This window comes from Protopterus annectens, chromosome 5.part1 (genome assembly GCF_019279795.1).
Source record: "Protopterus annectens isolate FY-2018-M chromosome 5.part1, PAN1.0, whole genome shotgun sequence".
Classification (NCBI taxonomy): Eukaryota; Metazoa; Chordata; order Ceratodontiformes; family Protopteridae; genus Protopterus; species Protopterus annectens.
In genome coordinates this window covers 813,400,018-813,472,106 of record NC_056736.1, presented here as the reverse complement: position 1 = coordinate 813,472,106, position 72,089 = coordinate 813,400,018, and positions in this window count along the sequence as shown.

Genomic DNA, 72,089 nt, shown 5'->3' with positions numbered 1-72,089 from the left:
TGCTGTAGTAGACATAGGCAGAGAGTGTGGACACTTTGGAGGACAACAAGCTGTAGGTGCATCTGTATCAGCTGTGTCAGCCCTGTTATAGAGGCAGTGCCAGGGTGAGGGTATCCTTTGCACTCCAATTAAGGTATATGTTTAAGGTACGGATGTTAGATAACTGTGTCAATAACAGAGTACTAGGCGACATATTCTACTGCTAAACAGATATGTGAAGTGTGTCCCTACCTGCAGGCCTCTGACTTCATGCACTGAAAAGCATCTATATAATTTGCAATACTTTGTGTGGATAAAGTGTATTTTAGTGATCCATTAATTGCTGTCTTCACAATAATGTAACCGAAAAACAGCACGACACTGGATTTGAACCCACGACTGTCTGTGACAAAACATGCTATATGCAAGTCCTTTGGCAGACTGAGCTACTGGGACCCTGCTGAAATACACTTGTAAGACGTATGTGCATATACACAGGCTGTGACAAACATTGTCTAGATCCATATGTATGTGAATGGCTTTATATGGATGTATTTCTGCACCAGAGTCCCAGTTGGGCATGTATTTTGCCATGAATGACTGAGCGGGTGACTTTCTACATGTTGCTGATAAAAGGGCATCTCCTATCACTTGCCTCAGTTACATCCATTATCATGTGTATGGCTGTCTAGTGGTATACTATTGCACCAGAATCCAAGGTACATTCCTATTTTTTCCATTACTGTTTATTCCAGTTTGTGTGGTGCAGAGTGGTATGCAGTTATCCTGAAACTCACTTAATGACCGTAAGTGGCAATTACTATGTTTTGTTTAAACCACCTGTTTAAATTACAAGTGGTGTGGTGGGTTTATGCAGTGTGCTGCAGGTGTGATAGGCTTGTGTTCGAAACATGGCAGACGTGTTTATTTTGTAAATGTGACTTACAATGTTAAAACACATATACTCATTATAGCTCTATTTAGCTGAGCTAAGCAAAGCTACGCAATGCAACAAACTGCCCAGCTCTGCACTAAAAAATATAAAGAAAAGGAAAAAGGGGAAACAGGAAAGTGTTGAAATGGGAGAAAGCAGGGGGGAAACATATTGAAAGGCAGGGAGGGATGTGCAGGAAGGGTGTAGGAAAGAACCATAGCTATCCATTTCTTGCAAAGAAACAACTGTGCACGTTGACAGATTTGTACATGAATTTGGATTCTAAAACCCCAGAGAGAGGTGTGAGGACAACATAACTGAGTTGTCAACCAACTGGACTGAATTACATGTGTCCAGTGGGCACATGTGCAAAATGAAGAACTATCTATGGTATGATATATATGTGTATATATATATATATATATATATATATATATATATATATATATATATATATATATATATATATATATATTTTTTTTTTTTTGTAAGGTCAGAGTGGAATGTTGGGGGAGGTAAGTTGGGTAGGTGAGGATGCATTTGCAAACAGACAAGACAGACAAGACAGCATGTGACACATGAGGGGGGTGAACACCTTTGATAGACAGCAGCAGCATGACTCACGTCCCCACCCATGGGACCGTCAGCACTACTCCTTCACTACCTGAGGGTGGCTATGCTGGAGGCTGGGGACCACCAGGTTGGCCAGCATGCCCTCAGTCCAGAACAGGTGTTGGTCATAGCCGTGGTGGACTATCCTTGCACACCAAAATCAGTAGTTTATCACTGGTGACCTCTCTTCCTCTGCCACAGCTCCCAGAGGAGGACTGAGCCCCTTCCCTTGGGGCGGTACTACCCAATGCCACACATAGTACAGGGGCAGCAGAGGGAGCACCACTAGTCTGGTTCCCAGATGTGCTGGGACCCGATGCCATGGCTTGTTGAGGCAAGGCAGGGGTATCAGTTGGAACCGGCCTACCTTGACATGCTGTGGGACATGAGGTAAAGCAATATGTTATGGTTAGTAACAACCAAACCATTGTTAGTATTAACAGAATGGAACATCATATTTATTAATTCAAATACATATTAATGTATATTATGTGTAACTCAACATAATGTAACATAACAGTCAGTATGGCAACAGCATGCCAGTGTGAAGTAAACCATATGGCTAGCAAAACAGTTAGATTAACAAAATATGTTAATATTAAATCATAATAAAACATAACAATAATCAACCACATTTTCCAAAATATAGATAGTTTAGCAAAATATTTAATGTTGAATCATAATAATACATTACAATAATGAATAAATTAAGATAATTTTATTTTATTTATTTCCCTGAAACGCTAATACCACCTAAACCACGGCTTTTCAGCGCTTCTGTGGATCCCTAGTGATATCTGCGTTGCTTACTGTACTCATTTCCTTGTTTCACTTAAAAGAAAGTTACTGTTTGTCATTTTTGCATTTAAGTTACCTGTAACACATTGCATTTAAGTTACCTGGCACTTGCTCACTAAAGGCACTTGCTCACTAAAGCAATTATATAAGTCAGCACTAAAAAATTAAAAGCACTACACTCTCACAAAGTCCTCTCGAGTACCTTGTTCCCCATTGGCCCTTTTTGTTTCAATTATAAAGGAATTCCCAATACTATTCTAGCATGTCCAAAGGTCAGTTGTCAATCTTCTCTCCGGTCCAGCTGGTGAATCTGGGAATCTTGAGGCAATGTTACAACTGCCTCATGTACAAAGATAACCCTCTTCTCCTCCCAATAAATTCCAACACATGTGAGAGATGCATCCATATAGCCAAACTGGAGGCTAAGCTCTCTCAACTCAGTACTGGCGTAACCAGTCAGGAGGAGAAGGAAACCACACTAAGTACAATTCCAGTCTCACATAGACCTACCACGACAGCAGACCAAACACATAAACACACAAAAACATACTCGGAGGCTCTAAATAAAAATCTGCCTAAGCAGCAGAGACCTCCAAAGCAGACACCCAAGCAACCGCTACCCCAAAACAAAACATGTGCAAGACATATCTCACAAAGCCAGTGTGCCGAACAGTCACAGCCCTTAAGGCTAAACAACACACCTGATACACTTGTAATAGGTGACTCTATCATCAGGCACACTGACGTCCCGCTCACCAGGCTGAACAAGGAGAAGGTCACAGTGAGCTGCCTGTCGGGCGCTAGGATCCGCCACATAACACAAGCACTCAGGTCACTCCAAGGCAAGTACAAATATGACTCAGTCATTGTCCATGCTGGTGTGAATGACCTGAGACGTACCTCCCTGGACTACATGAAAAGAGACATAGAGGAGCTCTCTGAGCATGTGGCCCAGGCCGGTATGACCCTGACCTTGAGTAGCATCTTACCCTCACCAAGAATGATGCCACAATATGAAGACAAGATGATCAATTTCAACAATTGGCTTAATTATTGGTGTCATTCAAAGGGGATCAATGCCTGTCAGCCTGGGATGACATGCTCGACAAGCCACGATGCTTAGCTAGGGACGGCCTGCACCTGTCACCCCTGGGCTTTCGGATATTGGCAAAGGCTCTTGCTACCCCCTAGTGCCTTTTTAGGCAAGGCTCAAAAGACAAACCCACCTCCATAGGTATCACAAGGGATAAGAAACTAAGAGTAATGCTACTCAACGCCAGAAGTCTAAACCTCAAGATGCACGCACTCGAAACTCTCCTTAGCATGGAGAAAATCGATATCTGTGCAGTAACAGAAACCTGGTTCAAGGCTCCCGAGAGCACCCCAGCACTACCAGGTTATACCTCATACCATGCTTTTCGGCCCCAAAACTTGGACCGATCCACAAAAGGAGAGGGATTATCAATATTCGTCAAAGATACCCACACCTCCAGGTTGGTGGCACAGCACAAAGCATCAGAGACTATCCATGTGCAACTAACAGTGGGTAAAACTGCCTTCCAGTTTATAGCCTGCTACAGACCACCCTCCCTAACCCAGGAACCCCACTCGGCCTTCATGAGAACACTGGAAAATATGAAGTTCTCTCCAAACACCATTATATTGGGTGACTTCAACTACCCAAACATAGACTGGGAGCATTACTCTAACTCCAACACCCTAGCCCAAAGGTTCCTAGAATTTATAAACTCAAATGCTATGGAACAACTTGTTACCACTCCCACAAGAGGGGAAAACATACTGGACCTGATCATCACCAACATGGGGACTCTATGCTCCAGACCAGAAGTGTATCCCCTCACTGGTAAGATCAGACCATAAACTAATCTCACTGGATGTTCACATCCCGACACCACCCCCTGCCCAGAAAACCACATTGAAAAACTTCTCTAAAGCAAATTTCACACTCCTCAAAACTGAGGTGGAATCCTTCAAAGCTCCCGGGCCTGTGGAAAATACGGCCCAGACCACAGAATCCTTTATAAACGCATTCTATGAACACCTTCAGGAATGCATGGATCATGCGATCCCAAATAAAACCAAGACCCAATCCTCCAAAGGCAGACATCCTGTCTGGTGGACGCCAGCCATGAACAAGCTATACAATAGAAGGAGGAAGCTACTAAATGATAGAGCAAAATTCCAAAAAGGGAAGGCATCTCTGATCAGTATTAGCAAAAAACTACGGGCACTCATAAAATCATCTAAGGCCAGCTTCGAGAGAAAAATTGCACAGGACACTAAGGATAATCACAAGGCTTTCTTTAGTTATGTTAGGAACCTGGGTGGTAATTCCCAGATATGCTCAGAATTAGTCCAAAATGACAAAAAATACACCAAACCCACAGACATTGCCAGCATCCTAGCTGACAGGTTCAGCGCAAACTTCTTCCCCCCCTCCCCACCAAAAGGGCAAATATCTATTCCAGCAGAGTGCTGCCCCCCTGACATCTCGGATGCTCAGGTAAGAGCCGCCCTCTCCAAAGCAAAAAACACAGCATCACTGGGACCAGATGGTGTCCCGGGCTGCGTCCTACATGAACTCCAAGAAGAGCTAAACCCAAACATAAAACTACTGTTCAATCTCAGCCTTACTACAGGATATGTACCAAAAGAGTGGCGTACAGCAACTGTGGTCCCTCTCCACAAAGATGGTGCCTCAATGGATCCTGGAAACTATCGCCCCATAAGCCTGACTAGCTTGGTCTGCAAAGCTATGGAAAGGATAATCATGGACCTCATAAATAAAGATATTGGGGACCTACAGACACGGAATCCTACCCAGTTAGACTTTGTTAAGGGCAGATCCTGCCTCTTAAACCTGGTTGATTTCTTTGAAACAGTCACCAAGGCCATTGACGAGGGGAAGGTGGTCCACACAGCCTACCTGGACCTTGCAAAAGCCTTCGATACAATACCCCACTCGGGCATTATAGATAAGCTCACCAGCTTAAATATAAACCCCTATGTCACTAGATGGGTTGCAAACTGGCTCAAGGACAGAACCCACATGGTTAGAATTGCGGGAGCCATGTCAGACTCCAAACCAGTTACAAGTGGCGTCCCACAAGGCTCAGTCCTGGGACCTCTCTTGTTCAGTATATATTTCTCGGAGGTACAGGCCAACACGGAAGGACTGTGGCTGACCAAGTTCACAGATGACTGCAAACTGGGTGCCATAATCGACTCTCCAGCCGACACAAGCATCCTCCAAAAGGGCCTCATAGAAACAGACAACTGGTGCCAGAGCCATGGCCTCAAGCTAAACGCCAAAAGTGTATAGTCATCCCCTTTGGCAAAAACAAAGTGCCCACAAATTACCACATAGGTGGTAATCCATTAAGTACAGAAGAAGTAATTAGGGACCTGGGGACCCAAGTTGATAGCAATCTCTCATTTGACAACCACATGGCCAAAGTGGTTAGAAAAACATTTTATATAGCCCACCTAATCATGAAGGGATTCTCATCTAGATCAGGGGAGGTCATCGTGCCTCTTTACTCATCCCTCATCAGGCCCATAATTGAGTACAATGCCCCTTTTGGGATGTACCTTACCAGACACCTGCAGGAACTGGAAAGACCCCAAAAGTACCTCACCAAGAGGATCAAAGGGCTCAAACAGATGCTATATGCTGCCCGGTTAAAGAAACTCCAGCTCTACTCAGTGGCATACCGCCTGCTCAGAGGCGATCTGTGCCTGACGTATAAAGCCATGTCCAACCCGGAATTAATGGACATGCTGCACCTCAGAAAATCCAAATCCTATTGAGCTACATGCTCGAGAGACTTGAACCTCAGCACTGAAATAAATAGGACATGCTGGAGGGACAGATTCATAACCCAGAGGCTCCCTTCACTCTGGAATAAAATCCCAGTCCAGGTTAGGCAGAGTCCCTCATTGACTCTCTTCAAGAGGAATCTTGATGAGTGGATGGGAGATCGTAGGTTTACCCCGGGTATGACTTCTGTGTCACTGTTAAACAGAGGCACAGTATACTAACCTCAAAAAAAGGGCATAGCAAAATTAATTTAAAATGGGTGGCGAAAGCCAAACACATTCTGGCTAGGCTTATAAATGCCCTAGGGCAGATAGCCTAGTATGAACCTATGAACCTATAAATGGTGGGGAGAGAGAGAAAAACATTCCATTAGTGACATTGCAGTTGATATCCCTGACAACACTGCTCATACATACTTCTACAGGTGTGTACTGACAGTTGTGATTACAGTGACTAAACTTCTCCTATAGCTGTTGTAGTACTTACATACCTCTCAAGCATAAGACAATAAGGGCCAAGCACTAACAAATTCAAGTAGAAAACTACTCAGAAAGGTTTCACAAAATGTGGACTTCTATAACTACCAGGGTGGTCTGTAAACAGATTTGGTAATATTTTGCATTCCAGGTATTAATTTATCTCATAAACATGTGACATATAGATTAGTCAGTTCTAATTACATTATGAGAAATTGTGACACTTGAGAGGCATGTTTGTGTATAGTAATTAAACTAGACAGCCAATATGGCTTAATTGGCAAGCATAGGAGTAGAACCCACTACCTGTGACTGGAGGGGACATCTGCAAATACTTTAATAATTGACTGCAGCAGCTTAGCATGGACAATGCAAGAGATACAGCCATACTGGGGTTACCCAGTTTCATTTCTGAATCAACAATGCTCATGCACACATTCTTGCTATTGAGTGTGACATTTTGTGAGATCTAAACACAATATCTGCACATAATATGGGCTAACTCACCCATCACATTTTTGTGTTCTTGGGGAGAGAGAGAAAAATTGTGAGCATTATGGGACTGATACTGAAAACATAGTTCTACACAGCACTGGATTCAAACCCAGGACTGTGTTTGGCAAAATGTACACTGTACAAGAAATTTAACAGACTGAGCTACTGAAGCACTGCTGACTATAGCGTAACTGATACTTGCCTGGATACCACCTGGAAACATACTATGAATTGTGCAATATAAGTTACAAGACTTTCCTCTAACATTCTAGTACTGTTACACTGTTTTACTAGACTGCAGTGCCAATAGAACACACATGCATGGTATACAACCATACTGCATATATTACTACAGATTTATTTCATTTTCCACATTACAGATGAACACATATTACTGTTATTGGTTTGGAATATTTGTGAAGTCCACACACAGCATATTTTGCCGTGAAGTGGACTACCTCACCCATATACCTTTATTACCTGATATCTGTGGAAGACAGAGCATTATGTGACCAGTATTGGCCTAGAGAAAGCCTTGAACAGCACTATGAGTTAAGCAATACAGTTTGCAGCCATTAGATTTGCATTCTACAGCTATTACAATGTTATACTTGACTGCAGCAACATTATCAATGCATACAGCTCTACTGCAATGGTTAAGACATGACAATTCTGATGTACACCACCTTCCTTGCTGTTATTAGTAATGTTTCTTGTTTTTATCGAACTACAGTTGTTATTTTTCATTTATTGCACTACAGCTCTAATTCCAATTTTATTGCACTACAGCTTTAATTCCAATTTTAATGCACTACAGCTCTAATTACAACTGTTTTGCACTGCAGCTGTAATTCCAACTTTATTGCTCTGCAGACCTTATTGTATATACTTTATTGCAGTTAATGCTTTTCTCTTACCTCCTTATTGCACTACAGTTGGCATAATACATCCATACTCATCACGCTCACGGCGTAACCTGGCCAGGTGCCCGGCATGAAACTCAACATTGTGAGTCCTCTCAGCTGTAGTTGTTTGGAGAGAAGCACATTATGCATATCAGTTTTACAGACTTTCAGACTACATATTGATAAAACAGAGGAAAAAGTAATTACATATTGTAAGGCATTCCCTGTCCTTGCTTCTTGGAACCAGGTGTCCAAAGATCCCCTCGTTTGTCTTTTCAGGTCATCATGGTTGTGATGACACTGCTCACCTGTGCGAGGGATACCAGCAACACAGGTGAGTTGTCTGGCCAGATGGTCCCAGGCCTCCACCTTACACTATGAACCCTGGAAACTTCACTGCAGCAGGCTATCCTCATGTTTTTTAATAAGGAGCCCAACAATGAACCTGGACTCCTACATGCCAAACCGCTGCACCTGAAAGGGCACACCTTCTCCAACACTCCCAGCCATATCAATAGATGATAGATTTCAATGGTTTCTGCAGAATTCATGCCTAAAGTGCTTTATATAGGCTGTTTTCCCACCCTTACACATCATCGAGCAACCTTCAAAAAAGCGCTAAGTTGCTTAGCAGCAAGCAAACGAGCCAAGCAGAACTGAGCAGCATGCAAATGTACACAATCATGGTTTTAGAGAAGCTGAGCACTGCACAAACATTGGCAGCCATTAAAATGTTTATGAGGTGCTTAGCATGAGTGAGCAATGCTTAGCAGAGGGCAGCAGAACCATATTTTAAACATTTGCCCATAATGTGTGCAACAAAAATGCAGACAGCTTCTGACTTCCATGTATTCAAACCCTGGACCTACTACACATACAGCCATAACTCTACCCATTAAGCTACATAGATATTAAGAAATCAAGTATACCTTCACATATACCACTGAGCTACCTGTTAGCAGTGCTGAGCACTGCACCACACTGCAAACATGATTAAACACACATATAAATAAGTAATTAATTACATCCAGCTTCTATTTTTAGATGTCTGGCAGGTGTCTACCATATATGTATGAACTCGCTTAGCTGCGCTCTGTGCCACATGGGCAAACACCAAAAAAAAAAAAAAAAAAACAAACACATAAAATATCATTATGCTTATTAATTACATCCAGTTTCTATTTTTATGTCTTCCAGGTGGCTGCTGTCTACATGTGAGCACAACTTGGCATTGCTGTGCTCTGCAACATGCATTTTTAATAAAAAAAAAAACATCAGGCAACACATTCAATATCCATGTTCCTTGGCTCTCTCTCAGCCGCACACCATCATTAATATGCATGACGCACTTTTGAGGTGGGATCGTGGCCATGTACATGGATGCATTCCACATAGGCTGTGCACAGTGCCTACATGGAGTTTATTAAATCCTGGGGATTGTTTTTAGATTAGCAATATTGCATCTATTGTTAAAGACATTCATTAAGACAGTAGTTGATATAATATGACCTGAAAAATGCCATGTTGATATGATGCTCAGGGAAAAAAAAACAATGTACTCAATAGAGTACAAAGAGTATGTCTGGCTACACTCTTGATTTTTTCCCTCATGAGTCCTTGGTATGTCCCAGATGCAAATACACCCAGGGTGAGAAGCACTTTGGTTTCAAGAGGGATGGAGTTGCCTCATAATGTCCACCCAGACATGTGTGGGGCACACGTTGCACATATCTCTCAAATGTACCAAACTCCTCAGTATTTACTGGTTTTGAGGACAAAATAATGGGGTGCCACAAATTTCTGTGTAGCCCCTTCAATTCCCGATTTTTTTTTAGTTTTTTTTTACAAGTTTAATATTTTGTCTGACACCATGCATCACCAGCGTATCCCACAATATCATCAATGTACAGGGTCATGCATGATGGCATCAGCTTCATGAAGTAGCAGACTGCCTATTGGACTCAGAGACTCAAACTGTTAAATTATGTTAATTGGAATAGCAGCAGCGGTGAAAATAGAAGGACATTTATGACTTTTAAAGTTCAGAGAGTGGGTTGTCCATAAAGTTTGCTTGTATGTCAGGAGCATTATTGGTTGCAATTTACTTTGTCGAGATTTACATATTGAAAGTTTAATGTTTTCCCCCATTGCTTGGTCTTCTATGAGCGTGTATGTAGGTTTTAATGTGTGCAAGACAAGTTACTCTCTGGGTTTCCTAGAACTAAGTGCTTGTTTCCAAATATTATTCTTATTTGTTAATTTACTGTATTTATCTTCAGACAGAAGACTGAGTTGCTGCATTTATTTGAGCATACATTCACTCTAATTTAAATCTGTAGTAGAATCCTTGTTCCATGGAAGCATTTTCTGATAACTGTTTTGTTACAGTGACACACTTTCACTTCTGTAGTTGACCTTGACAGCAGTCTTAAACTGTAGTAGCTTTCTCTTATTAAAAAAAGGGCAAGCAATTAAAATAAAATAATGGTTAAAGCTACCTGAAGTTGTTTTATGTTTGAAAGCCTTCAGAACACATGGAACAAATTTAGGTAGCCAGGCATACACCACTTCAGCTATGGTGTGCAAATTCATTTTTAAAAGGTAAGTAAACATTTAGTCCAAATGGTCTAGCCTCAATTGGTAGAAGAAAAAAAAACTGAAAGGTAGCAAGTGACTTTAAAGAGATGGCTACTGTGTCTACAGTTACATTACAAGTTATTTGATTAAGGATTTGTAATATAATAAGATATGTGCTAGAATGTCATATTAAGCATGCATATACCACAGGAGAAATGGCAGTTATGTTGCAACAATGTGAAAGTCTGTGTACAGTACAAAAAAAATCCTGGCAACTCATTGAAATCTAAAAGGTGTGTCTCTGATTTTCCTTGGGTCTTTTGGCAAGAGGTTAAAGGTCATGTTTACATATATTACTTAGCAACATTTTTGTGGTAGAGCAACTTAAGATGTTCTTTTTTTCTCTCTCTCTCATTTATTTTTTTATGAAGTGAGTGGACTGATCCAGAATGGGCAGTTTCAGTAGCAAGCTAGAAGAAGGAAAAAACAGTGAAAGCATACGATTCAGACTACATCAGGAGAATATGTGAGACCACTATATAGGGCAGCATACCTCTCAACTGTCCAGATTTTTGCTTCATATTTTTGGTCCATTTCCCATAAAAATATGGTTTTCTGGCAAACCTCTGGAAAATCATTGAGGATTGAAGTCAGAATATAATGACAAACATTTGAGTTTCAGACTTCATACTCTTCAGAAAATTAATGCTAATGCAATACCTGCTTATCAACTTTCTAAGTTTATAAGAATACTATTTAATAATTGTCCCTATTTGTGGGCCTTTGTCAAGATTTATTGATGTAACAGGTTGAGAGGTATGTTCTGTTTATATTTTGTGTTTAATATTTTGTCTGTTCTTCGATTAGCATTTGAATGTTGGTATCCCACAATTCCATTGGAGTGGGTAGGGATACATGATTATGTATGACTATTTTGGTGTTAATCAGTGTACAAATTTTTGGCCAGTTGTACCTATTTTTCATGGGCCTTTGTCCAGATTTTGGATGTTTTTAGGTTGAGAGGTATGATGCTGCACACAGCTATGTATCAGCTGTCTGTCTAGGTGGTACCTGTCAATTATCTGTTGGTCTGACAACTGATTTAGTCGCAGTCTTGCTCTCACTCTATCTGGCTGCCTTCTACAGTGCACAGCCACATCCTCCTGCATGAACTGTACTAGTTCAACCTGTTGCAGTTTATTCATTGCTTGTTGCATTTTTTTTTCTGTTTTGAAGTATAGCCGTGTAGCATACTCCAAGGATTTCAGAAACAGAGTCATCAATGCAGTTTGTCACGTTTAGGTTTGCTTTGTGCATGTATATTGTGGAATCTGATTGCTGTGCACTTTATCCATAATTATCCTACGCTGAACTCAGACTGCATTTTGTATGTCTTCTGAAATCGTATCCACATCTGCTGCACTGCACTGTCCACAAATAGCTTTTGTTATCTGTTCCCAAGCCTCACAGAACAAGGAATACAAAGCTGTCTTTCTGTGGATTATTGGGTCTTGTTCTGTATTACTGCATATTGGTCACATTTAAGGAAATCTGTCCTCATAGCTGTCATGAAACTTCCTTGCTCTAGGCTAATGTGGAAAGGCTGCCTCTCTCTGAATTGAGGTAAAAGTCCTGTCCTTGCTGTGTTGCGGATCTGTGTATGTCTGCTGAACTGGTACCTGCTTGTTACATGATAGCAAATCACTCTCACAGCCTCCCACCCATATAGTAGTCACTGAATCAAGTCTTGACTTTTCCATATATTTCACAGTAAATTTTCCCTGTACAGCTTATGTATTGAGTACCATGTCACTACATTACACCCTTTGCACAGAACCATAAAACACTCGCACAGAAAAGTTTACTCTGCTAATCAAGGACTGACAGTTATGACAATGCTAGCATATAGAAAGGAGTTTACATTTCAAAGGCATTTGATTTTGTCATAACAGAATGAAACTTTTTCAGATGGAATTTCCCCATATTTTTGTTACTTAACTACAAAATTGATGATGCAGTCAGCTGAAATCAGTACACTCTCAGGAATGTGAAACCTCATGGACATATTTTATGAGACAAGGTAAATCTAGTATCCCTCCTTCCTAGATATTATAATAAAACTGACGTATTTTATGAGACAAGGTAACTCTAGTATCCCTCCTTCCTATATATTTTAATAAAAAAGAACACATTTCTTCTGTGTATGTAGACTGAAAAAGGAAATTTTAGTATTTTGCATTGTACTAATGAAGATATGAAAGAAAGTTTTAAATCCTTAAGAAATTTCCAAAGACTGCACAAAAAGGATACCATTTTCAGGCAGTTAAGTTCATAACTTCCTCTTAGAAGGTTATGATTGCGTATCTAATTGCAACTATGTTATTAGAAGATTTTTTTTTGTTATACTTCTAATATCTTTTCATCAGATAGAGTGGTGCAGTGCCCATAGTGCTGGATCCAGAACTAAAACACATCTATGATTTCTAGTTAGTGCACTTCAAAAGTAAAATGATGGTTCATGTTTTCTAATTCCCAAATCCCAGGATGTTTTTCCACATCTGAAGCTCCTGGAATGGGATTCCAGCAGCATTCTCTCCATGAGGTGTGTAAGACAGTGATGATGACTATTCATTCCCTTCATTCTTCAGAGAAAATCTTCAGCACACTAAGTGAACTGAAGTCAGTGGGGTATAGTCAGTGCCAAAACATCTATTAACTGGCACCCACACCTTTGCCCCAAACTAGTAATTCCATTCCCGTCTTACCTAGCTGTCCTTTTAAACTTTTTACCTATCGACTTTGATCTACTCACATTTCCTAGCATTCAGACAATTCAGATGCTTCTCTTATGAATATATTAGCATAGGTTCATAGGAGATTACTAGTCTAATGGTCCAAGAGCCCTTGCAAGTTTAGCAATATTTAACTCAGGTTTCCCAATTTTCAATAGTTAGGCGAACAAAGTTCACAGAGGCATGAGCCTATGGTATGGTATCTAATACTGACCGAGTCTGTCCATGAGGGACAAGGGTGCCACTCCAGGAGTAAATGTTATGATTACCCATCCACTGATCTGGGTTGCACTTCACCTAAATGGGAAGCTTGTTCCAAAGATGGGGTAGTCTCCAAGAGACTTCTTTATCTCTCCAGCATGATTTCCTTATGTCAGAGGCTTGGTTAAGATCTCAGGAATGAGGAACCATTGTGCAGATTGATTTACTATTATAGATAAGCTTGATCAAAATGCAATTCATCGATCAGTCTCATTTGTGATAACTTACATCAGACACAAAAAAACACTGAAACCGATTGATCGCAAATACATTTGCAGTTATACATACACATGCACAAATGCCCCAACATAAAAAAAATAATAAACCCAGTACATGTATACACTACACCTGCAGCACAGTTTACAAATACAAACCCCTGAAAATTGCAGTTTATTCAAAGATAAGCAATAGAACTCTAACAAAAAAAAAATGAAACATGACAATTATACCCACCTATATACTTTACTAAAATAAAATAAACAAAACAATCTCTAACCTCTCCTAGCTACAGACCATGCAGCTGCACTGGACAAATTATTAGAACACTTATTTTTATATGAGAGTCTTCATTATCCACACCTTATCATGCGGGACCTCTGACTCTACATCCCTGGAAGTTATGTATGCACTGCACAGCTACTAAACATGTCAAGCTTTTTTTTCCATTTACAGAAAAAAGTGAATCATATTCTGACTAGATTAGACTAACTAAAGAATATTTTTATGAGGAACATAATAATCAGGAACTGTGCAGACTTCAGGTACAACTTTGAGTAGTAATGCAAAGCTTATTTCTAAAGGGATTTGATTTACAAAGGCAGCTGAAGCTACATTTCACAGCCATGATTTTTTATTCTGATATCTAATTAAGTTTTTCTTGCCACGCTCCCATATGACACTAAGAAATTCATCCATTCCATAGCTATAAGCAATGCCTCTCTTACAAAGGTGGTGCAGTAAGACAGCTACGAGGGAAGCATTATGATGCCCAGTGCACTTGGTCTCACTGGGATACTGATTTAATAAAAATGTTGTAAAATCCTAGTATATGATTCACGTTCTTTTATGACATGGTGCTGCATAATTAATGGATGAGATAGCCATGCACTTGTAAAGAAAAAGTGGTCAAAAGTAAATTTAATATAGATGTCAGCAATTTACAGTAACATTCAGGTTATTTTAATCTTATACAATTTCTGCAGTGTAAATGAGCTTTATTATTAATACCCTTGTGTTGACATAGTGTTAAGCCAATAGGCAGATAATATCTAAGAGATAAACCTGCGTCTGAGAAACTTATCTTCACAACACATATAGGACATAAAATCATAATGACCATCAATCTTGTTTTCTGTTCTACATTAATATCTGAATTCAAATCACTCCATTGTTTCTGTTTCAGCTCATATACAGTATAGAAGAATCAGTTATTTTTATAATACATTTCCACATAAGAAGACAGAAAACTGTCTTCTACAACTTTTAACCACACCATGGTGGTGAAATGATTACCTAAAGAAAAATAAGAAATAAGTGTTGTCGTACCCCAACTGAGCTGCTTCACTTCTGCAGCATTATGAATCCATGTGACATCTAGACAACAAAAATATATAGCCATCTAACATAGAATAGGATAGCTGATGGAAAACAAAGTAACTTAACAGCAGGAATAACTTAAGCCCTTAAGAAAACATAACTAGTGTTCCCTGCAGTTTTGCTTGTTGTCATATGGTTAATAATTCTGCAGTGGGATTTAGAGATAGTGTACACATACAACTGAAGAATTCAGCTAAACATTGTAAAAAAAATCACAGACAAGATAACTGATCTGAAATATTGCAAAAAAAATTGTCAAATGAGGCCAAAATTATATGATTGTACTTTTTGCAAAATGTTATTCAGTAAATACCTATTTTAACATGAGTAGAAATGTTCAGTTTTACAGTGAGCTAAATAAGATTTACGTGATTTTAGCATGTCAAAATCATGACCTGACTCATCTGATAAATAGAAACATGATTTTTCTAATATGGGAAAATTTTCAGATGCACTTTTTTTTGGGCTGGAATGGGATTACATTCACTTTCTTTTAGTTCAAATTTCAAATCAAAGTTTTGTAAAACAGCAGAAAATGTAATCCTGACACAGCATTTATCTGAAGAACCTAAATGGTCCATCATAAGAACATCAAAAACAGAAATGAAAAAATGAAAAAAAAAAAACAAGCGTCCCCTTCAACCCCATCCACCCAAGTTGGAAGTGCTGGGAGGGCTTGCCTTTTTTACTTCACTCAATATTGCATTATCAATGCAGACAGGCAATATCCCAGTCATGGGGCTTTCTTGTCTTATACCACACTCTCACTCTGTTATTTTCACATGCTGACATACATGCTCTCCTAATTCTGTTACATATTCCATACTTTTCATTAAGATTCCCCCAAAGCATCATGTCTTACTATATCAAATGCCTTAAGTTTCACATCCTCCCTTTTACTTATAATGTTTTCTCCAATTTCTCCAATAACCCTTAATAATTTTCAAAATCCCTTCCCTTTTATACCATATACACTATATTCCATAGTATCCCCTCATCCTTCTTTTCATTCTCTTCTCTCATAAAATTGTATAATCTATGTTATTTAGTGTAGTGGGTCTACCATGCCCCAGGATTCATTAAACTCCGAGCAAGAATAGTGCTATTCCTGCACAGAGCGGATTGTGGCCATGTAAAAGAGCAGCATCGTACTGCAATTCTAAAGCAAATAACAGTGGTGCAGACACTGTTATCACAAGATAACAGTGTCTGCAGACAAACTACAGAAGCACAGCACTCACAACATAGCTCCCGACTGGCCAGATGTCAGAGAATGTCTAGAGTTTTCTCTCATGTGTTTGGCCTTTCCGTCATACAATTTCCTCCCATCTGCCAAATCATTGTGATGATCTAAGGATTGAAGTCACTACATTTGAGTTGCATAACTTATATCCATCAAAAAATGTTTTCTAAAACAAATTGAATTATTCTAGTAGCTTTCTAAGTTTCTAAGAGTAATGTTACAGGTTCTGTTTTTTTTCATCCCCAATAAAGTTTAAGTGCAGCTGAGTAGGTGTGCACATCACACAGCTATTCATAGCATAGCTTAAATATTCGAAGGAGCTAAGCTAGATAGCTAAAATAATCCAAGTGAAATAGTGTACTGGTTAGAGCTTTTGCTTAGCATGCAGTCATTCACAGTCTGAGCCCCAATTAAAGCCATTCCTTTTTATTTGTGAAAACAGTACTAAAAGTATATTTTCTTAGACATATGTAGTGAATAATATATATTTGTTAATCAGGGTTGTGTAGCAGGTCCAAATATGAGGTGTCACTGTAGTACAAATGTGAAACCCCCATGTAAACACAAGTGTCCCATGCAGTATAGCCACAAAAGAATGTAATGAAAGCACATAAAATGATAATAATAATGATAATTAATAATAATCATGATAATAATTATAATCCATAAAATGAAAACTGAACAACACTAAATTGTGCTTAGCTATGCTTAGCTTAAGTAAGCATTGTTTAAATTTGTATGTTTAGCAATAATTAACATAGCTAAGTGGATTTGTACATTGATAAGTAGAGTTTAGCATCTATTCCTTTAAGCAATACTTACCTGGGCTAAGCGGGTTTGCCTGTCGCTTAGCTTAGCTCAGCCTATTCAAAACCATCCAGTCATGGCAAAGGGTGGGAAATCAGCCCTATTTAAACCTTGCAGGTGGGAATATAGCTCATAACTAGCTGTAGCTCCCCACTGCAGGCACTATGGGCTGGTGTTGGTGAAGGTGTGTGTTTTCAGCCACAGTGCTGGGGCATTCAGGAGGCCAGGATCATGGTTGGACTCCTAGTAGAAAACTATGAAGGGAAACTGCTGGAGGACCAGTATCAGGGCTCCTAATACAAAGTGGAGGCCTGGGACCATCTTGCACATGATCTCACCAGTGCCACTGGCATCCCTCTGACTGGTGAGTAGGTCCAGCACCATTTTGCTGATGTAAAGCATAGGAAGAGGGAGCTCTTCATCTAGTTCCAAGATGCTTGGGTGAGGAATGTCCCAGATATATGTAAGTATCAATATCAATAAGTGTTTTCCAAAGTCCAGCCTGTGCATGTCATGGATAGGTATGCATAAATGTTTCTCTATCTCCTGTACAGCTGCAGATGAGAGAGCCATGAACATGGATGCCCATGCCAGCAGGCTGCTAAGGCTGCATCGTGAGGCTGGTGATTACAAATCTAGCTTGTAGTATTCAGGGCAAAAAATAGAAAGGAGTAGAATGTCACCTGTCAGTACTTAAAAATAGGTATGATTTGTACTGAATAAATGAGACATTAGCAGCGTAATAGTGACATGCATGGTATATATCAATAAAAGTGTCAGTACCTGTCAAAAAAAGTCAAAACCCCGGACTGGTTGTGTTTACTTTGGTATGTGTTGTTATGAATCAAAATGTGTATAGTTTCTGCACAGCAGCTATAGCTCTGAAACCATTAAATAGTCAAGGCTCATCTGACAAAGACTGTGGAGTTGTCAAACAGGAGATAAACTATATGAAATGCTCCATGCACCAAGCTCTGATACCTGAATAGGAATGTTGTGTTAATCAGTGTTTTCCAGACTGTGCTGTGTCAAAGTATGACTACATAGTTTAAGAACTATCTGCCATGCATGAATGTCAGAATTGCAATGTCAAATTATACAACCAAGAGTGTATTAGGCAGAAAACAGTCAGAAAAGAGACAGTGGTTTCTCAATAGCTCATTCTGATGAAACACACACTCTGTTCTACTTTTATGCACAAACAGTCATGGTTTGAATCCAAGGGAGTGGTAGTAACTTGCATGCATATTTTCACCCAGGAATATGTGAATATGTGTAGAAACAGGTAGTGTTAACAGAAATTTCCTCCACAGGTCTGCCAGGTAAGAAAATGTATAAATTAGCTGTAAGAAGGCTGTACTTATACACTGTGTACAAGCATATCACTGCTCAACCAATGGCCATAGGTCGATGTAAAGTGAGGTAATACCTGGAGAGTAATGATTAGAGCAATGATCATTAATGTTGTACACAATTGAAGCCTATACAGTTGTTAACGGACATCTCTCTCTCCCCCACCTATCTGCACCAGTAATCTAAACACATAAATCAATGGGTATGATTTTCACCAAACCTAACTTTGGGACATGTGTCCTATTGTTCTACAAATATTTAAACTTTTGACTATTAATGTTCCCCATTCAAATACTATCATTGGTGGCCTGTTGCTATCAATGTAACCCGCATGCCATTATAATGCCCACTGTGGTTCCATATATGCATGTGTTCTGTTTGCTATGCATTTGTTCCAAATCTGTTGTTTTGGATTAATGGAAATACCTATGCATGCTGTTATAACTAATCCTCAAATGTGTTTTTCATGACTAACCAACATATATTAAAAACTGCAACACCATAGCACGTCTAGGAAGTCTGATCTGATAAATCAATGGGTATGTTTTTCACCAAACCTACCTTTGGGGCATGTGTCCTATTGTTCTACAAATATTTAAACTTTTGACTATTAATGTTCCCCATTCAAATACTATCATTGGTGGCCTGTTGCTATCAATGTAACCTGCATGCCATTATAATGCCCACTGTGGTTCCATATATGCATGTGTTTTGTTTGCTATGAATCTGTTCCAAATCTGTTGTTTTGGGTGAATGGAAATACCTATGCATGCTGTTATAACTAATCCTCAAATGTGTTTTTCATAACTAACCAACATATATTAAAAACTGCAACACCATAGCACGTCTGGGAAGTCTGATCCCAGTGGATCTGCCTGTCCCTCCTCAACTGGCCATGGCATTGGGCCCCAGCATGTCTGAGATCCAACATGAAACCTTCTCATCCCCTAGATCTGCACCACCTTTGGGTGGAACTGCCTCAAGGGATAGTGCCTGCCCCCCCATGAGTGGGAGTGGACAGGACACTGTCACCCATTGTTAGGTCTGGGGATTTGTGCGTAACAAGCTTCAGAAGGAATTTGGAGATCTACTTTGCCAGTTTGAGGTCTGCGTGGTGCAGCTTGAGGGTCAAACTGCCCCTTCTGTTAAACCCCCAGCACAGCCACCTTTGGGGCCATGAAGGTGCAGTGGTGACTGCCCACAGGTGGGGACCTCAGTCCCACTGTATCCATTTGGGCCTCATGGGTGTCTGATTCCAAAATACCCTCCCCTGTCTGAGGTGTTTACACCAACTTGTGTCATATACCACCCCTGTCTGTTGTCTTGTCTGTCTTCCTACCCAACCTACCTCCCCAAATTTATCTACTATCCTACCCCAACATCCCACACTCACATCATAAAAAAAAAAAAAAAAAAAAAAAAGGCAATCTGTTCCCACAAAAAAATGTCATGCCATACATAGCTGTCCAGATTACATGTGCCAACTGGACACATGTAATCTGGTTTAATTGTCTTAATAACGCAATGTCCTCACCCCTCTTTCAGGAGTTTGAGTGTCTAAATTCACCTCCAAATTCTGTACAAATGCACAGCTGTTGCTGTATCAGAAATCAACAGCTATGGACCTTCCCTACACCCGTCCTGCACATCCCTAGCTATCTTTCATATTGTTTTTCCCTCTGCATGCCCCCTTTTTCACCACTTTCCTATCACCTGTTTTTCTTTTCTTTTAAAGAAATTAGCATGGGGGTAAGCAGGAGTAAGCTGCAGTATACAGCAGTAAACGTGTTTGCGTGATGCAAAGCGATGCCTACACAAATAAAGCAGTTACCTGTTTAACCATGTGTTGGAATTGCTTACTATCATGCAAACCAACGCAAACCTGCTTACAACTGCTTAAAAGTGTCTTAATCACCTTGTCTCCAGCAGCCACTGCTCTGCCCAGCAAAAAATTAATCAGCACTGCCAAGTTTTGCACCCCAAACCCTGTACACCATATTCTGAGCAATTTATCACTACACCATCCGAGATGAAATAATGAATGCTGTTTTTTTCAATTATATCATTCAGTACAGGTATACAATAGTAGGGAGCAAACACTGTGGAATCAGTCATGTTTAGTATATATAAATATACACATATAGATGTGTATGGTGATAGATAAATATTAATAAGTATATACATCAAATATAAGGAACTATACATGTAAAACAAATATGTATAGAAAATATACACACGCACACACACACACACACACACACACACATATATATATATATATATATATATATATAGTTATATCAACACATGTATAGATATCAAAAAAATGAATACACACACGCACACACACACACACACACACATATATATATATATATATATATATATATATATATATATATATATATATATATAAAATCATACCTCTCAACCTGGAAACATCAAAAATCTGGACAAGGCCCATGAAAAATTGGTACAAATATGTATGCTGAGTAATGCACAATTTGCATACATAATTACATAACCACACCCACTCCAATGGAATTGTGGGATACTAACTTACAAACACAAACTGAAGAACATAGCCAGAATATAGGAGCAGAGTCCCCCTGTAGCCATTCTTATACCCCATTACCTGGCTATTTCACCCCATTTATGAAAAAAACACTAATGTGCCCATACTCCTTTACTTCTACAATGATTATTTGGATGTTATTTTTCATTTTATATCACAATGCACAAACACTAATAGATATCTGCTAAACAAAGGAATACTGTCTCACAAAGGAAATAGACTTGGCATTAAAACGTCTTTGCCCTTGAGACTCATATTCATTGAAACAGCATTGAAACCCACACCACATCCAAAGAAAATGCATCTGGCCAGTGCAGGATAAAGATTACCTTTGGGCTCTTTTCAAATCATTGGCCCCTTGCACACAAAACAAGAAACATACATGTGTTCTTTTCTTTGATACACCTTCCTGACTTTATTCAATTATATTCCTTGTATAATACAACACATTTGTTAGACTTAAGTTGGAGTGCATTTTAAATTTATTGTTTAAACATTTTTCCAGTAGGCAATGAAACAAACTGCATGAACCAAAAATTACAAAACCGCCCTATTCAGAACGTTTTCATGATAAAAGTCTACTTCCACACACACTATACACACACACACACACACACACACACATATATATATATATATATATATATATATATATAAATTACACATACATAAAATTACAGTAGTGTATGCCATAGGCATCTTGCAAAGCTTCTCGCACTTATTTTCAATTTCAGTTTTTTTTTTTTGGGGGGGGGGCAAAAGACCAAAAAGCAATGACATATTTTAAACATTGCTTGTATAACTTTGGAAAGTTGCTTGAATAAAATGTTGTGTTACCACCATGCATTTCACTGCCAAGTCTTGGACGCAGGACCCTGTGCACTATAGTTAGAACAACACACCACTAAGCCAAATCATCAGTCTCCTGAAAGCCAGGAAGATTGAAATAGCCAGGGAATTGTTATGGCTAGGCTTGTATAGGCCCTAGGGCTGATAGCCTAGTACCAACCTATGAACCTATGAACCAATGAACCTATGAAACTTAAATGACTATCATTTAGTGAAATCAGTTCTCATTTCTCACCATAGCTCTCAACCTCTTAGCACAAAAAACCTGGACAAAGCCAATAACAGAGGAATACAGAATTCATTTATCACCATAGCTCTCAACATTTTAGCACAAAAAACCTGGAAAAGCCAATAATGGGTGAATACAACCTAAAACTGGGGACTAATTTCAAATACTGATGTTTATAAACTTAGAAAATTGCTCGAATATAAGGTTTTGTGTTACCATTTATTTTCTGAAGAATATGAAGTCTGAAATTCAAATGCCTGTCAGTATTTAGTGAATTCAGTCCTTTTTTAATGAGGAACAGAACAAAAATATGAGGCATAAACTCACAAATGGTGGTGGCTAGGGACTTTAGGCTCTTTTTACCTGTGAGTACCACTAGCCACCAGGTGTATGCTGTTGGGGGCATTTTCACACACACACACACACACACACACACACACACACACACACACACACACACACACACACACACACACACACACACACACACACAAATCCTCTAGCCACCAGTATGCTGTACACACAGTACCTTCAGCTTGCAGCAGGAATAAACTCTGTCCTTTTTTGCAGCTCACAGTAGGAAATAATGTTTCTGCTACAGTCCCTAACTCTGTGCAGCTCACCCCTTGCAGACCTTCCAAAACTCCATTCTCTCGCAGCTAATAAACTCTGTCTGTGCAGCTCAAACTCCGTTCTCATTTCAGAACTTGCAGATAAATCCAAAACTCTGTTCTCTTGCAGGTAATAAACTCCATCCATGCTCCGATAGATCCAAAACTCTGTTCTCTTGCAGCTGCAGTTGTTTCCTTGTGCTTGCATTTAAACAGCTGGAAGTCTGTAGACATGAGCCCTTGAGCTCAATTCCGACAGGCTGGTGGAGCTGACGTCATCGCGCACATGATGACGTCAGCTTAAAAGCATGGAAAATTTTTCAAAAACAAAAGCTGGAAAAAAAAATCAGAAATAAAGGGGTGCCACTCAGGAAATGTGGCACCCCATCATTTGGACCCCAAAATATCTAGCAATTTTCTAAGTTTATAAAATCAGTAATTGAAATCTATGTAAAGAATATATATATATATATATATATATATATATATATATATATATATATATATATATGTATGTGTGTGTGTGTGTGTGGTGAAACACACACACACACACACACACACACACATACATATATATATATATATATATATATATATATATATATATATGGAAACATAGATACATACTATATCTATATAAAACTGAAGGTATATATATATATATATATATATATATATATATATATATATATATATATATGTGTGTGTGTGTGTGTGTATGTAGTTATATGACATGCAGTGCAGCCATACCTCAGAACCATAGCCTTTCAACCTCCTAGTGCAGGACTAATGTACAAAGGTTGTAGAATGGGTGGGAAATTTGCCACATATAGGGACATAATTAGAATATTGCTGTCATGACTGCACAGTTGTACAGCAACAGGGTGTGTATCAGCAGAACCTTGAGAAAGATATGAGGATGGGAACTGACATGTATGTCATTATTCACAGTCATAAATCCTTGGATCATAACAGTGATTTCCCAGACAAATACAAATAAACTGTGGAACTGAACCAAAGTATGGGCCAAACACCTGGACATTCTGCAAACAGCCTGGCAGTGGAGAGGTATGCTCAGATCCCCTTTATTGCAATCAATCTGGAACAAGCCAGACAAAGTGGGGGGACAAAGGCAGGACAATAGATCCATATCCAAATTATGTGAGTAGATATGCTGAGAAAGTTGTACTAAAACTGTTACTGCTAACATATATTGACAGAAATATCACAAGTCAGGGACTCAAGTACTCGTTATTATGTAGTTATCCCAATCCTCACATCATCCCACTGATATGTCAGGAATACACAACAGTGATGGGTACCAGAGAAAAGGCATTGGCAACACAACTGTACATCCTATGAATATATGGACATAACAGAACAGTAGGGTAACTGCACTGAGCTTCCAAGCACTGTCCACACAACAAGCAGACTGACATAAAACTACCCAAGTCCAGCTCTGGGGCTCTACACATGCATTTGAAAAGATAACATGTACTACAGGGATATTAGTATCTACTGATTGCATTCCCCAGTGTCCCTGACCAGAGCAGCCTGCACAGTCAGATAGAAAGGGTCCATGCCACTCACACTTACTCCCCACCTTACACAACCCAAACAACATATACATACTATACTTCTACACATTCCTGAGACACACGCAAATAAGATCACAGGTGAGGTACCCCACAGCTGTCTTTGAGTGCAAACTGGAGACATCCACCAAGTCTCAAGTACTAACATAGGCAATCACATTTTACATGGACAAGAAGTGTTAAAAGTACTATTTTAATAGTAAAATGTGTGGTAAAGTATTCCTGTCACCATGTTAGTGTAGCTGGTGTATAATGGAAGTGTGACTGCATACAACATGTGAAACCACCCATGTATACACAAGTGTCCCATACAGTATAGTCACACCCCTTGCTACTGTAATGACAGCACATATAGGCATGTTATGTAAAGGAAATCATATACACTTGTCCAGCAACAAAATAAACAGGTCTTGAACCCAGGAACCTATACACAACTGTCACAGCACTTGACCACTTAGCCATCTGAGCTGCAGGATGTTACGATGTTTCTTCACACATATCATGCAGTACAGTTACCTCAGAAAACCTCAGTACAAGTCTGGACCAAGCCAGATGAAGTGGGGGGACAAGTCTATGGATGTAGAAACACATTGTTAATGGCACAAAGGCACCCATGCCACTGACATCTGCTGCTCCCCCTTACACAGTACAACTAAGAAGTACACAGTACACTGGTACAAAATCAGGATAGGCCATACACAATGGCCAGACATACACTGAACCTTCAGCAATACAACTGAAATGACTGAAGATAGTATAATGAAAAACAACAAGCCAGTAATCCACACAAAACTTTTAATGTGTTTTGCCTTCAAGTATTATAACATTACAAAACATACTTGCCTGAAATACAAGAAGCAATTAACACTTAATTACGTATTTAAGCACACAGCCTCCAATTACACTCCTCGGTTAACCCCTATGGGATAAAGTATCAAGTGTTACAATGTAAATTGATGTTTTACATGACAATGGTTCTGTCATAAGTGTTCTATCAAACTGAGAAACAGACCTTTTCCTTAAAAGTACCTTGTAACCCACTACCATCCCCATGATAAAATGTATTTAAATTTACAGCTATAAACTTGTTGCCTTTCAAATTAGTAATATCCCTCATATGTTCTAATAGCCTAATATTAAAACATGTCTTACTATTCCACACAGCAACCTCTTGCCTGTACAGGGTCCACATGCCATCCAGTCTTTGCACTCATATGTATGGCCCCTACCCGACAACATGTGTGAGATTCCACAACATCACTCGGATGCTAGCAGGAATGACAGCACTTAATAATGATAGACCATACCCATCAACCTCTTACTGCATGACATCTGGACATAGCCTGGAATATAAGTGGAAGACAGAGGCCCAAACACAGGGCCATATTTGAAATATTGCTGTTATACACTGAGATAGTTGCTGTTGTTACAGGTTTGATTGCAACATATCTGTTCTGAGGGATATGAAGTCAGAAACACAAATGGATGTTGGCATTTACTGATAGCAATCAGCAGATTATGCCACTGATTTGCCAAGGACAACACCTTTTTGGGGAAAAGACCAAACATAACAGGCAAACTTCTGGCCATTATGGGGATAGTCCTACAATTGAGAGCTATGCAGACACATAACTTTGTCAGACTGAAATCCATGCAAAACTAGCATGTACACACACGCCCTGTAAAACTAGCAATATTCAAACTATATAGCAGCAATACTCACATTATGTCCCTAAGTCTGAAACCTTCTCCACCATTTAGTTGGCCTGTCTCCACAAGTCCTGTTGTAAGAGTGATTCCCACCTGCTGTTGGTAACACTCTATAGCTCACACACCTCCAGGATGTCCTCCTCACAGGCAAGGTAAAGGGACAACACCCACATGAAGTACTCAGTGAGAGTGTGTTGCCTTGACATTGGCTATTGGAAGAACTATAGAACTGCTCTGCATGCAATTAGCAAGTGGGGAACACCAACTGGTGCACAGTCCATCAATTGGTCAAGAGCATTACCTACAAAAGGCAAGCTGCCACCTATTCAAACCATCTGTCTACCAGTACTTGACAGTGAGCATACAAAAAGAACATGAGCAACATATAACCCACTGCACAGTAAAAAAAAGTAAGGTATGTGAAACAAGTCAGCATGTAATATAGTATTTTTTTTAATAATGGGAAATCTGAGTTTGAGAGAAATATATCTCAACAAGACTTGCTGTAGTGATGTCCTGCTGAACAGCACCTATAGCCATAGCATCTGGCTCTTTCTGCTGTGACATAGAACACAGCTCAGGACCCTGACTCATCTCAGGAAAGGACTGCTCACATATGACAATCACTGGAGTGTCTGTCAAACACTTCTGACTGTGCCACTGCTAGGCCAGCTAAAGGGATATTGTACATATCTATATGTTAGCTGTGAATATGAGTATGATACACATTTGCCATGTAAATCTAAGATAACTATATAGAGTATGTGCATCTTAAAGTACTGTTGCAGAACTGTGTGTTGAACTGCATGTGATATAGTGAATCCATACCTTTCAACTGTACAGTGTTCTGCTGGACAATAAGCACAGTTGTGCCTGATATCTGTAGTCACATACACATGCAGTCGTGTTGTGTCAGCCAAACCATTGGCAAGTCTGTGAACAATGACATTGTAACATAATAGCCTAGTTATGACTGTTGGACATCATCCTTAGTTATCTCTGTGATGTCAAAGCCTACTGTGCAATCAACTTAATTATGTATGTTGCAGCTATATTAATGCAGTGCTAATATTGGTGTACCTTTGCCACCCATGTATGTGTCCAATTGTCAAGAATTCCTGCTGTAACAAGTTGAGAGGCACATGTATGTATGTGTATGTTCAGCTGAAAGGCACAAAACAATTAGCATGAATTGCAAGCAGTCAGGTAAATAGTTTGTGCATGTTGTATATGTGAGCAATATCAGTTTCATTGCATACAACAGACATAAATGTATACAGTTACTGCCTATTGCATTGCATTGACAGTGTTATGAGTACTACAATAGGCATGATTATCAGGTTGTAATCAGAGACTTGTCCACCTGTGTCATGATCCTCTGTTCATGCCTACCACTAACAGCTATATGAACACCTATATACAGTGGATATCAAAAGTATATACGCCTCTGTTGAAATGTCATGTTTGTGTGCTGTACGAAAATGGAGACCACAGATAATCATTTCAAAAAGATTCCCACCTTGCTTGTGACCCATAACCTGTACAATGCGATTTGAAAACAAATCTGGTAGGGGAGACAATGTAAACATAACATATGTACTATACACTGGTTGCATACATGTACACACACATAGTGTAATACCTTGCAGATGCACCTTCTGCTGTAAGCACAGCATTCTGGCTTTTCGAGTACACACAAGCCATCAATTAAAGAAACTCCGATTACCCAGAAATAATGTTCAGCTGTCCAACTAGGATTTATTTGACATTCAGCCAGCTGTCGGCTAAAGCAAAAGCCATGTTTTGCAAATAGCTTACAATGCCGCAAAGGGGTCTCAGTGTGAAAAGTCATCAGTCAGAAGAAGAGTAGAAAAACAGTCCACAACACCAAATATACCATGGAATACAGTGCAGACAGTCATCAAACAGTGGGGAACATATGGGAAAACAGTGACACTGATAACAGCTGGACATCCATCCAAAAGGAGTGAAACAACAAGATGACAACTGGCCATGGAGGCTGACCAGGGACCTACAGCAACACTGAAAGAGCTGCAGGAATGTCTGGCAAGTCCTGGGTGTGTACCACATGTGTCAACAATCTTCTATATTCCCCATATGTCTGGCCTATGGTCCAGGCTAGCAAGATGGAAGCCTTTTCATACATGGAAAAACATCCAGGGCTGGACTAACATTGGCAAGCACTACATAAAATCTCCCAGAAGCATGTTGGAAAATGTGTCATGGTCTGATGGGACCAAAGTTGAACTCTTGGCACACAATTTCAAATGGTATGTCTGGCCCAAAACAACAATTAGCATCACAAAAAGAACCCCCCCCCCCGATGAAGCATGGTAGTGGCAGTATCATGCTTTGGGGTTGCATTCCTTAACCTGGAACTGGACCTTTAGTTAAGGTGGAGGGAATTATGATCACTTCCAAATAACAATCATTCTTGTCTAAAACCTATAGTCATCTGCTAGAAAGCTGAACACAAAGAGGGATATTACCTGTCAACATGACAATGACCTCAAGCATCCACCCCAATCAACAAAGCAATGGCATCACAAGATGCAAAGTACAGTTTGGGCATGTGCATGCCAGTACCCAGACCTACATCCAAGATTACATCTGTGTGTTGACCTGCATAGGTCTGTGCACAAGAAATGCCCTCACAGATTGACAAATTTGTAGCACTTTGGCAAGGAAGGTGGGCAACTATTGGCAAGTACAGATGTGCCACGATGTTAGACTCCAACCCAAGATGAACGAATGCTGTAATCATCTCAACAGGTGATTACACAATGTATCAGTTTAAGGGTGTGCACAGTCAACTGACTTATTGTACAGATTTTTATTTGTGTATGTTTACACAGAACAGATTATTATGTTGTCAATTGAACTGCACAGGCTATAGGTCACATTAAAGGCAAGAATCATTTTGGAATGAGTTATTGTGGTGTCATGTTTCAGTTTCACAAATACCAAGCATTGTAACAGGGGGTGTGTACACTTTACATCCACTGTAGCTGTTTGGACTCAGCAATACCATACCTGTAAAACCAACCTCCACCAGGGTAGAGTAATCTCCTGTGGTGGACAGCAGCAATACACAAACCACATAATAGTTTTCTATATTGGTTGTACATGGACACATAGGTGCAGGCAACAACATGGAAGCAAGTCTGCCTCTATCTGAGCAAGCATGTAAGTTCACAGGAGACTCCCTGTACAGCTGACTATGACTACCACTCAGGCATATCCACACCACCAAGGTCAATCAAAAGGGTGTCTCCACATACGTTGTCAGTCTCAGAGGTGACAACACAATTCACCCTGTACTGGTGGTAAAGCACACCTCATAAACACATACCATGGCTACAGGCAACCTGCATCAGACAGGTTAGGTGGGAACATCACCACCCTGTTCCCCCATTTGTATTACGGGATATGCACAGCAACTGCACCCCTCCCCTCACCAATGGTGAGCATGTGCATATTGCCTACTGATGACGACGACAGCAAGTCTCCATAGGGTCTGACAACATCCCTGTCTGCCTCCTACATGAACTCAGGCATGTGCTCACAGCTCCATCACACCCAATTGTCAAACACAGGCTTGCCACCATCCACACTGCATCTACATGGAAGATGGCCACTGGCATTCCTCTACACAGAAATGAATGGAGAATAGAGGATTATGCAATTAAGTGTCCATCATTGGGGGAATGTGACACATCAGGGCCAGGAGTGCAATGCAACTGATATTGTTTTGATAGATTAGAGGGTTAGGCTGTAGTTGTGAGTGGTGGCGACTGATGGCCACTGTTGATGTGCAATTTGACAACTGTATGAGGTCCTGTGACGTGTTTTCCTGTTTATGTCTTCCAGGTACAATACAAAGGCCCAGACTGCCTGCCTTCACTGAGGAAGAAACAGCATAATCATTGAAGCTGTCAACCAATAGCACGCAGTGTTATTTAGCAGAAGGTCATAAAGTCTGTGGGAGAGGACCACCCAGTGGAACGCTCTGGTCCACAGGGTAAATGATGTCAGCCTGCATGGTGGAACATACCAGTAGGTTCAGCATCACACTACTGACCTCATACACCATGCCCAGCAAAGGGCTGCTGCCGTAGCGAGGGACCACCTAGCCACAGGTGGGGTCCCAGCCATCCAGTCACCACTGACACTCACTGAGGAGCTCCTCACCAGCCTGGGGGCATCCACCCAATGCAGCCCACAGGAAGCTGAATAATGCATTGTGGAGGTGGGTTGCACCCACACAATGGATGAGGAGCATACAGGTAAGGCCCCAGTGCACATTACTAGAATACTGTTGCATATCTAGTTGTATCTGTATAGTATCTACATGCATTTGTCAGATAAGATAGTAGACGTTGACACTGTATAGTACTGCACAGAATTGCACATTAATGGTGATGGTCAGCATAGTTTGTAGTATTGGTGTTTGTATTGTTAATGTGCAGTAATGCTGCTTCCACCCTGTACCAAGGCCACATGAGAGTCTGCTGATAGTACCTCTCCACTACAACTATTTAGGTTCCTTGGGAAAACACATGGGGCAGCAGCCTGTAGCTGGTGTGTATGGAATTGTTTTCTTGTGTTTTGCCAATACCCCATGAATGTTAAGCCCATGCTAATTGTCATGCACACAAGTATCACACCTAGCCATAATGCATGATGTGCATGTTCACTTTTGTTGCTGTCAACTCCAGTGCATCACAGTGGTCACCATGGGGGCATATCTGAAGGGTATTTAATATTCCTGTAGCATACCGCACAACCTGTCTGTGCCAGATGTCTGGACAGAGACCAACAAAATGGGGAGATAAATGGGCCACAGTAGGGACATGCATGACATATTAATCTTATACAGTGTACACCCCCCTATTAAGATGCCAAGTGTTCCTGATATATATATGTATATATGCACACACACACACACACACACACACACACACACACACACACACACATATATATATATATATATATATATATATATATATATATGTATATATATAGGAACAGACTATGTTATTACATTCCACTCCTTTCCAAACCAGTAATGTGACCATAACATGAACAGTTAACTTGTAAAACACCCTCAAAATAACCTTTTATGGAGGCGGATTGTGGTGTACTGACAGCATGCACTCTACCTGGGTACACACCTGCATCAAGTACAGGGACTCAGTGTAACACTGACTAACAGTCGACTGCCCAGGCCGTATGTTCATGACATAAGTGTGTGCTGTCTAAGCAGTATGTTCATGACATTTGCTCAGTTGCCTGCAACAGAAGCAGCCATGGCTTGCACACATCTTACAAAGTGTCATATCTGAAAGCTATCAATCAGAAGCAGGGTACAATAACATTACCACAACATTGCATATACCATGGAACACAGTGCAGACAGTTATCTACAGGTGGATTGAGTATGGGACAAGAGTGCTGTTGAAATTAATTAGATGTCCCTCTAAAACAGATGACAAGACATGTTGAGAATTGGTCAAGGAGGCTACCAGAAGACATGCAGCAACACTGAGGGGGTTGCAGGAATCTCAGCAAGTACTGCTCATGTAGTACATGTGGCAACAATTGCCTGGATTCTGCACAGGTGTGGCCTATAAAGTAGGGTAAGTAGATAGAGGCATTTACCCACATCAAACATGATCCAGGGCTGTGTACAGGTAGCAAAACATAACATCCAGTCTCCCAGAGGCATGTGCTGCAATGTGTAATGGTGTCATGAGACCAAAGTTTAAATCTACAGACAGTATTCCTAAAGTTATGTGTGGTGCACAAGCAACACCTCACTTTACCTGAGGACCACCATCCACACATTGAAGCTTGATGGTGTCAGTATCCAGCTGTAGGTTTGCTGTTTATTAGCTTGAACTAGGCCTGTCAACATGGTAGAGGGAAGTCTGAACAGTTACAAATAACACTCATGTGTGTGCCAAAGCTGTCAAGCATCTGCAATATGGCCAAGGATGGAGAGGGGTTTCAGCTTCCAACACAACAATGAACTGAAGCATACATCCAAAGCTAGCTAAGAATGGCTCTATCTGAACACAATCAAGGTAATGAATTGGGCCAGACAAAGCCCAGACTCAACATCAATAATAAACCCCCAGTGTGACCTCTAAGGGTTGTGCACATGAGCTGGCCTTGCAATCTGACAGAGTCGGGGGACCTTTGTATCGAAGACTGTCCAAATAATGCCAAGGCAGGATGTGCCATGCTAATAGCCCCCTTCCCAGGAAGAGCGGCTGCTGTAGTTCAACTAACAGGTGCTTCAACCAAGCATCGGTTTAAAGGTGTTCATAGCTATGCAACTGCAAGATTGCATGCATCTCAATCAGTATCTTCACAACTAACATATGTGTTTGTTTCCTGATTGGATTGCACAGGTCATATGTCACATATAAGGTTTGCAGTGTTTTCCAATGCAGTAATGTGGTCTCATTTTATATCATACAAGAGGCTGGTGTTTGCACTTATCATATCCATGTTACGCTAAGAAGGTCATTGGTGTGACTGGATTTGATTGCACATATATTCACTGCTGATGATGAGATGTGCAAATCAAATGTATGTCATTAATTTGTGACAGCAGTCCTCATATCATCCCAGTTATGTGTCAGTCAAACACATAGTGGTTATGAGGAACAGAGCAAACATAAGTGCCAAACATCTACACATTCAGCAATGATTTGCACAGTTGTGAGGTATGGTCTACAGTAGATGCCAGCGTGTTATACAGGTGCACATCAATAATGTGTACATGAGTGCAGTGTGTGCTAGGGGAAGGGATGTCACCTACTAACAATGAATCATGCATCCCGCAGATGTAGATTGTTAGTAACAAGGATTAAGAATATTGCAATGCATGATGTTGTGGACCATGTGTCATGCATGTCAACTGTTGGGTAATGTGATGTCTGTGCAATATGTTTGTGCCACCTCACCTGTATGTGTGTGTGTGTGTGTGTGTGTGTGTGTGTGTGTGTGTGTGTGTGTGTGTGTGTAAGTAAACCATACTGTCCAGGTACTAAATTAGATATATTGTCCTCACAGGTGGCGATGGGGGTCAGGGTCCCTCCCACGTGGAAACTGATGTCAGAATCTCTGCAGTCTTTGACAATAATGATAGGCATAAATAGGCACAGGTGGGCTTGTTAGGGGCTGAATCTGTGTCATTGTTTGACATCTCACTTTTGTCCAACACATCCCCACATACAGTTGCAATGGCCATAAAGGAGGGACAGTTGGCGGGTGGTGGCATGGGACAGGAAAGTGTAGTGACTATGGTAAGTGTGTCTGTAGACACCAGCCATAGCTGGATAACAGGCAAGGTCCTACATAGGAGGATGGACAGGGGTTCTCAGAGGAGGACTGCTGGCCATCATGGCCCAGCCAGAAGTGCCACAGCAGGTGACACCAGATGCATGTTTTGGACTATCATGGCAGCACAGGCACATATGGAACATCACACCAGACAGACTCTCAGGGTTCAGATGGCTAATCTTCCTGCTATGCATGACAACATCTTGGAGATGCCCACCGTTATTATGCTGAGGTCATGTATAGATGGCTGGGCAAGATGATGGCAGCCCTTGAACATTGGGATGTCTATTTTCTAGCATGTGGTGGGAGTTGGCCATCAGCCATGTGGACATAGGACAGCACCATGAGTAGCTGATGGTCTACTTGTCCATGCAACATCTTGTTCATGTTCCCGTAGTGGCAGTAACAGCAGCACAACTGCGGGGGGGGTGCTGTTCACACAACAATGCAGCAGGCCATGGGCACATGGACCTGGATGGTCCCAACAAGGATATGGATCCAGCAGACAACAGTCATCATCAGGGCTTTGAGCATTGTGGTGCCAGTGGAATCCCTGGCAGGCCCAGTTCCCATGTCCATGGCCAGATACAGTGAACTGTGCACCCTACCATGTCTGCAGGTCTGCAGCTGTCCAACATACCCCAGTATATGGCAGCAACATGGCAGAACTGTGTGCATCTATACACGCACACATCGCCATCAGAGCTAGGGAACATCCATACTTGCACACACCACCTCTGCATGGCCCATGTAATACACAACCCCCACCCCACACACATGATACCAACCAAATGGTTCAGCCTAGGCCTTTAACAATTCCACACCACACCCTGTACATATGATGACACCTGTGCCACATACCTGTAATCCATACTATCGATGCAGGGACATGCTAACATCGTTCTGATGCACAGGGTGAATTTAGTACAGTTTAGCAATGTCATGTTGTGTAAAGTATTGTCAGCCAGCATGTTTAATGGTTAAACATCATAGTGTGTATCTGTCCAGCTATGATGCATTATTGCTGTTATTAACACAGACTGACTGTGGTCTCCATAATGTATTATTTTTGTGTGCTAGTTGTCTCTCTGCCAGGAGGATGTAGCCCTGCAGTCCTTTTCTACAAGGGGTATGGCAGTGTGATAACATGTTGACTGTGTCATATTCAGGGTACAACTGTACATAATTAACAGGTCTGTATAACAGTTATTGCATATGCCACATGGCTGATAGGGCTGAGGGGTGTATACAGGTAATACATAGTGGCTGATGTCAGCAGCTCTTGTACAGTGGACAATGGTAAGTGTACTGGGTGGAACTGACCAAAGGTTTGTGAATACCCTACGCACAGAGGGTATTGTGCTGATGCAACACACAGAGAATAATGTTCACACACACACACACACACACACACACACACACACACACACACACACACACACACACACACACACACACACACACACACACACACACACACACACACACACACACACACACACACACACACACACAGGTTCATGATTGCCAGTGTTGGGTTTGACACCCCCACCCATCTAATTATCGGTGGTATAGTGCTAGGTAGATTTCACGGGGGGCATGGAACTCATAGTGTATCTTGTTTATGAAATACATGTATAGTGATTAACATCACATGGTCCTGTAAGGTATGGCAATGTGTGGTGTAGCTGGCATGACAGTTTTCATACTACTGTCACACACAAGTGTACACATTCCCAAACACTGCTGTACACACCAATGCGTGCACGCGCATACACACACACACACACACACACACACACACACACACACACACACACACACATGAACACATGCACTTCCCAGTACTGACATGAACAGACCAACCTATCTTGTCATTCATAACATATTATTCTATACTGTTGCACAGGGCTTATAGGACTGCAGAGTGTCTACAGATACGATTACGGTTGATGTGAACAGTGGAACTCATCCAGTAGACTTATGAATGTGTACTGTGTGTACTATCGCATAAATATGAATCTATGGTAATCCAATGGATATCATTCACACACAAACACACACACACACACACACACACACACACACACACACACACACACACACACACACACACACACACACACACACACACAAGTTACTCTTCTCTCACAAACATTTGCCAGGACTGGGAGTAGAACCCCTACCTATCTATTTATTGTTACTATATTATTACATATTTATTACACACGCCATGGAGGTTATGGGGTGACAATTGTTCAAAGCTACTTCTAGAGTGAGGGACATCACCAGGCCTTGCAAATTATTGCAATGGGGGATGTACTGGGTGAGAAAGACCACAAAATAATATAACCTACACATATACATACTTACAATAACACACACACACACACACACACACACACACATGCAAGGACTCATATTAGAACCCCTAGCTATGTGGTTGTTGGTATTATAATGCAGTTCACGCTCATACCACAGAGCTTATAGGTTGAAGAGTGTCCCAAGGTACCTATATAGTGAATAACATCTAAGCACTTGTAAGGTATGGCAATGGTAGTTGTACTGGGTGAAATGGGCCACCAACTACTTTCACCCACATGTTTACACACTCACAAACACTCTCAGACACACTAATGGACACACATTTGACAATCCTGAGATCCATGGTTTCAAAAAGTCATAGGTGTGCATGTGGAAAATGGCCATGGAGGCTTTACAAGGCTAGTCCATGGGAATACACTGGCATCATGCCACTTGACGATACTCCCCAGTGTGTCTACTGAGTAAAGTCACTATAGTGATCCCCAGGCTGGGCATTCTATTCTCCATCCACTCCTCCTGACTTCTCTTGAAGAGGGCAAGTGATGTCCTCAGCTTGACATAAGTGTAGTGTCTATTCCATGGCGTAGCCAGTCTCTGAGTTGTAAACCTGTCCCTCCAGCATGTCCTATTGTTTATAAGGATGGGGTTGAGGTATCTGGGGCATATTGCGTGTACAGATTGTTGTCCTCAGATGTAGCATTACTGACAGGGTTGGGTCAGACATGGCTGTGTATGTCAGGCAGAGATTGCACCTACGTAGCCAATATGAGACAGTAATTCAGTGCCGTTGTTGGGGTCTTTTGGCATGGGGCATGTGTGGAGTACCTAAAATCATCTTTATTAGGTACATTTGCAGCCTCTCCTGTTGTTGCTGGTGTCCAGTGGGGTACATGGCAAATGGGCCATAGTACACATTGACTGGCCTACTGAATGGTGTGTACAAGAAACACTGTCCTTTTACTTCCTGGATTTAACACCCTGAGTCAGGAGTAGTGACACATGGAAGGATGTTCCGAAGACAGTGGCACTGTGATGGTCACCATACAGCTCACTGTCAACCTGTGTTCCCAGTTCTGTTATACCAACATCAGTGTTCAATGGACTGCCATCAATGTATTAATTTATGGGAACCATGTTATACCCAAGGGGGATGGTGGCACATCATTTGACTTTGAGCTTATGTCCAGGATTCTGACAACAGTCATAGGTCTCAGAGAGGCCTTTTTGTAGGATGTCAACCTTGTGTGGGGTGATAATAACAGCACCCACCTTGTAATCATCTGCAGACATTGTTAGCCGGGGTGCCTTTGCATTGGGTTAGTCCTCAGGGGTGTGGGTCCCAATCATGAGGGAACCCAGGTCCGAAACCTGTGGAACTCCACTCGTGACTGTTCAGCAGTCTGATATAGGGTCTGCTGCTTTCCCACTGTGGGGTTCTATCTGTGAGCCAATTTGCAGACCACTACTGATGTAGGTGTGGCTGCCTACATGACTGAGTTTGTGTATGATTTCTGAGTGGGGAGCAATATCCAAGGATTAGATAGGCAGCCTATCTTGTTATCTATCCCATACTGTCACATAGTTATTGCACATTGCATAATGCTTATAGAGGTCTACAGGTCCCTCTACAGTGGATGGCAACTGTGGGCCTTGTAATGTGGACACTGGGACATGTACTGGGTGAGCAACAGCAAAATGTTGCAAAATCCACCCACCGATGGTATGGTTCACACACACACACACACACACACACACACACACACACACACACACACACACACACACACACACACACACACACACACACACGCTTGCCCGGACTGAGATTAGAACCCATACCTATCTATTTATTTCAACTACAATGTTATGCATTTATCACACACACCACAGAGCTTATAGGGTGAAGGTTATCCAGAGGTACTTCTAAGGTGAGGACCATCACCAGCCCTTATAAAGTATGGCAATGGGTGATATAGTGGGTATGAGAGGCCACAAAATACTTTAAACTACACATATACACACTTACATACACATATTTGTCAGAACTCAGATTAGAACTCCTACTTAACTAGTTATTTCTACTGTAGTGTTATGCAGTTATCACACGAGCCACAGGGCTTATGGCACTATGGCCAGACAGAAGGAACTTTTAAGGTGACTGATATTTGCAGGACTGCTAAAGTCGGGAAATGGGATGTGTATTGGGTTTGAATAGGCCCAAAAGCATTTAGTTGGAAACACACACTTTTTCATTTGCCAGGGCTACAATTTGAACTCCTACCTATTTATTTATTTCTACTACAGTATTATGCAGTTCTCACATCCACTACAGAGCATATGGATCTGAGGTCTGAAGGAAGGCCTTTCTTTTTGCACATTTATGTCTCTTGTCCTCTTTACACACACTGTGGTAACCTCTATGCTTTACTGCACATGTTACCATCGCTTGGTTATTTTTATTATATTTTTACCATATTTGCTATATTTTTCTTACAAATTTTTGCTTTTTGTTGTTTGTAATCTGTAATTGTATTTTATTCATGTCTTGGAGCTTATCTCCCAGGGTCTCTACTGAAAATGGACATATATCCAGTTAGACTAGCCTGGTCAACAAATGTAAAATAAAATAAAATAAAACAATAAAGGCACTTCTAAGGTGGCTGATATCTACAGGACTGTTAAAGTAGGGAAAGGGGAAGTATAATGGGTTTAAATGGACCCAAAAGCTTTTAGTTGTAAATGCACACACACACACACACACACACACACACACACACACACACACACACACACACACACACACACACACACACACACACACACACTTTTACATTTGCCAGGACTGAGATTAGAACTCTTACTTAATTAATTATTTGTATTACACAGTTATTGCATGCACCACAGAACTTTTAGGGCTGACACCTGACAAAAGTGACTTCTGTGGTGATAGACTTCTTCAGGACTGCTAAGGTGGGGCAATTGGAAGTACACTGGGTGAGGAAGGCCTGTTCATTCCAAGATCCTGCTGAAATTTCTCTAAGTGTATGAGCATGCCCAGGTTGACCTTCTATAGTACATGTGGGACTGCATTCCAGGTATTGTTGTACTCCAGTCCAGATTGTTTTTTGTGCTACAGCCATACCTCTCAACCTGCTGGTGCAAGATATCTGGAGATAGCCTATCAAAATGGGGGGACAATGGGCCATACCGTGATTGTGACAATTTCTCAGTAATGTATGGATTGCTAGGGTTACAGGGCTTGTTTTAGCAGATATCTGACATATATGACATTTGACACTGTCCTGTATTGTTTCAGTACTTAGTGACGTACCTACTGAGATAATCACAGTGATTTACCAGAGGAATACAGGATGGATGACGCACACACTAGGATTTTCTGCCAAATGCAATGCATTATTGCACAATCCAGACTGTTGAGAGGTGTGCCTACAAGCAATTGACTGCTGGTGCTGTGGAAAATGGTCCACCACCTTGGTGATATATTACAATGGTGGGATCTCTGTGCATTTCTGTTCTGGCCTGGTCTGAATTCCAGTCCACAGTTGGGTGATATACATCAGACAGGATCCGGGTAAAAGGCAGACTCCAGATAGATTTGTAGGGGATAAGATATGTGGGAGGTTGTGTGTCCTGGGTCAGATATGTTTGCCTATAGCTACCAGTAATTTGCATTAGGTTCCCCTCAATGGTTGACTGCACTTGTAGGGTATTGTGTGTGTCAGACTGTTTAACCAGCCTGGAAGCATGTGTTTATCACACATATATGTATGACCCACCTCATTTTGCTTGGATGGCCACATGTTGGGGTCAGCATGTTGCATAGGATGAGTAATCAGGGAAGGGTGTGTTACTCCCCATGGCTGTGGCCCAGGGTTCTGTAGGTTTAGGCGTGTCACTGTCTTCCAGGGTTAGGATTGCCTGCAGTGAGTGCATTCCCATATTTAGACTCCTAGCCCTGCCTGTTGACTGTACAGAGTATCACAGAATGTCCACATCCATGACTCATATATCTTGTTGGTTACCCAAACAAGTGTGGTTTTTAAGCAAAAGTGTTTTGCAAGTCACTCAGGGTTGAAGTCAGATATTACTGACAGTTGACATTGCAGTTTCAGACTTTGTACCCATCAGACATCCCATGCTAATACAAATCATTTCATCAACTTTATAACATTATTAGAGCAGTATTTCACAGGAGTCCTTCTCTTTGGACCTTCATCACCCCATTATTCATGGCTTTGTCTAGATTTCTGGATCCATAAGGTTGGCAGGTTTGCTCCTAGCAGTTATCAGCATGGCCTTTCTTTGAATTTTGTTGACTGTGTTATGTTGGTGTTATGGACCCCCATGGCACTCCCTAAAAGGCCAGTTGTGACACATGCAGGCCATCTGTAGCAAGGCAGTGCATTCTGATGATCATATGTTCCCAGGCTGCCGGCAGTAGACACCCCTGGGATGGCACCAGCAAGTTGACTGTGGGTGTTACTGACAATTGCTTTTTGTTACTATTGTGCCATCACTCTGGGTGAGAGCTGGATGCTGCTTAAGGCTAGGAACATGATACTGCATTTCAGTGGGAATATGGGGGTGACATATCTGTACACACTACACATCTGCACAGACTGTGCTGATATTTGCATAAGATGTTGGTCCCATTTAGCATAGAGGTGTGCCCTATCTTTCAGACTAAAGGCATAACAGTATCAACCACAGGTCAGATTGTTCTGGCATAGACATTTGTAGTTTCAAACTTCTTACCTTTCAAAACCATACTGCCACTGCCAAACCTGCTGTGATATCACTGTTTAAAAGTCTGTGAGTAAGGATTTCATGGATGTCGCCATGTGTGAGCCTTTGCCAGGTATTTCTGTATGGTTTTCTACAGCTGAACTTCTGGGTGAGGCTGGTGGTGAGTATGGGACCCCCACTTTGACATCCATGCATTGACCTATGCCACCCCCAATTATTTGGCTCACCACATATACTGCAGTGCTATTTGTCATCTAGGGTGGTACCTCATGGTGTGGGTAGGTCAGTACTGGGGATACATTTCCTGCTGTCCCACAAAGCTGTCAGTCATCTGCTACTATCCCAGTTAGCCACCCCATTCCCTTGCATGCTTGATCAACATCATAGATATGCTATCAGAAAATTCCACTCCATTCATTTATTTTGTTATGCAGACTGTCTTACCTTGTACCTGTGGCTGTTGTGAGGATGGTGCTTGAGGGGGGACTATGTTGGATGTATGCAGTACACTGGCTATACATAGTAAGGAATAGTTGGTGTGATGTTTGGCATCTGTTTTATTGTCTGTGCAAGTCAGAGAGAGACAGATCAGTCCCTGGGGCCCTACAGTTTCAGGTTATGTGCTATGTGTTGCCTCTTTACCAAGGCCAGATCATACTGGGCTTGCCTCCATCTACCTACAGGGGCCGGCTCTGAGTCACTCTGTGCCTGTGGAGGCCTTGGCAATGGTGGGTGGCTGCGTGGCCCTTCCCCATTTGGTTCCTGCTTCAGTTGTTTCTGAAGGATCATATTGTGTAGCATGGCACATACTATGAATATGTCTACACATGTAGCTGGAGAGTACTGCAAGGCTCCACCAGATATATCAAAGCAGCAGAACTGTGACTTGAGCATCCCAAACACATGCGTTATAATAATCCTGGTTTGTGCATGTGCCTCATTATGGCATTCTTGTGTGGGTGTGTGTGAATTTCTAATGGGTGTCATCAGCCAAGGCTCCAGTGCGTAGCCAGCATCCCCCACCAGCTGACCATATGAGATGTCTCCACTAGCAAATGCCAGGTACAGCTGTGATGAATGCCAGCTGTGGGAGTCGTGATAGCTTCCAGGGCTGCCAGCACACACATTCATGATAATGCCCTGGGCATCGCACATGACCTTGCAATTGATGAAGGGAAAGCCCTTGCAGTTTATGAAGACCCTACCCCGTTCACCAAGCGGTGCTTTGATGTGAATGTGCATGCAGTCTATGGCACCCAGTACCTCTGAGTAGTCTGCTACATGGTGGAAGAGATGCAGTCCTCTCCTCACGGGTGCTGGGGAAGTAAATGTGCTCAGCGGCATGTGTTTGCATTGCATCCAGGAACTGGGGGAGTATCCTGAATGCAGATGCCTGTGAGACCCCCATGATATCCCCAGTTGGTCTTTGGAATGTACCAGTAGTTAGTATTCTTAAGGCCACACATAACTTGGTATCCACTCGGATGGGTTCCTTTCTGTTGCTTCTGGCTCTGAAGTGAGGCTGGCACAGCTCAAGTTGCTGAAGTATGTCCCTGTCCACCCTGTATCACTCTACTATCTCTAGATCATGTAGCCCCTGGTAGGTTACTCTCGGTCTGAACACTCTTCTCCTCATCCTCGGTCTGAATTGGTTGTCAGCATTTTCCTCCTAACCACCCTCAGTCTGTAGCATATGCTGATAGATCAGCGTAACAGCAGCCACTAACATATTTTGGTAGATTTGTCAGTTTAAAACTCCCCCGAATGTATACACCAGTGGTGTAAAGTTTGTGGAAAAAAACAGACTGAAAGGTGTTTGCATAGTTTATAGTAGTGTGCTGGGCTGCTGCCTGTGTAATTGGCTGATTCTGATACATTCCACCTGCCAGCTATGCTTGTTCTCCTTGATTGCCTTCCTTCTGCAGTTTCACCTTCACATTTCCTCACCTGCCAGCTATGCTTGTTCTCCTTGATTGCCTTCCTTCAGCAGTTTCACCTTCACATTTCCTCACCTGCCAGCTATGCTTGTTCTCCTTGATTGCCTTCCTTCTGCAGTTTCACCTTCCCATTTCCTCCCCGTTTAAGCCCTGATATGCACCACACATTCCTGGTGCTCAAATGTGAACAGTTTTGCTATCTCCTGTATTTTATTTATTTATTTATTTTTTGTTTGTTTTGTTTTAGGCCTGGTGCGTAACACACACACTTCTTTAACTAAAATAAACACTTTTAAGCAGAACTGGCCCTTCCTAGATGCAAACATGCTCTGCATTTCATGAAATAGGGAAATACAGCATCAGACACACCCTCTGCCTTAGCTGTGCTTACCTAAGGGCAAACATGGGCCACTGAGCTACTACATGCTTACAGCAATCATGACACACCCCCTTTTCATGTTAGCTTCTTCTGACATCTACACTGCGGTGTTAGAGCACCTACACGGTTAGATGCAGTCTGACACTTAGAAGAAGTTTGTGATTCAGTCTAAATCCCCTCATTTGCATACACCACTGCCTTACTCCTAAGTTACAACACTTACAATAAGCCTTTCCCCTTAGCCATCACTATTCCCTGGTATTGTTTTCATTCTGCATGCCATTGACTTCTTCTTCTTCTTTCGGCTTTTCTCGGTTAGGGGTCACCAGAGCGGAACACCTATCTGCTCATGATTGGCAGTAGAGTTCTACAGTGTCGAGTTGCCAGCCCACCGCCAAACCTTCCATGGAAGACACACACACACACACACACACACACACACACACACACACACACACATGCACGCCTAGGGCCAATTTAGATTGTCCAATCCACCTACAGCATGTCTTTGGGATGTGGGAGGAAACCAGAGCATGCAGATAAAACCTACGGGACCACAGGGAGCACATGCAGACACCACATAGAAGGCACCCCAGCTAAGGATCGAACTGGAGAACCTCTTGCTGTGAGGTAACAATGTTAACTGCTGCACCACCATGGCTGCCCTTGCATGCCATTGACTATAAAGGCAAAATGTAGATTTCTCTCAAAATTGATTTTTCCCCCCCTTTTTTTTTTTTTTATTTTTGGCACGATCCCATTTGCGTGCCACTTCCCTATGCTTAAACGGCTGAGATCGGCCAAAAAAAAACCTTTTAATTAAGAAATTTTAAACTATTTTTCATGCCAATGGCCATATATTTGACCATTGACATGCCTAATGAATGAAATACATGCTTTATTTGAGGCTGTCATGCCTCCATTTTTTTTGCAGAAATGTATTCAGCTATTAACTGAATACATATCTGCAGGTTACACTATAACGGCACGGACACCTGCCTGCTTGCTGAATCACTAATTCAACTCATTTGCATGTTTTTCACCAGCAAATGAGGTAATTAGCATAAGGCAGTGGTGTCTGTATAGGAATAGTGTATTAGCACTTGTGCATGTCTGTCCCGGGAGCCCTTTGCTGAATCGCTCGGCGGACATATTGCATGAAGCAGCTCCTACACTATTCCTACACTCCGTGTAGGGTTTAATGAATCCTGGGGATGGTTTATTTCATTCTTCTCATCTTTCTTCCATATAAATTTTAATTTCCCACTAAATAACTCTTCATATACCAAAACTCCCTTCAACCATACATTCAGTATATTTATAAAATATTCCCTTTGCCAGTCCATTAGCTTCTGGTACATTCCATACCCTATGACAGTGGACCTGATACTGAATCAATATTTACTTTCTGAAGTACTGCATCCAATTCACTAATAGTAATTTCTTGTTCAAATTCTTCCATAATTATTTCTGGATTTTTATTTTTACTTTGCATTCTCTCTTATTTTTTACATGTTGTATTGCAATGCTCATAATTTGCTATTGTGTTCTTTTACCTCTCCTTTAATATTTTTAATTTCCTCATTATGCTAATATCCTCCTTTATTATTTTACCCAAATATGCAGATACCTCATCCATTCTCCATTGTAAATAATATATTTTCATAAACAGTAATGCATTTTTTATTTTTTATATATTTCTTTTTCCATATAATAATATTGTTTTGTATTATTCTGTAAATTCTCTAAAATGTGTCTATAAATTTTTCCATACTTTACTTTCTCATCCTGTCTTTCACCATCCTGTTGTCAAAAAAACACTTTTTATACTTGTAAATTTAGTCCACCATTCAGACCAACTTTTAGAGAAGTCCTTCATGGTTTTGTAATTCTTCCATAACTCCCTGACTTCCCACTCTCCAAGTTCATTCCATAATTTCTCTTTTATTCTTTTTATTCTTAATTATATTTTAATAAACACCCTTTTTCCATCACCTCCACCTACATTTATAAATGGTTTGAAATCAATATCTGCTACCCACATGCCTTCTTATAATACAAAATAATCAATTTAATATCCCAATGCCCCTTCTATAAGTCAATAGACCTTTGTTCAACACAGCTAATGTATCATGTTTTATCATGTCTTGTATTTTTTACATCTTTCCCTTTCATTTTATATTTTCCACTTAAATTAAAATTAAAGTCCCAGCAATTATAATCATGTTAACCACCATAAAGTCTAATATCTGCTAGTTACATATGCATATAATGTTATAATTCTCCGAACATGTTCTCTCTACCTCACATCCACAACAGCTAACTTTCCAATCCTTACCAATGTTATATCTAGTATTTTTACTGTTTTTTATACAATGCAGCCAGTCTAGAACAACTTTTACCTTTTAAGTTCTGTATTAAATTTCCACTCAAGAATTTTTCTGCTTATAGTTGTTCTTCACTTGTCAGGAATCTTGCATCTTCTAACAGAATAATATCCACATCACATTTAGCACACCATTTCAGTATCCCTGGTCCGGATTCACAAAGGCTTGCACGGAGTCTAAGAGTAGAGTAAGACTCCAGACAGCCAATATGTCTGCCGAGTGATCCAACAACAGCCGGCAGGGGTGTGCATGAGAGCTCCTAAAACTACTCTTGCACGGACAGCGTCATGTTATGCAAATTACCTCATTTGCTGCTGAAAGCTATGCATATGAGGTAAATTTGCGATCCAGGAAACACTAACCTGTCCGAGTAAGAGTAGTGTTATTTGCAGAAATGTACTCCATTGGTAACAGAGTACCGTTCTGCAAATAGCAAAACAGAGCTATGATAGCTCCGAATAAAGGATGCATCCAGTTGAGGAAGCATGCCAATGGCCAAATATAAGGCCAGTGGCATTTTTATCTGTTGCAAAATAATAAAAAATAATTTTATTCCCCCGATCTCCGATGTTGAAGCGTAGTGCAGCGCCACGCAAATGTGCAAACCAGCAAAAAAAAAAAAAAAGCCAAAAATAGGAATTTTATTAAAAATATTCATCTGCCATGAATGGCAGGCTGAAGACAACATGGCTACTGAGTAGTGGTTGGTAAGAGGGGGAAGCTCAGTCTGAGAGATGTAACCAAGCATTACTAGGCAATCCTATGCAAATGAGGATAAGGATAGTGAATCCCAATTTTCGCTGCTGAGTAGGATTAGGGGAGTAACAGAGTAAAAAATAGATGACATCATGAGGGGGTATGTATCAAAGACTGTAAGCTTATTGGAGCAGAGTGGCATGTGTTTGCTGTAAGTTACTCAGGGCTGGAAGAGGCGTGTCTACAGTTGTCTTAACTGAAACCCAGAAACCGAAGGTGTATGCCGTGGATATCACTAAAGTTTCTTGCAAAGATGCATAGACTGTGTGCACCCATGTGCGCGCCTGTAAACCCGTCTAAGCCTGTGTGCACATGTGTGCAACCATGTAAGCCTGTGTAAAGCTGGCTAAGCCTGTGTGTGTGCATGTGCACCTGCCTAAGCTTGTGTAAGCCTGTATAACCCTGTGTGCACGTGTGTGAACTCATGTGCGCGTGTCTGCGCTTGTTTGCGTGGTGCTGACCCCTGCGGAAACAGAAAGGGAAAAGAAAGGAAAAGAAGTAGTAGGAAGTTAACCAAGGAGAACTAGCAGAGCTGTGAGGTGAAATCAATCACAATCAGCCAATTACACAGGTAGTACACTAGCCCAGCCCAGCCCAGCACTTAAAACTCTGCAAACAACATCCCCCATGTTTTTCTCAGAAACACTGCAACACTGCAGTCTACAAAGAGAAGTGAAAACTTAAAAAGCTTAACTGAGATAAAAAAATGTTAGGGGCTGCCATTGCTATTATAAGGCAACATGTGCAAGATGCTGAGGGTGGTGCCATTGTAAATGCTGCTGAGCAACGCACACTTAGGAGATGGAGAAGAGTGCACAGACCCAGGGTAACCTACCAGGGGTTACATGAGCTGCAGATAGTGGAGTGCTATAGAGTGGACAGAGACCTCCTGCAGCAAATTGTTGAGCTGTGCAGGCCACTCCTCACACACAGAACCAACAGAGGGGAACCCATCCCAGTGGAAACCAAGGTATGTGTTGGCCTAAGAATACTAGCAACAGGTACCTTCCAGAGACCAACTGGTGATATGATGGGGATTTCACAGGCATCAGCATCCAGGGTACTGCACCAGTTCCTGAAAGCCATGTCAGCACATGTCAGTGATCATGTATATTTCTCTAATTCCCGTGAGGTATTGGCCAGCAATATGCATCTCTTCCAGCAAATAGAGGAATACCCTGAGGTAGTGGGTGCAATTGACTGCATGCACATACACATCAAAGCACCAGCCGGTGAGTGGGGTAGGGCCTACATCAACCACGAGGACTTCCACTCCATAAACTGCCAGTTCATGTGCGATGCCCAGGGCATAATACTGAATGTGTGTGCTGGTTGCCCTGGAAGCTACCACGATTCCCATATCTGGCATCTGACACAGCTGTACCAGACATTTGCCAATGGGGACATCCCTGACGGTCACCTAGTGGGGGATGCTGGATACGCACTGGAGCCGTGGCTGATGACACCCATCAGAAATGCACACACACCTGAACAAGAACTCCATAATGACGCACACGCACAAACACGAAATGTAATCAAGCGTGTGTTTGGGATGCTCAAGTCATGGTTCCGGTGCCTGGACACATCTGGTGGAGCCTTGCAGTACTCACCAACTACATGTACCCAAATTGTCATGGTATGTGCCATGCTACACAATATGATCCTGCAAAAACAGCTGCAGGAAGAACAGCATGGGGCAAGGCCAAACAGCCCCCCACCATTGCCAAGGCCTGCACAGGCATAGCGTGACTCGGAGGAGGAACAACCTGAGCCAGCCCCAGTAGGCAGAAGGAGGTGTGCCCAGTATGCCTTGGCCTTGGCAAAGAGACAACGCATAGCACATACACTGGCTCAGTAGGAACCCTGGAAATTATACCTCTCTCTGACTCGCACATAAAATAAAAGAGATGCCTAACTTGACACTACCTGTTTCCAAACATGTATAGGGAGTGTAGTATGTGCATCCGACATAAGCAGCCCTGCAGCACCACCTGAGGAATGATTGCCATGTTTTAAGCAATATAAAGCAGTGTTAAGCAGCTTTTACCAATATTTAGTATATGTAAACAAAATTGCCCGTGCTAACTAGCGCAAAGTAAGGCAACGTTGAGCAATGTTGGGCAAGGTCGGGCAAAGTTGAGCAAAGTCAGGTAAACATGTTCATATTAGCTTTACTGTCACTTAAACAGTCTTATCTGCCCAGCATGAAAATAAAAAGCAGTGACAGGGCTCAAACCCAGGATACTGTGTATTATAGTCACAGCACTGAACCACTAAGCCTTGATAGCATTTCAGTAGCACAGACACAGCAGGACAATTGTACACTAATGCAAACAAAAAGAAATGCTGTAACATGCCCCTAAAGAGGCATATGGGTAACCTCCCCCACAGGCCTATGCAGGCAGAGAACAGCAGGCCAGGCGGTGTGACGTGGGTTGTGTAGGCTATGAAGTTGCAATCTAATATATGTGACATTGGGCGCTAAGATGTGTAGTACAGTAGTATGCATCAAGCCAGTGCGATAGGCAACAGTACAGATTGAAATGGTGTACCTTACATAGCAGTGCAGGCCTAGCAAATGTGTATAAGTGTCAGGTGAACCCCTCATTCTATGTACACCCACAGTAACAATCAGGTGTGCCCCCGGGTAGAAATGTACAAAGAATAGCTGTCCCCCCTGTATGTAGAAATGTTTATACTTCTATGCAAAGTGTCTCAAAGAAGCCCTGCAGGCACAGCATGATCCCTGTTGATCTATGACACAAAGGTGAGCTCTGCTGTAAAAATACAACTTGATTTTCCATACACATATAGTATAAATGTCTATACCTGGCGTGCTCACACACTCCAACAAATGTAGTGGATGTCATTCAGCATCACACTGAAAGGTCATACTGGGCATGCTCACACACTTAAATAAATGAAGCAAATGTCAGGCAACAACATACTGAAAGGTCATACTGGTCATGCTCACACACATGCTAAATACGTAGGTGATAATAAGGGATCTATGGACAAATGTGGATAGACATCTCTACTTTCAGAAACACATTCACAAAGTTGTCAGAAAATCATGCTATGTGTTCACACAAACGACAAAGGTCTGTGCATGTAGGTCAAAGGAGGTTCCCACTACTCATCAGTCATCAGAACCATCAGAAAGTACCACAACACACTTGCGATTAATCTGACTAGGCACGTTCAGCAGCCAGAAAGACCACTGAAGTACCCTAACAAGTGGATTACTGGCCTCAAACAGTTGCCCCATGCAACAATACTGAATGTAACCCAATCTCTACTCTGTTGCATACTGTCTACTCAGGAGATCTCTGCCCAACAGACAGGTCCATGTCATGGCTACACTCAGATCTGTTCTGAGTTACAGCTCAATGGCACTGAATATACAGACCCAACTGATATTGCCAACATCCTGGCAGATAGGATCAGTGTTAACTTTACCCCCCCTCTCACCCATGAAAGAGCACATCTCTATAATGGAAGACTGCAAAGTTGCTGTCATCACGGATGCACAGGTAAAAAACACTCTCCAAAACCAGTATCACAGCAGCAATGAGACCAGATAACTTCACAGGCTGTGTTCCACACAAACCACAGAATGAACAGGCACCACACTGACGTACCATGTGCAGTCATAGCCTCACCTCAAGCTTTGTGCCTGCTGAATGGTGCACAGTGGCGGTTATCCCACTACACAAAGGTGGCAACACCATGGACCCCAGGAACTAGCACCCCATTAGCCTGATGAGCCCGGTCTTCAAGGCCATGGAATGTATTATTATACAACATATAAAAAATTACATTGGCAATCCCCAAACCCTGGACCACAACCATGTTGGGTTTGTAAAATGCAGATCATGTCTCCTAAACCTGATATATGACATTGAAGCAGTCAGCAGAACCATAGACAAGGGTAAGGTGGTTCACACAGCCTATGCGGATCCTGCCACGGCTTATAACACCACCCCACACTCTGGAAATAAGGTTAAAGCCACTAAACTAGGTATAAATTGCTATTTCACAAGATGGGTTGCCAACAGGCTTACTGACAGAACACACACTGTGAAAGTAGCAGACTCCAAGTATGACTTTGGACCAGTGATGAGTGCAGTACCACAGGGTCCAGTCCTGTGTCTTGTCCTGTTTAGTATCTATGTCTCTGAAGTAAACTTTAACATGGAAGGTCTGTGGCTACTGAAGTTTCCAGAGGACTGCAAACTAGGAGCCATAAGGGTAAACACTAAAGATGTGGACATCATACTAAAGGGCCTCACTGAAACAGATGGCTGTTGTCAAAGCCATGGGCTCTAGCTCAATGCCAAAAGGTGCATTGTCATCCCATTTGTTAAAAACTCTGTAGCCAAGAACTACAACATAGGCGGTAGTATACTTAACACTGAAAGTGTGACAAGAGACCTTGGGTCACAGGTGGACAGTGGGCACAACTGTGATAATCACATCCCCACAGTAGTCAGCAAACCCTGCTATGTGGCACACCACATCACAAAACATGTCTCATGCAAAATAGAAGAGGACATTGTTCCCCTCTACTCATCACTCACTAGAACTATAACAGAGTACAACGCCATTTTTGCAATGTACCTCACAAGACCACTACAACAACTGGAAAGCCTGCAGCAATACCTCACAAAGAGCATTAGTGGCCTGAAATACATGCCATACACAGACCATCTCAAAATGCTCCATCTGTACTCCCTTGCATATTGCCTACTCAGATGTGTTCACTGCCTAACATACAAAGCTATGTCAAACACAGAGCTGTTGGACATGCTCCACGTAAAACACTCACAGTCCCTCTGACCTTCAGACCCAAAACCATGAGTGAAATACAAAAGGAAGGGGTGTACCCATTTACCTTATGGATACCCACACCTTCTGGTTAGTGGCACAGCATGAGGCCTTGGAGACCATGCAAGTGCAACTAACATTGGGCAAAGCTGCTCATCAGATTGTAGCCTGCTACAGATCACCTACCTTGTCTCAGGAACCTCACTCAGTATTCCTGAGAACAGTGGAAAATATAACGGTCCTATCAAACACCATTATATGAGGTGATTACAACTACCCAAACATTGAGTGGGAGAATTACTCATGTACAACATCCTTTGCCCAATGATTGCTAGAGTTTAAAAACTCTGACACCCTGGAACAGCTGGTCACCATGCCCACTAGAGGTGACACCATACTGGACATGATTATCACCAACATGGGGTACCAGTGTTCAACAACAGAGATAAACCCCTCACTGGTAATATCAGATCATAAAGTAATCACACTGGACATCCAAATCCCCCCCCCAACCAGTCAATGAAACCACGTGAAGACATGTTCAAAAGCAAACTGCACACTTCCCAAGACCAAAGTGGAAAGTTCCAAAGCCCTCTTGCTATAGGATAATGGTATACAATCTGCCAAATCATTTACAAGTGCATCCTATGAGCATCTACTGGGATGCATGGATCGAGACATCACAAATAAAACCAAGATGCTCTCCTCCAAAAATAAGAAAACAATCTGGTGGTCGTTGCCCATAAATAAGCTAGACAACAGAAGGAGGAAACTTACACCTGATACAGCCAACTTCACTAAAGGAAAAACATCACTGATCATTATTAGGAAGAAACAATGATCACTCATAAAATAATCCAAGGACAGTTTCTAAAGACAAATTGCAGAGGAATGTAAGAATAACAACCACAAAGCCTTCAGTAGCTATACCAGACATGTAGGTGTCAACTTCCAAATATGCTGCCAGCTACTGACAAATGGCAAGAAATACACTGAGCCAACTTTCATTGCCCACATACTGAGGGACAAGTTCAGTGTGAACTACCCCCCCATCACCCCCAAAAGGGCCTGTGTCCATCACAGAAAGATGCAGAGCCCCAGACTTCATGGACATGTTCTCAGGAATACTGAGTGAGGTTCCTGAGACAAGGTAGGTGATCTGTAGCAGGCTACAATCTGATGAGCAGCTTTGCCCAATGACCTACATTCACTGCCCAGACTGTATTGTACCACAGGCTATGTACCCAAAGAATGGCATACACTAACAGTCATCCAGCTCCACAAAGGGGGTGCCCCAACAGAACCTGGAAACCATTGCCCTATATGTCTACTCAGCCTGGTCTACAAAGCTATTGAGCAAATTGTCATGTAACCCATAAACAGAGACACTGGGGACCTCCAGACACTGGAGTCTACACAACCTCACCTTGTTAAAGGCAGATCCTGCCTCCTAAACATAGTTGACTTATTTCAAACAGTTACCAAGGACATAGATGGAGGTGAAAGTAGTCCACACAGCCCACCTGGACCTCACTAAGGACTTATTACACCTTTCCCCACTCTGTCATCATGGACACACTTACCAGCTTGAACATTAACAGCTATGTCACAGGATGGGTGGCCAAGTGGCTCACAGATCAAACACACATGTTCAGAGTTGCGGGTGCCATGTCTGACTCTAAGCCAGTTATAAATGGCATCCCACAGGTCTTGGTCCTGGGACCCCACCTGTTAAGTAAACACTGCTCAGAGGTACAGCCAAGCATGGGAGGAGTATGGCTGAACAGGTTTGCAGATGACTGCTAACTGTGGTCCATAATCGACTCTATGGCTGACACACACATCCTCCAGAAGGGGCTTACAGAGACAGATACCTGGTGTCAAAACAATGCCCTCAAGCAGAATGCCAAAGAATGCATAGTCATCCCCTTTGGCTAAAACAAAGTGCAAACAAATTACCACATAGGTGGTACTCCAGTATGTACGGAGAAAGTCATTAAGGCCCTGGGGACACAGTTAGATAGTAAACTCTCCTTTGATGATCACATGGCCAAAGTGTTTAGACATTCCTTCTATGTAGCCCACCTAATGTAACCAACTTTGTCTAGTCTGATGATGTCACCATCCTACAAATATACCTGTGGAAAGTAGAATTCACAGTACTGTGTATAGCACATTGTGTGAATTCATGCACCTGTAGTATCATAAACCAGTTAGGTAGGGGTTTGAATCTTGCACTTAACGTGAGTGTGTGTGTCTGTTTGTGTGTGATCTCCTTGGAGAGGACCAACCATTTTGGAGAGTACTAAAACACTTTAAAAGTGGTATACTAATCTTTGTCAGGTCTGATGATGTCACCATCCTACAAATATACCTGTGGAAAAGAGAATGCACAATAATGTGTACAGCACATCGGGTAAATGCGTACTCTTGTAGTATCATAAACCAGTTAGGTAGGTGTTTGAATCCTTCACTTGACAAGTTTGTGTGTGATCTCCTTGAAGAAGAGAAACCCTTTTGGAGAGGTGTAAAACACCTTAAAAGTGGTATACTAATCTTTGTCAAGTCTGATGATGTCACCATCCTACAAATATACCTGTGGAAAAGAGAACTTACAGTAATGTGTATAGCATGTTGTGTTAATGTGTGCCCCTCTAGTATCATGAAGTAGTTAGGTAGTGGCTTGAGTTCTGCACTTGACAAGTGTGTGTCTGTTTGTGTGTGATCTCCTTGAAGAGGAGCAACCTTTTGGAGAGTACTCAAACACCTTAAAAGTGGTATACTAATCTTTACCAGGTCTGATGATGTCACCATCCTACAAACATACCTGTGGAAACAAGAGGTCACAGTAATGTGTATAGCGTGTCGTATAAATGCGTACTCCGGTAATATCAAAAACCAATTAGGAAGGTGTTTGAATCCTGCACTTGACAAGTGTGTGTATTTGTGTGTGATCTCCTTGGAAAGGAACAACCCCTTTGGAGAGTAGTAAAGCACCTTAAAGGTGATATACTAATCTTTGTCATGTCTGATGATGTCACCATCCTACAAATATACCTGTGGAAAAGGGAACTCACAGTAATGTGTATAGCGTGTAGTGTAAATGTGTACTCCTGTAGTATCATATACCAGTTAGGAAGGGGGTTGAATCCTACACTTGATAAGTGTGTTTGTGATCTCCTTGGAGAGGAGCAACCCTTTTGGAAAGTAGTAAACCACCTTAAAAGTGGTATACTAATCTTGGTCAAGTCTGATGATGTCACCATCCTATGAATATACCTGTGGAAAAGATAACTCATAGTAATGTGTATAGCTTGTCGTGTTAATACATACACCTGCAGTATCATGAAGTAGTTAGGTAGAGGTGTGAATTCTGCACTTGGTGAGTGTGTGCTCTATGTGTATGGCACTGTTGGTCAATGTGTTGTGGGTTTTGTTTTACTACTGTATGACATATCAGTATGAAAACAGTATGTGCATTGCACATGTGAGGTAGCTGTGTGGCAAATACATATACGTACATGTGACCTCAATTATTGCATGTGTGGGAACCCTGCTTTTTCCAAGAACACATCTGTCATCTTTGCCAGAGTGTGCAGCTGCTTTCCAGACCTTACGTCACATCTGTATGCTTGTGACAAGGCCAGCCACTGCAGTGATCCCTGGCCTAGGTCATCCGTGTCACACACACTTTCTACGGTTTGTATTAAATTGTGTGAGTGAGGGTTTATGGCCGAGGTATATGTCAGACCTGTTCAAACACAGCAAAGTCTGTCAATGATGGTTATTCATTATAGGTGTACAACAACCTTTGTGGATATGCATGCAGACCCCTTATTGCTTATGTGATCCACAGAGGGATTTCAAAATACCTTTGGAAATGTGATTATCAAAGGAGAGATGATGAACCACTTGGTTGCATGTACACATCTGTACCTGTTCTTCATATTGGTCGCTACTACCTATGTGGTACTGTGGGGATACTATGTTCCGTAAAGGTGGATGACTATGCTTTGGTTGGCTTATAGCTTTACAGCATGGGTTTGACAACAGGGATCTGTCTGTGTGATACCCTTGTGAAGGATGTGTGTGTCATCTGGAGAATGCATTATAGGCCACAGTATGCATTACTAGACATGGACGGACATTTCCCTACTGTGATTGCCTTTACCTAAGAGAGCTATATACCAAACAGGAGTGGTCTCAGTAATGGGTGCAGGTGAATACCACTGGTTACTGGCATAGTATAGTACCTGAAGGATCCAAATGTTACGGTGTGTCCTACAGCTGTGTGTCAGTTGTCAAGACATCATCTAACAATTGGTCATGGTCAGGCTGTTGAAGTTATATATACTACCAGAATGCAAAACAATGACAGATAGTAGCAGTATCACCCACAGCACAGTGTCAAACCATGTCATACACACATGTGTAGTCAAGTTCCAAAATGTGTGTAGTACAATGCATACTGGCCACCAATAGAAACTATGGAGTGTTACTGTGTAATACAGGGCATGTCACCCTGCCCCTGTGTCCACTATGCATGTACATGCAGACAGTGCACCTCCACCATGTTCACAAATGTACACTTGCAAATCTGTGCTACACACATCCCACACATACTGTCCACTCTCTAACACATGCTGCCAATACTACACACATCAGCCAAGTGGCACATGGGCAGACAATACACTAATGGAACTAACTCTGGTGTAAACATTACTACATTGACAATCATAGCTTTAATGCATCATGCCTGCTCAGCTACACCTTCAAGCATATCATTAGACTCCACTGCTGACAGCATGCTAAAATTGCTATACTGCTATAAAGTCACCCTGTGCATCAGCACCATGGTAGCCTGTTCCTGCATCAATGTTACAGATGACAGGAGGTGGCACAGGTTTCATCATATGCACAGGGTGTGTTGTTGATTTGCTAGAGGCCTACAGTGAGCCATACAATCAACATGATGTGTGTCTGTGTGTGTGTGTGTGTGTGTGTGTGTGTGTGTGTGTGTGTGTGTGTGTGTGTGTGTGTGAGGGCCAAGAGTACTGCTATGGGCCAATGCTGATGTAATGTGTGCATGTATGTGTTAGCCCTAGGTGTCTTGTTTATGTGTGTGTGTGTCTGCATGCACACAGTTCCACCATGTGGCTGCCTTATACGGATATTTGTAGGACAGCCACAGACTGTACCTACCAGGCTTTACAGATCACCATCTCTGGCCACGGATATGGTACCTGTGCCTGACAGGGGTGCTACTGACACTATCAGGTACTAAGCCAGACTGGGTACTATCCCCAGAGGTAGATGGATGTACACTGGACCCAGTTCCCTGCTGGGACTGTCCAGAGCCACGTGCATGTTGTCTTCTAGGACGTTCTATGGACAGCCCACCTCCAACATTGCTGGGGCTGGTACTGGCACTAAGAGAGTGGCTGTGACTTGAGGGATGTCCGCGGTGACTGTCAGCTGCTGATGTTGCTGGCATACATCCACGCTGATGACTCAACCATCCCGCACTGTCCTGAGACATGGACATGACATTGCGGAGGACATCTAATGTCTCAACCCAACGTCTATCCGTGACCTCAGTGTAATTACGGATGGCACCTGCTAGGTTACAGATACTGTCAATTACGGTGGTGTTATGTGCCCTCTTTGCCCTTAGTCCCTGTCTGGTGCACTGTTCCATACGTGCCTGTGCCTCCATGACTGCCTGGAACATGCGTGAGGTTGTAAGACCTGTGGCACGTCTGCCACTGGCATGATGAGCAGCAGTGCTCTGATGAGAACCCCTGGACATCTGCCTATGTGGTACCCATCCAGACATCTGGGTATGGCTGCTGTGTTGGGATGCATGTGCCATAGATACCACACTGTCCTGGCCAATGCCGGCTGTACACTGTCCTCCAGCTAAGGACATTGGTGATGGATGTATTGGCAGTATGACTGTGGGCATGGATGGGGTGGTCACTTGTGTACTGTCGATTGGTGGCCCAATGACAGACCCTGGCAAACATGCCTGTGCCTCAACACACCTATCATCATTATCATTATTTTGCTCAGTGACATCAGTTTCCCTGCTGCAGTGAACCAGCCCAAACTCAGCACCTGTGATAGAAAGACAGGAAACATACTTTACAACCTGTACATGATGTCGGCACACATGCACACATGAACACATGCACACATGCACACATGCACACAAAAACACATGAACACATGCACACATGAACACATGAACACATGAACACATGCACACATGAACACATGAAGACATGAACACATGAATACATTCACACATGCACACATGAACACATGAACACATGCACACATGCACACAAATACACTCCTCACTAAAACAGACACACACACACACACACACACACACACACACACACACACACACCACCAGCAATCCAGAACATTGTCAATAGCAGGTGATGGTGGGGTACAGTATCATAAGCCAAACAGTTATATCACACATGACAGCATGCAGGAGGTGTGTTGCTCAACAGCATTCAGAGTGAGTGTAGACATCCCTTGCTAATAACAGTATACATGGCATTGATGTATGTGTGTTGTTGTTCAGTGATTGGCCTCACCCTGGAATGCAATGTGTACATGGACACAACATTGATGTGCAAGTATTAAAAGCTCTGCAATGTCCTGTGAACCATCACTCACAGGTATACATACCTTGGCTGGATGAGTATCTGTGTGTCACATAGATATCCATTTCTGATTAGAGTGTCTGTGCCTTTAGCAGATAATTGTGGACACAGGTTTAGCACATGCATGCTATGTATACACATGAGTGGTGCATGTAAACCTGATAGAATACCATTGCTCAACATAGCCATTGTACAGTGGTTATGGTGAGTGTAGGACATATTGTGGACATGCCAGTGCCAGCCATGACATGGCATGCTACAACACAACTGCAACATTAAACATCACACATATACAATGTGTGTCATGTGGCCTATACACTCAATAGCATTACAAGACATATGTGTGTCACTTTGTACAAATGGTGATTGCTATGCATATTGTGTATAGGTGCATATATTTGCACACACAAAACATTGAGGTGCATAGCAATTAATGCTATGTGTAGTACTGTGGTCACTGTAACTGGATGGAGTGTAGTATCATGAGCCATCATCATGCAGCATCATGTGGTCACTCAAGGCTACTGATGTGTGACAGACTGGCACATAGTTTGCTGTACCTGAACTGCAGTACCATGGCTACATTCACCATTTCACAGCCAGTTGTTACATGGGTTTGTAAGGTGCCTATCATGAATGTATTATGTGTTGAAGAGTGTCGCACAGCCACATGAGAGACCTGTACCACTCAGGTATATTATGTGTGCTGTGTGGATGACATTTGGGATACTGGAGTGTGACCTTACAGTGGGTGTCTGAATACGCCATGTGTAGCATGTTAACGTGTACTGCGTATGATACATTTGTGTATGTTGTGTGCATGTGTATCAACTCTGCCTATCCAATGTCCACTACAGTGTTGCCACAATTGTGTGGGATGCTCTGTGTATTGCATGTGTTTGAGGCAGCTACTCACATTACTGAAATGTGCATAGTCTCACAGCAAACATGCACAGCATGCATTATGCGCAGGTGTGTGATGTGTACATGGCCTACACCTCACCTATGACATGCACATTTAATTAGCAATATTAAATGTAGAACACACTCACCAGCATGGGTCTGCTGCCTTGCTGTCACACCAGGGGGACCTACAAGTATATGAGACAGTTAGTCAGTGGCAACAACTGTGGCATTGCTACTGTGTGTTTGTAATTGTACAGTAGTACAACAGTTGACATTCACAGTACTGCAGATTATATTCCTAATTATTAGTATTGCACAACACTAGGCACCACATCTTCTAACTACACAGTACACATCTCACATAAGTATGATCTACCAATAGATTTAACAGTAGTCTACAGCTATGCCATGTTACCTGCATGCACCATTTCAACTTGCTGGGTGGCTCCGGCCTCCATGATGATACATGTTAGTTGTTGTTGTTGGCCAGGAGCCACCTGGCTCAGGAGCAGCTCCTCCACTCTGGTGAGGGGGGGGTGGATGCTACCCCACCACCTGTGGCAAGCTGTTGTCTATGGATGTCAGAGGCATGCTGCCGGACATGTCTAATTAAATCTCTGCAGTGATGGCGTACCTGCTCATATGTCCAGTTATGCATGCCTATGTCATTTACCCTATGGACAAGATCTTGCCACAGTGCAATCCGCTCATGCTGGTCCTGGCTGGTTCTTGAGAACAGCAGGGCATAGTGCTGAACCATGCAGGTTGTAATCTGTTCCTCCTCTGCTGGGCTATATGAGGGATTATGATGGTGGGCCATGACCCTGGAAGACAATGAAACAATATGTGTGAGCAAGTCATGTGGCACACTTAACATTCTAAAGTACAGATATTAATGAACTGTCATATATTGCAACCTATTGGTTGTCAGAAGATACACACTGTCAATACCACATAGTGCTCAACCCACAACTGCCTGACAGTGCCTGGCACACTCTATATATCAAACCATGTTTTGCACAGCAACAAAGATAAACCAGTAGGTAAGACTATACAACAGTACATGGCACACTGTATGTGATACAATGCACCACCTAGCCACAACAGGTATATATCAGGCTAATGCATAAAGAAACATGTAATCCATTGTAATGATTGTAAAGTCAAGTTACAGTATTACCAGTATACCACACTAGTCGTTGATGGCAAACCCCTGCCTAACATATGTGCACATTCATTAATATAGGTGGCATACTGCTGTACTAGACTATACATGTTGCTAGATATGCACTTATATCCTGTAACACACATATGACCGAGGCCATGGTACAGGCATACCCACACACACATCAGACATACATACCAGACACAAAGGTATGGCAACCCAGATGACCTTTACCTGTGTACCATACAGTACAGTACTGTGTGTCAGTAGTTACAAAGCCTTATGCCTGAGGTATGTAATATGTGAGGACTACGGGGAACACACAAAACAGTGGTTCCAAGCAATGTGGACATACACCATACTGTGCTGTTTGGGCATACAGCTTCAGGTAGTGCTACAGTTGATACAGGAGTTGGATTCACCAGCAGTAACACTCAATAAGCATACAAGTACTGCTGTAGCCTACAGTGGGACACCCCAGTCGACAACAAGGGACTATGTCAGACCATATGGCATACTGCTTTTTCTGCCTAGCAATAGCATACACATCTTTTGCTGAGATCACAGCTATGACACATAATACCATAACAGAAACAGTTTCCCACTTAGCTATCACACATATACAGAACTCTGACACATTCACCAACACTTTCACCATCACACTCAGTCTACTTCACATAGCAATTATTGCAACAAGTACATGTGGGTGTGTATCGGTTCATAGGTAGGTAATAGGCTATTGGCCCTAGGGCTTATAGACGTCTAGCCAAATGCTACCCTGGCCTTTGATGCACAGGTAATTTCATTTCACATAGCCCTCTCAAGCAGGGCCACAGAGGTGATTCCCGGGGTGTATTTCCTATCTCCCATACAATCATTAGGATTATTTATGACGACTGGTGATTAGGAGCTTTGTTTGCTATTGATAGGTGGTTTGTTCCAGAGTATGGTCTGTATCTGAGATAGGAATATATCCCTCCAGCATGTGCTGTTTATTGAGGTGACAAGGTTTAGGTCCCTAGAGCGTGTATCTCATAGGGATTGTGATTGTTTTTTGTGGAGCATGTCCAACAGCTCTGGGTTTGACATAGCTTCGTATGTTCGGCAGAGGTCACCTCTGGGTAGGCGGTATGCGACACAGTCTAGCTGTGGTTTTGTGATACGGTCTGCATAGGGCATCTGTTTGAGGCCAGTATTACTCTTTGTGAGGTATGTCTGTGTCCTTTCCAGTTGCTGTAGATGTCTTGTGAGGTACATACCACATGGGGCATTGTACTCTATAATGGGTTTTATGTGTGTTGAGTAGAGGGGAACACTGACCTATATTTCCCTGGATGACACACATTTTTTTAATGACGTGTGCCGCGTAGACAGATTACATGACTAGTGTGGCACTGTGATTATCAAAGGGAAGACTACTGTCCACCTGTGTCCCATGGTCTCTTATCACACCTTCAGTGTTAAGTAGACTACCACCTATGTGGTAGTTAATGGGGACAGAGTTTTTGCAAGAAGGGATGCCAATGCAGTGTCAACATTGAGCTTGAGTCCATGGCTTTATCACCAGGCATCTGTTGCAGTAAATATGACCCTGTCTCTCTCTCTCTCTCTCACTATATATATAAATATATCAGTACACACATACATATAAACATCCATTGGTGTACATATATACATATAGGCACATATACAGTCCACCTTTCATGGTGGCGATATCAATTATGCGAAGGTTGTGAGGTATACAGTTATGTCCTAATATTGCACAGTGTTGTGCGGAATGCATTGAAGGTGTTCTCAGCCCATGTAGCTTTAGCAGGCCTCACTGGCTGCAACACTGCAAACCTAATGAATCATACCCACAGTGTTTAACCACAAAATGTCATATACCAGCACTGTATGCTGTCTTGTTTGCCACACACTACAACCTACATAGAAATATGCACATAACAACCTTCAACAACATATATATGTCCACCTTTCACAAACAGTTGCAGTATGTCACTTGCTCTATGCACATGTACAGATGCTAATATATCTGACCCATACAGATCTCTCCGTATGTGTGCGCCATACACACACAAGGACCTCACTGTTGTAAGTCTGTGTACCTCACAGCTGACCTGTTGGGCCTTGCTGCAACATGAACAGGTGTCACATGTGAGCACACAGTAATATTAGAGGGTGTATATATAGCTGCAAATGCTAGATTAGCATACTAGCCTGGTACAGCTATTGCCAATGCTAAGCTACACGTTAATATGACTATCATGCATTTGTTACTCTGTCACATCCATGTTTATATAACTGTATGTGCTACTCCCCCAAACAGACATTGTACACACTACTGTACAGAACACAGCTAACATGGATCAGATGTTTGACATTTAATCCTGAACTACATATGTCACAGTCATATCCCACTGCACACACCTACACACTGATTTCTCCATGGAAGTAGTTATGCAGGGCATCTTTGCATAGATCTGTACTGCTGCCACATATGGCTGATTCAAACTATGTAGAGTACTCTTCAAAACCATCTACTACATGCCAGTAAATAAATATCTGTTACATACCTTTCCTTTGTATGTGTTTGTATTAGTCAGTTCCGTGTGTTTTGTAATTATCTTTTTTATATCTTATTTTCTTTTTCGATATATTTTTTATTTTTCAATATAATTTTTTTTTCTTTTTTTTTTCAATATATTATTTTTTTCAATATACTTTCTTTTATATCTTTTTTTTCTGTTGCTGTTGTCTGTGTGTGTGTCTCTCTCTCTCTCTCTCTCCGTACCTGCAATGAAATGATTGCATGTGTGGACAGCAAGTACAGCCTGCTTTTATAGGTATCTGCACATGTGCCTATGATGGCTTCTGCACCAATTGTTGGCCACCATTTGGCAGTTGCATGCAGCCTGCTGTGTGGTACTTGCAGTACTCACTGTCATAGCAACCCAATGCTGTAAATTGCTAAGTCAGGTAGGCGTAACCCTTTCAGCTTTCCAAAGAGGGGACCATGCTTGTTTGCTGTGGACACCGTTGTGTAAGTCAGAAGGTTGGTATACTTCTTGTATCTGATGCTAGGGGTGTAGCCAGTGATTTGAATGTTGTACTCAGACCTGAATGTTGCCACTTCCAGTACACAGTTGTCAGTGTAGAATTGTACTCACCCCTACAAATGCTAACACAAGATACATGGGAGTATGTAGTTTCTTTTCTACTTATACAATTAACTGCCATACATACATAGTTATTGAGTTGTTTTCATTTGCCACATGAACTGTTTGTGAACAGCTATACTGTGGATATTAATGTGCTCACTTCTGCATAGTTTGTGTTTTTTTTTTTTTGTTGACAGTAGCACAGGATGCTCATGAAAACTGGACAATTCCAGTACTGAATATGCCTACCTACATCCTTGCTGGACCTTGAACACACAGGTATTTTGTACATTTGGGTGGGGATTGTCCTGCTATGATACTGTATGTGCTACTCCCCCAAAGTTGTAAAGTGTGCTGTAACATTATTTACTGCTAAAATGGCTGGTTCTGTTATCACAGTCATGTAATGCAATTCCACAACAACTGCTGGTAAAGTTCCACAGAACAGGTTTTGTGTTATGGCATTCCTATCTTTCCTTTACATTCACTCATTCTGATGCATGATATGTTTATTTCAGCAACAGCCTGCAGTATATCTACTGTGGCTTAGTGTTACTTCTTGCAGTCTAGTGTGTACAAGGTGTGGGGGTCGAGACTGACAGTGGTGTTTTATATTGTTGCTGAGCAGAACAAGGGCCCTCACATCCAGGGTGACTAAGGCACTTTTAAGCAGTTGTAAGCGGGTTTGCATGGGTTTGTGCAACGCTTAGCAATACTTAGCTAAGCACACACTCTCGCAAACCCGCTGACTACTGCTTAAAAGTGCTTACTCACACTAACCCCCGTGCTCATTTCTTTGAAAGAAAAGAAAATGGGAAGATAGGACAGTGGTGAACAAGGGGCACAAAGAGGGAAAGACAGTAGGGAAAACAGCTAGGGATGTGCAGGACAGGTGTAGGGATGGTCCATAGCTGCCCATTTCTTTAACAGCAACAGCTGTGCATATACTAGTAATTTGGAGGGAAATTTGAAACCTTCCACCCCTGAGAGAGGGGTGAGGACAATGAAGTATGTTGTACTGCCAATTAAATTTCAGTTTATGTGTCCAGCGGGCATGTGTGCTAAATAGGCAGCTATGTATGGGGCGTAATTTTTTTGTGGGAGCAGATTGTCCATTTTTTTTTCAGGTGAGAGTAGAATGTGGGGTAGGGGAAGTAGGTATATTTGGGGAAATGGTTGGGGAGGTAAACAAACAAGACAAACAAGACACATACAGGGGTGGAATATGACACATGGGGTGGGTGAACACCATTGACGGGGAAGGATGTTTGGAAATCGCAAACCCATGAGCTCACAGATGGCAACAGTGGAACTGAGATCCCCACCCATGGGCAGTCACCACTGCACCTTCACAGCCCAGAGGGTGGCTGTGCTGGGGGCTGCATAGGAGGGGCAGGCTCACCCATGAGTCGCGCAACTCTTGCCTCGAGCTGGCATAGGGGATCAGCGACTGAACGCTCAATCTTCCTACACACCACAGCCCGGACCATTCCCAGGGTGATAGGTGGCCCTCCTCCAGCCACGCTTGCATGGGGGGATGAGCCCCATCCACTGCAGCACTTCCACCCAAAGGTGGCACAGGGCCAATGGAGGAGGAGGTCCTGGGCTGGGCACCGGACCTGCTGGTGCCAGGTGCCATCGACAGCTGAGGTGGGGCAGGTGGGTCCACTAGGAACGACCTTCCCATACGTTCTATGTTTAGGAGGATATAATGACAATATGGGTTGGAAACAGCCAACAGCTTTCCAAATTAGTTGTAACAGCATGCAGTAATATTCCCGTTAACCCAACACACCAGAGTTCCAACAGTTGAACAGCAAGCATAACACATGCATATATAGAACAACAGTGGACATTCCAACAGCATGCAGGATTGATTGGTAGCAACAGGCCACCAAGACTGTGGTGTTTGAGCACGGCACATGCATCAAAGTAAATGCAGATATTTATACACCAATAGGACATATGTCCCAACAAATGTTTTGAGATTAGACATACCCATTGAGGTGTGGAATTGCATTGTTTATGCACATACAGTAGGGTGTAAAAAGATACCTCCATTAACAACTTATATGTACTTATAGTTTACACTACATTCCTATTGACTGCAGGTATATATCCCCTACATGTATTATTACACTAGGCAATTTCCATTATGTTGTGAAATTGGTTTTGCTAGTTCCTTATATACCTGACCTGTATCTGACATACAAATTGTCCAGGATGCAGATGTTACTGCTACGTATTTATATATTTTATTTATATTTATATATCTACATATCTGGATGTGTTCAGGTGACATTATCAGTTATATTTTAACAGCCCCCTACATTTCTAGCAGCACACTGACATTTCTGGGGAACACAATAACAAGCTACTCATGTGCCAGATTTGCCTATACATGCCAGCCATGAAACAACAGTTGAGGACTGTATATATGCTTAACAGCTACTGGCACTCCCTTCATCCACTTTCTATGTGCCTACCCAAGTGTAGGTTGACAGCGCTTAATACAACACTACTATTTCTATACTGCAAGAGTACAGCAGCATTTCGAAGAAAGTGACACGTACACACTCCAGGAGTTATACCTATATTAATTACATTACACACTTTTCTAGTGGGTCTCTCATTTATTTGATATTACAGTGCATGCAGACGACTTATTCAAGACGTATTATACCTTGATTTATGGGTTACAACACTCTTTTTCAGGCTCTCTCACTTATTTTATATAACAATACATGCAGAGAAATTATTCAGGACTTATTATACCTTTATTAATGGGTTACAACACTCTTTTTCAGGCTCTCTCACTTATTTTAAATAACAGTATATGCACAGAGGTTTTTCAAGCCTTATTACACCTTTATTATTGGGCTACAACACTTTTTGTCAGGCTCTCTCACTTATTTTATATAAAAATACATGCAGAATAATTACTAACCTGCCTGGTGGCACAGCCTTAGCAGCCTATCTGCATAGGCTTGCTGATTCGCAGCACGGGCACCTGCAGCTGTGAAGTAAATGAAGTGATATTGAGACATATACCTATCCATACTATCGACTACAATAGCAATTATTACATACTTCATTCCATGGCTACCTATACTGTAGTGGGGCATTTGGCATCCCATGGGCCTCCTGTATCCACTGGTTCAGTTGGTCCTGCTTGCATCTCTTCAGGTCTGCGTGGTGGTGTCTGACCTGCTCACCAATCTGAGGGACGCCTATAGCACTGGTGAGATCATGTGTGAGATGGTTCCATGCTTCCGCTTTGTATTCAGTGCCCTGGAACTGGCCCTGCAGGAGTCTGACATCATGATGATGGATGAGGAGCCAGACCATCACTTTTGACTCCTCAATGCCCCACCGTTGTGCTCAAAAGTGAGAGCCCTCTCCGACGCCAGCCATTGCTGCCTGCAGATGGGATCTACATCCAATTTTGGCAAGTATTCCCACCTATGGAGCATAAATATGCCTCATTTCCCACACTTATTTGTGATTGGCCGGATTTGAAAATTCTCAGCTGAGTGCACACCTGCTTAGCACTGTGTAAACTTTGATTAATATGTATATGTGTGTTGACAATGCATGAGCATCAAATGCTGTCATGGGTTAGTGGTTCAGTACTTTGATTATGGTGTATACTATCCTGGGTTTGAGGCCTGTCATTGCTTTTTATTTTACTACTGGCCTGACCGGCTAGGAGGTGTGGCTGTGTTTAGCCGACTTTGCTCAACTTTGCCCAATGTTGCTCTACATTTACCGATGTTGCCTGGCATTGTGCTAGTTAGCACGGTGCGCAGCTTCGCACAAACATGTTTTGTTTGCACTAGTTGCCGCGATGCACAGCTCCGCACAAAGCTATTGCACTAGTTAAAGCACTGCTAAGCTATGAGCAATTATACTTAAATAGGTTCATAGGTTCATACTAGGCTATCTGCCCTAGGGCATTTATAAGCCTAGCCAGAGTGTGTTTGGCTTTCGCCACCCATTTTAAATTAATTTTCCTATGCCCTTTTTCAAGGTTAGTATACTGTGCCTCTGTCTAACAGTGACACAGAAGTGATACCTGGGGTAAACCTACAATCCCCCATCCACTCATCATGATTCCTCTTGAAGAGAGTCAATGTGGGACTCTGCCTAACCTGGACTGGGATTTTATTCCAGAGTGAAGGGAGCCTCTGGGTTATGAATCTGTCCCTCCAGCATGTCCTATTTATTTCAGTGCTGAGGTTCAAGTCTCTCGAGTGCGTAGCTTGATGGGATTTGGATTTTCTGAGGTGCAGCATGTCCATTAATTCCGGGTTGGACATGGCTTTATACGTCAGGCACAGATTGCCTCTGAGCAGGCGGTATGCCACTGAGTAGAGCTGGAGTTTCTTTAACCGCGCAGCATATGGCATCTTTTTGAGCCCTTTGATCCTCTTGGTGAGGTACTTTTGGGGTCTTTCCAGTTGTTGCAGGTGTCTGGTAAGGTACATCCCAAAAGGGGCATTGTACTCAATTATAGGCCTGATGAGGGATGAGTAAAGAGGCATGATGACCTCTCCTGATCTAGATGTGAATCCCTTCATGATTAGGTGGGCTATATAAAATGTTTTGCTAACAACTTTGGCCACGTGGTTGTCAAATGAGAGATTAATATCAACTTGGGTCCCCAGGTCCCTAATTACTTCTTCCATACTTAATGGATTGCCACCTATGTGGTAATCTGTGGGCACTTTGTTTTTGCCAAAGGGGATGACTATACACTTTTTGGCATTTAGCTTGAGGCCATGGCTCTGGCACCAGTTGTCTGTTTCTATGAGGCCCTTTTGGAGGATGCTTGTGTCAGCTGGAGAGTCGATTATAGCACCCAGTTTGCAGTCATCTGTGAAGTTGGTCAGCCACAGTCCTTCCGTGTTGGCCTGTACCTCTGAGAAATATATACCGAACAGGAGAGGTCCCAGGACTGAGCCTTGTGGGACGCCACTTGCTACTGGTTTGAAGTCTGACATGGCTCTAGCAATTCTAACCATGCGGGTTCTGTCCTTGAGCCAGTTTGCAACCCATCTAGTGACATAGGGGTTTATATTTAAGCTGGTGAGCTTATCTATTATGCCTGAGTGGGGTATTGTATCGAAGGCTTTTGCAAGGTCCAGGTAGGCTGTGTGGACCACCTTCCCCTCGTCAATGGCCTTGTTGACTGTTTCAAAGAAATCAACCAGGTTTAAGAGGCAGGATCTGCCCTTAACAATGCCGAACTGGGTAGAATCCAGTGTCTGTAGGTCCCCAATATCTTTTTTTATGAGGTCCATGATGATCCTTTCCATAGCTTTGCAGACCAAGCTACTCAGGCTTATGGAGCGATAGTTTCCAGGATCCGTTGAGGCACCACCTTTGTGGAGAGGGACCACTGTTGCTGTACACCACTCTTTGGGTACATATCCTGTGGTAAGGCTGACATTGAACAGTAGTTTTATGTTTGGGTTTAGCTCTTCTTGGAGTTCATGTAGGATGCAGCCCGGGACACTGTCTGGTCCCATTGATGCTATGTTTTTTGCTTTGGAGAGGGCAGCTCTTACCTGAGCATCTGAGATGTCAGGGGGGCAGCACTCTGCTGGGATAGATATTTTCCCTTTTGGTGGGGATGGGGGGGAGAAGTTTGCGTTGAACCTGTCAGCTAGGATGTTGGCAATGTCTGCGGGTTCGGTGTATTTTTTGTCATTTTGGACTAATTCTGAGCATATCTGGGAATTCCCACCCAGGTTCCTAACATAACTAAAGAAAGCCTTGTGATTATCCTTAGTGCCCTGGGCAATTTTTCTCTCAAAGCTGGCCTTAGACGATTTTATGAGCGCCTGTAGTTTTTTGCTTACACTGATCAGAGATGCCTTCCCTTTTTGAGATTTTGCTCTATCATGTAGTAGCTTATTCCTTCTATTGTATAGTTTGTTTATGTCCGGGGTCCACCAGACAGGACGTCAGCCTTTGGAGGATTGGGTCTTGGTTTTATTTGGGATTGCATGATCCATGCATTCCTGAAGGTGTTCATAGAATGCGTTTATAAAGGATTCTGTGGTCTGGGCCGTATTTTCCACAGGCCCGGGTGGGGGCTTTGAAGGATTCCACCTCTGCTTTGAGGAGTGTGAAATTTGCTTTAGAGAAGTTTTTCACTGTGGTTTTCTGGGCAGGGGGTGGGGTCGGGATGTGAATATCCAGTGAGATTAGTTTATGGTCTGATCTTACCATTGAGGGATACACTTCTGGTCTGGAGCGTAGAGTCCCCATGTTGGTGATGATCAGGTCCAGTATGTTTTCCCCTCTTGTGGGAGTGGTAACAAGTTGTTCCATAGCATTTGAGTTTATAAATTCTAGGAACCTTTGAGCTAGGGTGTTGGAGCTAGAGTAATGCTCCCAGTCTATGTTTGGGTAGTTGAAGTCGCCCAATATAATGGTGTTTGGAGAGACCTTTATATTTTCCAGTGTTCTCAGGAAGGCCAAGTGGGGTTCCTGGGTTTGGGAGGGTGGTCTGTAGCAGGCTATAAACTGGAAGGCAGTTTTACCCACTGTTAGTTGCACATGGATAGTCTCTGATGCTTTGTGCTGTGCCACCAACCTGGAGGTGTGGGTATCTTTGACGAATATTGATACTCCCCCTCCTTTTCTGGTTCGGTCCAAGTTTTGGGGCCAAAAAGCATGGTATGAGGTATAATCTGGTAGTGCTGGGGTGCTCTCGGGAGCCTTGAACCAGGTTTCTGTTACTGCACGGATATCGATGTTCTCCATGCTAAGGAGAGTTTCGAGTGCATGCATCTTGAGGTTTAGACTTCTGGCGTTGAGTAGCATTACTCTTAGTTTCTTATCCCTTGTGATACCTATGGAGGTGGGTTTGTCTTTTGAGCCTTGCCTAAAAAAGGCACTATGGGGGTAGCAAGAGCCTTTGCCAATATCCAAAGCCCAGAGGTGACAGGTGCAAGCCGTCCCTAGCGAAGCATCGTGGCTTGTCGAGCATGTCATCCCAGGCTGACAGGCATTGGATCCCCTTTGAATGACACCAATACTTAAGCCAATTGTTGAAATTGATCATCTTGTCTTCATATTGTGGCATCATTCTTGGTGATGGTAAGATGCTACTCAAGGTCAGGGTCATACCGGCCTGGGCCACATGCTCAGAGAGCTCCTTTATGTCTCTTTTCATGTAGTCCAGGGAGGTACGTCTCAGGTCATTCACACCAGCATGGACAATGACTGAGTCATATTTGTACTTGCCTTGGTGTGACCTGAGTGCTTGTGTTATGCGGCAGATCCTAGCGCCCGACAGGCAGCTCACTGTGACCTTCTCCTTGTTCAGCCTGGTGAGCGGGACGTCAGTGTGCCTGATGATAGAGTCCCCTATTACAAGTGTATCAGGTGTGTTGTTTAGCCTTAAGGGCTGTGACTGTTTGGCACATTGGCTTTGTGAGCTATGTGTTGCACGTGTTTTGTTTTGGGGTAGCGGTTGCTTGGGTGTCTGCTTTGGAGGTCTCTGCTGCTTAGGCAGATTTTTATTTAGAGCCTTCAAGTATGTTTTTCTGTGTTTATGTGCTTGGTTTGCTGTCATGGTAGGTCTATGTGAGACTGGAATTGTAGTGAGTGTGGTTTCCTTCTCCTCCTGACAGGCCTCCAGTTTAGCTATATGGTTGCATCTCTCACATGTGTTGGAATTTGTTGGGAGGAGGAGAGGATTGTCTGTGTACATGAGGCAGTTGTAACATTGCCTCAAGATTTCCAGATTCACCAGCTGGACTGGAGAGGAGATTGACAACTGACCTTTAGACATGCTAGAATAGTATTGGGAATTCCTTTATAATTGAAAAAAAAAAGGGCCAATGGGGAACAAAGCACTCAAGGGGAGTTTGTGAGGGTGTAGTGCTTTTAATTTTTTAGTGCTGACTTATGTAATTGCTTTAGTGAGCAAGTGCCAGGTAACTTAAATGCAATGGAAAAATGACAAACAGTAACTTTCTTTCAAGTGAAACAAGGAAATAAGTATAGCAAGCAATGCAGATGTCACTAGGGATCCATAGAAGCGCTGAAAAGCCGCGTTTTAGGTGGAATTAGCGTTTCAGGGAAATAACATACAAACAAAGCTAGATTCAGCAGGCCTGGATCTAGTCTATGCTACAGTAAACAAGGTGTACCATTTTCAGTAAGAAACAGTTCAAATATGCAGGCACTATAAGCCTTTAACCAGAAATTCCCAGCTCAGAAGGGCAGAGTCCAGCCTCTCCTCCCACAAGAGTGCAGACCACCAACCTTCTTAATGTAAAATAACTGGCCTGAAGCCCAAGTGCTTAAACCAGAACTAATACACTTTTAGAATAACAGACACTGAGCCCTCAATCAGCAGTTCCCAACTTATAAGGATGTAAGCTACCTGTCCTGCCACCACAGTGCAGGCCACAAACCTTCCTAATGTAAAACAACTGGTCTGAGCCCAAGTGCTTAATCCAAAAGACTTAGAATGATAGCTACACTTTAATCAAGTTACTACCAAGCAGTAATAAATACAATTGAATACTTTAAAGAATGCCTGGATTAGTGCTCAAGTTATACAAACAAAACTAGATTCAGCAGGCCTGGATCTAGTCTATGCTACAGCAAACAAGGTGTACCAATTTAGTAAGAAACAGTTCAAATATGCAGGCTCTATAAGCCTTTAACCAGAAATTCCCAGCTCAGAAGGGCAGAGTCCAGCCTTTCCTCCCACAAGAGTGCAGACCACAAACCTTCTTAATGTAAAATAACTGGCCTGAAGCCCAAGTACTTAAATCAGAACTAATACACTTTTAGAATAACAGAAACTGAGCCCTCAATCAGCAGTTCCCAACTTAGAAGGATGTAAGCTACCTGTCCTGCCACCACAGTGCAGGCCACAAACCTTCCTAATGTAAAACAACTGGTCTAAGTCCAAGTGCTTAATCCAAAAAGACTTAGAATGATAGCTACACTCGATTAATCAAGTTACTACCAAGCAATAACTATATGAATCAATCAGAAGAGGTGAGAAAAGATTGGGAAGAGAGATTAGATATGTAATTCACAAAGAAGCTATCAGTTGACATATATGTTGCTCCCTAATATGCAACAACATCTAGAAGATTTAGGATTTTTGCCTGGAAGTGTTTGCATAGTAGATACTTTTCATCCCCCTCCA